The 72,089-nt window shown below is 39.5% G+C and overlaps 1 protein-coding gene across 1 annotated transcript; it reads right to left on the bottom strand.

The window, feature by feature from the left end:
- Positions 1-22,986: 22,986 nt before the first annotated feature.
- On the bottom strand, positions 22,987-60,093 carry USP12 (ubiquitin specific peptidase 12). Its single transcript, XM_051779061.1, has 10 exons — positions 60,045-60,093; positions 49,296-49,376; positions 47,875-47,959; positions 43,516-43,729; positions 39,494-39,720; positions 34,360-34,436; positions 34,096-34,179; positions 31,577-31,774; positions 29,769-29,847; positions 22,987-27,778 (listed from the first exon to the last, which is right to left on the bottom strand). Exons 3-10 carry the CDS (start codon positions 47,914-47,916, stop codon positions 27,677-27,679), a joined length of 1,023 nt encoding a protein of 340 aa, XP_051635021.1. The 5' UTR covers positions 47,917-47,959; positions 49,296-49,376; positions 60,045-60,093; the 3' UTR covers positions 22,987-27,676.
- Positions 60,094-72,089: the final 11,996 nt, after the last annotated feature.

The following is a 72,089-nucleotide window of genomic DNA, read 5'->3' as shown; positions in this document are numbered from 1 at the left end:
TTCTATAATAGGTCAGTTTGAAAATTTTCACCTTTGAAAACCAGGCGAGACAAGATTCTGTCAGCAGGCAGACAAGCCATTCTGTCCAGGCAGAAAAATTACACTAATTAACCTCCTTCAGTGTATTATATCTGATCTTTGATTGATAAAAAGCAGAAATCTTCACAGGTTTTTTTTTTTTTTCAGAAAGGGACATTTTATTTATCAACATATACAAAAAAATCCAACCCCCCTTCTTTCAACTTGACTTCGACTTCAGGAAATCATGATCATGCTGGGAACTTCTCTGATAATTCTATCAGTGCCTGGAAACCAAATACCCTGGGGCCTTAAAAATGCCATCATCAGACGGGCTAAACAGGTAGGCAGACATTTGTGAACCAGAGAGCCGGCAGGATGCATTGGGTAGAAAAGTCTTTGAAAGAGATTCTCTTTAATAAAAGACAATTATAACAATATGTGACCATAGCAACAGTGAAGCTGGATGCAGAATGGAAGAGGTAAATATTTCCTTTAGCAGATGGATGTCTCTCCTGTCTTCCATTGAAATTACGTGCTGAAAGGCTAAGATCAAAGACTTGTTCAGCAAATTGTTATCTCCAAATGCTCTGCATACACACAACTCCCCTGAGCCTTGGAAAAACCTTTTTTTTTTTTTTCATTTTACAATGCAAATGCTGTTTCATGGGATGCACTTGAATTAGTTTGTAGAGACCAAGCCCGGAAAATCTACAGAACAGCAAGGTTCCCTCCCACTGAATCCCCTTTGGCAGTGATGCGGATCTCCCCGTCATCCCCGAGGAGATCCCTGCCGTTCACTCCTTCAAGTAGTTTGGCCCCTCTAAGATGGTGTTAAAGAGTAAGGTTATAAAAAGAGGGACAGAGAATTCTTTGAGAAATAAATAACATAGCTGCCTGTTTTTCTTTGTGCTGCATTTGTTCCTCTTGGAGTGACAGAGGGCACAAGAGTTTCTCTTCCTTGTGAGATCCAGAGCCACTAACCAAGAGTCTGGGTCCACCATGGTCACACAAGCAGAGAAAAACTGTCCCACTGGCAAAATGAGGTCCTGACGGTCTTTTATTTCAGTATTTACTCTTCCCTTTCGATTCCCTGCATGGAGTATTTCCAGGTGGCCCTGTGTGAGTCAATAAATAATATATCATCCCTTGATGAAAAAAAACTGGCTATGTCAAAGGCGCCTTTCAGTCTGAGGCTGGCTGTAGTTTATCTCTTACCTTCAACTGGCAGTTTAGAAACATTACGACAATCAGATAACCAGAAATGAATAAGCACTTCGATGGTTCAATATCTCACTCCACAAGTGACAATAAAAAGCTCATAACTTTTCCAATGGCATATTTGTATGTGCAGCAGGCAGAGCAGGCACAGTTTCAGAGTCTGCTGACGCCAGGGAGGTGGTATGCACTGCTCACCTCCGGGTCACACGTCTGCTGCTTAAAGAAGAAACCACAAGCACAGTTCTCCACAACATGTTTAGGACTTACCTGTAGAGCTTCAGACCATGCTTCTATACAGCCCAAGATTATTTTTCCAGGGAGCTCATCAGGCTGCAGACAAAAAGCACTCCCTTTGTCTTAACATTTTGCAGGTAGAAAAAATGAACATGTTGTACAGCTGTGGCAGGACAAGGTTGGAATCCACAATTTGTGAGCCCTTCCTGATGTCCCGAGCTTGTCCCTCTATTTGACAAGCCTGAATTCCAATGGGACATACAGCAGAAGTTTTATAAAGCCTCAAGGAAAACGCATGTCTGTTTCTAATGGAAAAGGGAGGTGGTGAGGTACAGTGGGCTGCATCCCTGATATAAACAAGGGAACAGATCTGCAACAGCTCTGCAGTGGTGATTTTAATTTGCCTCTGAGTGCAAATGTGATGTATACAGACAGCAAGACTGGAAGCAGAGAAAGTGGTCATGTCACTGCTCTCCAAGACGCCTCCCCCAGAATTGCACAGGATGTGACTTCAGCCGATTTTTCTGGTGGCAGAACTTCGTTGATGCCGGAGGAGCCTTTTGGCTGCGTTATTCCTCATTCCATGCTAATCCTCCACTGAGCCACCTGTATGGAAGGAAACACTGTGCATGGTCTGAAAGCAGAGGCATTGTTTTCCAAGATTTTTTCGAGGTTTTCCTTTCAGCCCTTTTTAGTCTCGAGGGGTGGGAGAGGCTAGTAACTGCCTGAGAGGCAATAGACCGCAGATCCAGGGAGGAATGAGCAAGCAGCAATGCAGGGCTTAATTGCCCACTGGGGGTTAAACCAGGACACCCCATCAAGCGTGCCAGGATGGGGTTCATTCACCAGTGTTTGCCGGAGCGGCGAGGCCTCTCGGCTCCATCAGATGGCGCTGCGGCACCGCCGGGAGCCGCTCTCCCGGGACGGGGAGAGGCGGACACCGCGCACCCGCGGACTGCGGCTCCCGCATCGCCTGTATCCACGGCCAATGCGAACCCTCAGCTTTGCCGAAAGGGAGAAGGGTGAAGGAGACAGAAGGAAAAAAAAAAAAAAGGAATTGGGAAAATGTGACCAAAGGAGAGGTCAGAAAATGTTTCCCAAGGCTGTTGCCAAGGCTAGGTGGGCAGGGGGAAGCTGCAGGAAGGGCAAGAACTGGAATTTTTGAAGAGGGGTTTCCTAGGGATTGAGGAGGCAGGGGAGGAAGCGAGTGGCTACTGTTGGTAGATCTACCCTCTGCCAAAACTGTGATGCTTCTTTGGCAGAATGAAGTGCCAGGGTGTGGTGGTCTATAAGGATTGTGATACTCTTCTGTCACCCTGGGCAGAGGTCCCCATGCACCCATCTAGGCTGCACTGGCACAAAATTAGACCAACACAACTGCAAGTGGGAGTGCTTGAGAGCATCCATTTTTCATTCTCGGGAACTGGGAGTCTTTTCTTTGAAATTGTAAAATCTTGTTGGAGAGAAGGACCATAGATGTCTTCCTGCCAGTGCTGAATTATTCTTAGTGAACATTCTTATAGCTTTATTTAGTTATATGGTATATGGCAAATAAAACAAATTCACCGTCTTATCCATCTTCCAGAAAACTCTGTGGATATACAGCTTAAACCCTCACAAACATTTTTTTGTCCTCTTTGAGATGATTTGGGCTAAAGTTTAAGCAAAACAAGAACAAAAAACAGTAGGCTCATAGGTCGCAGTCAGTTTGGACTTTTAATATTGGCAGTAGACTGCTACTGTTTAAGTTCAGTCTTGTGCAATAACTCTAGCTGACATACAGTAATATCTCTAAAAACATTCAGCGTTACAAATACAACCAATAGAAGAACAAGCAATAAAAGAAATCAATCATACTCTGACTGGCAGGTTGGTGCTTCTCTGGGGACTCACCTATTAGCATAGAGATTACCCTTTACATAGCATGTGATGTACCCCAGACTTTGAAAAGCCTGAGAATAAGTGGACTTAAAATTGATAAATTGAGGCTAGCAATCAGAATTTGAAAAGTGATGTGAGAAGTGAGAGCATGGGACAGAGTCTTCCTGGACAAACAGTCTCAAGCTGATGACTTGAATGACTTACAGAAAGGATGAAGAGCTTGCCAGCTGTGACAGGAGGGGATGTTCTGTAAGACTTTGCTCCTGGAGCCTCTTGGGTTAGCCGATTAAAGCATAGGGTTACTCAAGTGAGGAATAAAATATGATTGTTCCTACTCTCTGAGAATGGAGAGGAGACTGCATGGGTGGTAGAATTTCCCAGGTGCTCTCAGTGTTCTCAGCAATATCTACTCTGTCATTGCCGAGAGTTTGTAGGACAGCAGTGTGTACACTCCACTCCCTCCTCTGTCCCTTCCTTCCCTCTCCAGAGCACAGACAAGCAGTAATTCCCTTCCACTGAAGCCCAGGTACCTCATACAAGCTTTCTTTGGGTATGTGGCAGCTGACTGCAAGGCTTTGTGGCCAAAAAGCTGCTGCAGAATCCACAGGGATGCCCATGTGCCAGTGCTCGTGCATCCAGACTGCTAACCCCACACCTTCTCCACCAGCTGATGGCAGAGATGTTGCTGGTTGCAGAGGAATGTGGAGACCTGCCAGTGCTGGGTCCTGTTCCAGTTTTTAAGAAAGGAGTGTGCTGTACTGGTTACAGGATGTTCCTCATCTGCTTATCCCCTCTGAGTTAATTTGACCTCTTCTGCCCCTGCTGTCTCCAGTCTGTCTTCTAAGGCCTGCCACCTCCTCCCCACATACCTTTTATCCTTGAATGAACTTAATTCTGTTTGGCATTCAAACAAAGACACTTCCTTTCCCTCCTTGCTTCTCTGTGCCAATGGGAGAAGTATCAAAAGCAGAGGGCTGAGAGGCTTTCTAGCCTCTGTTCTGTGGCAGACAGGAGCTGAAATAAACTGTTACTGAGAAAGTTCTGCTGTGACGTGTGTCTGTGGAGGAAGCATAGGTCATTGTTCCCTAGAGATGGCCAGTATGCAGAGTAGGCAGCACACCATGGATGTGCCAGGGCAAAGCAGGCTCAGTGCTGGCATAAAGCATCTGCAGAGATGCAGAATTTGGAGAAGTCTCTGGGGAACACATGAGATATGAGAAAGCAGAGGCTGATAAATTTCAAAAGCATTGATGACCTGTGGTGTTTTGAGACCAGAATATCTACTATTATGTCCTGTGATATATAAAACAGTGATCTGCAAAACATTTCCGCCTAATTTAGTTCTTGGAAATAGCTGAAACACCACAATCCTGTTACTAACAACGAGCTCAAGGCAGACTACTTGCGTGGGAAAACTCAGTTCAAATGGTGCCCGCTTGGCAAAATTGCGAAGCCAAAATCACAGGGATGCCATAAATGAAAGCCTAAGCTACAGGTGGCACCAAGTGGAGCATGTTTTGAAGTGAGAGCTACAAGTCTGCTGGATAAACTGGAATCAGTAACAGCAATTCTTTAAATTTAAAAATCCAAAAATTAAATCACGTTTTATTTATTAAGTCATCAAAAAACCACATTTTCCCAAGCTGAGTCACCCCAGCATGACTGTCCCTCTGACTAAAAAGGTTCTCACGCCACAGTCCCTGCTCCACTGATCTTTCTGCTGCCTTGCTCATTACTGCTTCATCCTTTGCTGGCTTTCATGTGCAAGGATGACTGAAGGAAGGCAATGATCTGCCTGCATTTAACACTAAATGTGGTGTGCTTTGAGGAGGTTCTTATCAGTCAGATGAGCTGCGCCCAGATTTTCTGGGTGTGACTGAGAAAGAAACAATAGAAAGAAAATAAACCTAGTGCCAGCCTATGTCTGGATGCTTCTCCAAGATGAAATGCATCATGGTTAATGACTTCAACCAAGGAGACGGCAGAGTGGCATTGCTCCATATGCATCAGTGTAGTTTACTTATCTTCCTCTTGTTCATTCGTGGAGAGGTGCTCCCCAGCTCAGGACAGCTCCCCAGCTCCACTAACCCCATCTCCTAGGAAAAGGTGATTCACTTAGCGGATGCGGGAAAGGCTGTGGAGCAGGACCTGCCTTTCAAAAACTCATGCTGGCTGAGCCTGATCCCCTCATTTTCCTGCATATGCTGCGTGATGGCACTCAAGATGATCTGCTCCATGACTTTCCCCAGCACCGATGTCAGGTTGACAGGTCCCTTCTAACCCAAACCATTCTGAGACTATGATTCTGTGAAAGTGACTCAGTGAGCACTTCCTGCTTTCTCAGAACCTGAGAAGGGCAGTGGCACTGGGTATATCTGTGGGATACTGAAAAGTATTGAGAGGCACAAGGAGGAATAGGAGCTGCCAGGAGCTATTAGTATAGACAGCCCTCAATGTGATGGCTGCTGACTTCTCAAGAATCTGAATGTCCTTTACCTTGAGTGGGTTTAGTACATGTTGTTTTTGCATAACAAATTTTCCCAAACGACCTCTCAGGGTATTTGCTGTCAGACCTGAGTGTGGTGGGCTGAGTGCTCTTTAATAGGACCAGCTTTTTAAGGGATAAGATGTACTTTCAACTAATTGCCTCTGTGTTCAGGTTCTCATTTACCAACTTCCTGAGCAGTGGCCTTAGCAGGAGGGCAGAAGTACTTACTGGAGCTTTCAGGAAAATGATACAGAGAACAGACTGAAAGTTCCCATCATAGAGAACAATCTGTTTAAAATAACATTACTAACTACACTTTATTAGTTGGTAGACATGAGTTTTCTGAATAAATAGCATATGTAAAGCTACTGCTTATACCAAATCCACAGCATGAAGTGTTTATACCAATGTTGTGTTTTGACACGAAATATATGACTGGAGGTTGTCAGTGGCTACTGGAAGTGTGTCCTTTTCTGAAGACAGATAAAGCTTCTTGTTCTTTTTCACCATCTTTTCCCCCATGTAGTGGAAGCATCAGTAGCAGTTAAGGATACAGACACTGAGGGCTGCCTGAAGTATTGGAAAATGCTGACTGGTGCAATGGCTGGTTACTGAGTGTGCTCTGTCCTTGTATGAATTAATAGCATTTTTCATACAAGAGAGAAGTGTGCATCTTGCCTCTTGTGCAATCCCAGGCACTCACATTTGTTTTCTTAGGGTTGTGGAGGTATGGAAAGGCTGCATCTCACATCCTTCATGGGACCTGTGTCTGTTTGTCTGTGGGAAGACTCCTGTGTGGGGGCTACATTCCCTGGCTGCTTGTGCATCCCTTATCTTCTCCCTGTGGGCTCATCTTGTGGGGTGATGGGAGGCAGCAGCATGGCCATAAAGGTGGCTCTTGTTCCCAGGACCTGGGAGAGCCTCATGGGAGGTTTTCCTTTCCCTGAGGGGATGAGGGAGAAGGTGGTGTGGGATGAAGAGAGATGTGCCCTACCAACAGCCCCTGGAAATCCCAGCCCTTGCCCACTGAAGGCTATTCCCCATCCTCAACTCCCTCAAATATGTTCCCCAGCATCTCCCTCACACTCCTACCTCCCTACTGCCTGCCTGTTGCCTGCAATAGAAATGGGTTTGCCTGTGCAGCTTTGAGCAGCTCTTGCATTTCCAGAGCTGCTGAGAAATGATTTCTTACTGAATAGATGTGCTTATGAAAGCAAAACTATTACCTGGACTCTCGAGAGCTGAGAGACACATGCACAGTTTAAAGTCCACTGGCTTGCGCATGATATACTTTGCACCCCCAAAGAATGTGACTTTAAGCTTATTTCTGAACCCAGGAAGCCCAAAGAAATATTTTCTCAAAGGAATATATTCTCAAAATATCTACATGACCCTCCATCCTGGTCTTTGCTAATTCCCTTTCATTCTGCTGGTGAAAATCATTATTTAAAATGCAGTTCAAAAAACCTCTAAACAGATGAATGGAGGAAAAAACTACCCATGATGTCAGCAAAATAGATACTAATAGACAGATATCAAAGGGATACTGCCTTCAGCTACACACTTGAAATATTGCTGACGTCAATCTGGGGCACATTTTAGCCTCCTATGCTTTGCCTTTAGGAGGCTGAAGTACATTACATATAATTGGTTCCACCTACATAGAATTTGTTGAGGAGAAAAGCAACAAGATTGCAGGTTCTCACCATGTCTGTAGGCACAAGACATATTCCTGACACCCCAGCAGCAATCCTGCGCCCACAGGGGAGTACTGGCAGGGCCTGCCACAACTTCCAGCTGCCACCACCTGAACTGCAGACAGGGACTGGTTATCATATGTGCACAAGAGAGACCACAGTCCCAATACTGACATACCACAAAGAGCAGATGATGAGGGGAACATGATGTTTTAGCAGTGCCTGTAGTGATAGAACAAGGAGGATTGGCTTTAAACTGAAAGAGATTCAGGTTAGATATTAGGCATAAATTCTTTACTGTTGAGGGTGGTGAAGCACTGGTTCAGGTTTCTCAGAGAAGTTGTGGATGCCCCGCCCCTGGAAGTGTTCAAGGCCAGATTGGATGTGGTTTTGAGCAACCTGGTCTAGTGGAAGGTATCCATGACCTGTCAGGGACTAGGTGAGCTTCTGACCAACCCATTCTATGGTCCTATGTACTTTCACTTGCATTTTCAGCCCAGGAGCTAGCAGGTGCTGTCCTGGACATTATAGGTTGCACCAGAAATAGTGATACTACTGAAAAAGTAGTATCACAGCTCTTCACCGCTGTCCCAGTGCTGATGGCACTGACATGCTCACTCAGCTGGGTGGCAGAAAGCATCTGCAGTGGACACAGAACCAAGAAAGCAGCAAGCCCAGAGCACTTGAGCATGGATCTCAGGTTCCTGTGACTCAGCTGGCAGCATTATCAATTGAAAAAATATGTTGAAGCCCATTTCTGTGAGATGTGTGACTGCTGGCTTGATTGCTTTAATCAGAAAACAGGTTAATTGAAATAAATGATTTATATTTATTGTATTTATACCTGCACTAAAGACATCCAAACTGGCCGATCAGGATCCCACATGAGCTGATGGGAGGAAAAGGAGGCAGACAGGAGCATGTTGCTCTTTAGGTGGAAAGGAGTAGGCACTGCTTCTTGGAAAGAGCCTTGCAGCAAGAGGCTTCATCTGGTCAGGGAGCTCTGGCTGGCTTACCAGAGCCACCACTCTCCTAGAAGATCAGGGCACAGATGTTTTTGCACCCCTCTGGCACCATGCAAAATCTCCAACCCTGATCCTCCAGCAAATTTATGTAGCAAGAATTATTGGCTTGCTGTGCTGTGCTGTCCTGTACTTCCCCATCTGGAGATGATAACATCAGAGGGTTTCACAAAAATCTTCATGATTATCTCCAGATTTTAAAGAAGCAAACACTCGGTTCTCTGAGGCAGTCCCACCAAAGTCATTCCCCTAGGCAGGCAGGGGATGCTGAAGGGCACTGTACAGAGGTAGCACGAAGACTTTCTGTCTCCCCGCTGCTGTGCTGCTCCTCTGAAGGAGATGTAGAGGATATTCCCCCCATGTTGTCTCATTTTAAGGCACCCCTTCTCTCTTTCCTCCTCCCAGTTGCTGTTTTTTCCCAAGAAGAAGAGCTCTCGGGGCCTCTCCAACCTCCCAACAGCAAGAGTCTTTCTTTGAGAGGACACAAGCAGGGAGACTAAGGGAACCCCCCAAAAGTAGCTGAACTGACCAGACAGGTCCTGGTGTCTGTATGCTGTTTCTCCAAGTTATTCTGCCATCTCCACCAGAAATAACCACAGAGGTCCATGATTGCCTCTCACGGCACCCACGGCAGCAGAGCCAGCTGCTCCTTCCCTTCTCACTCCCTTTCCAAGCAGCCACACACAGGTGAACACTCCTCCACCCTTCATATGCTTCAGTGTGGCACAGCAATAAGAGGAGGAGAACAAAGGACAGCACTGAACTGGATTAACGCTTTGCTCCATAAGGATTTCACATCACGAGTGATTTCAGGCTCCTGTAGACCTGTGTGTACGATGTGCCAGGGCTCTGATTTTTCATTCACACCAAGAGCTCCTGAACTTTGCTGGAGGCAGTAGGTGGTACAGAGAGGTTAGGCCTTTGGAAAACAGATCTTTCACCATTCGGCTGTATCTAAAAGGAATTTGGCCTATGTCTGAGGGCAGCAGGCAGAAGAGGGACAAATGAAATTACATTTGAGCTCAACGTGACCTACTAAATCAAATAGACCAATATAAGTGTTGCAGTGTAACATCTTTGCTTCCTACAGACTTGGATTCAAAAAAAGAAAAAAGCATTTTGAAAATCCTCCTGTAGGTCTTGCTGAATCTTTTACTTGTCTGTGCCTTAAAATAAACGTGCTGCTTTAGTTAACCCATGCTGGATCTTGCTGTGTCTTTGGGGAAATTCTGGCTGACCCTTTGGAAGGACATGTTACGGCTGCCCTGTGTGCTGGGGACATGAACATTCTCATCCAGATTAGAGCTTGGCTACTGAACTGTGGACAACTGGGGCTCTGCAGAGCCACAGGGGAGATGCCAAATAGATTCACTCATGGCTGGCCCCAGCTGCCCAGCATCGAGCTCTTCAGGGCTTCTGTAGCTGTAGGTAACACCTCCTGCCCTCCCCACAGACACTGATTGCTGTACTGTCAGGTCTCTCATTCTTTAATTACATCTCACATAATATACTTGACATGGGGGTGTTTCATGTGAGGAGAGAATAACTCACTGAAAGGTCTGGTAAGTGGCTGAGACAGTTGCAATGCAGACTTCTAGCATCTGTCCCTTCTAGCATCTCATCCCCCACTGGAATAAAATACACTACATGGCAGCTGGATAGAGCAGGGAAAAAACTCTCAAACGGAGTGTTGCCCTCTGAGAGGGACCTGCAGAGAGCAAGCAAGCAGTAAATGCTGCAAAGAGCAAGTGACTTAAACCTGCCATCTCTTTTCAAGGGTCGTGTCTCCAACCTGCATGGCACGTGTCTACATGTGGATTGGCACCCACAGTGAGGCATCAGTTAAGGGATGAGAGGCTGGTTGAGCATAGGGCCAGCACACTCCTCCTGCTGAACTGGGCGTGGTACAACAAATAACACAGCAAACAGGTAGATATTGAGAAAGGGGAAATCTTCTCACACCCAGCTAGTGGTGTCCTCTAAGATAGAGAGACTGTAATCCTGTGCCTGATCTCTTTATATAATTTATACATGATAGACTTGGGTAAAAGCAAAGCTGAAAGAGAGGAAATGGTTTTCTTTAACCCTGCTCCCTGCAAAAAAACTTGGCAAGGCTCTGGGCATGGGTTGGGAGCCCTTTGAGATAGAGGCCCTCTTCATGTCCACCCCCAGGGACTTTTCATTCCAGATCAGACATATCTCTGCTCAAGTTGAAGTATCTCTGTTAGGACTGCTTGCAAGTAGTTTTTAGCATTATCAGTACAAGCTAATTCTCACAGAGGCCCTAACTACCATGGAAAAACACAGGGGTTGGCTGCTATGTGTTCCATACCACCCACTGCTCATCACAGCCACACATACCCCCACTGATCACCACAGCTACCATACACCCACTGCTCACCACAGCCCAGAGGCCTTTTCCCACTTTCTTTCTAGTATTCCTACCTTGAATAACAGAATCATCTTTATATTCCACCAATTTGATAAACATCCATCAATTATCTAAGAGACTGGTTAACTACGTGGACCTGGGCCATCATGATGCCAGCGTGCCTGTCTACTAGGGAGACTGTTACACTGCTGCCTGGAGAACTTCTCCTCCTTTCCCTGGGTATTTCCCTGCAGTCACTGATTTTCTAGAAGTATTTTCCTGAAGAACAGATTATTTTTCAGAGTTAAAGAAGGAGGGGACAGTCTGTTTTGCTAACAGCAAGTAGCACACAACCTTCAGCTGCCTCGGGAAAGGGGAAGGGCCCCAGTCCCCACTCTCTGATGCACCAAGTCCTCCTCCTCTCCACCGATGACAGCAAGCTGACAGACCACTTCCCTTTCCCTTGCCTTGTCAGACATACTTGAGGGGCTGACACAAGCACATCACAAAGATGGCTGGTATAAACCATGCTGGGAGGGATCCTCAGACATGGAGAGTGAAGATTTATGCCTGGAACTCCGAGTCATTGTCTACTCCAGACAAGGAAACTGTGGCAGAGTGGGTGAATAACTCTTATTAAGTGGAAAGATATTCACAAGGCAAATACGAAACCTTTTCCATGGGTTTATCATCAGGACTAAAAATAAGTCACTGCCTACTCAAGTTCTTTCTGCCTCTGATGACAGCTGAAGTATTTGTGGGATTTCAACACACATATCTAGCCTCAGAGCTAGTGTGATTTAAGGGGTTAAAGGAACACCTGCAGAAATGTTACTAAGAACAGGAATGGCAACCATCATTTAGGGATTTTCAATCCAATGGGAATCAAGCATGAAACCCTTCCCTGTCATTCATGGTTAAGTCTCTCCCAGACTGGGAGACTCAATTAGCCAGGACAGGCTCAGGTCCTTGAGGAGCCACTGGCTGGCAGGGAGGGTCCAACACAGCAGGAGCCAAAGGCCAGAAGCCTCCTGAGCATCACCAGTGCCTCAAGGACAGATCTCATATGCTGAATGGCTTCAGTGCAACCCAGCACCTCTGTGCAGCCCTGCATTTGGCAGGTGTGCCTTCCTTCTGGAAATACAGAAGATGGGAGTGTGATCTAGAAAAGTGAGGATTTCTTAAAGCAAAGCAGTCACTTTCCATGATCTCAGCAATAAATAGTCTGCAACCTTTGCAACATGGCCTGCCAAAACTACAGGATTCCCCCTGAGATGGAAGACAGGGATAGGGAGCAAAATGAAGCCATTATATTCCAAAGGGAAATGTTTAGTGACTTAGACCTGCTACACCATTTAGGCACAAGTCTATCGGGCTGGCCAGGATTCATCCAAGGGTGCTGAGTGGCCTGGCTGAAGTGTTCACTGAGCCACTTTCCAACAGAGCAACCAATTAGATATTAGGAAGAAATTCTTTGCTGTGAGGCTGATGGAGTGCTGGAGCAGGTTGTCCGGAGAAGTTGTGGATGCCCCATCCCCAAAAAAGTTCAAGGCCAGGTTGGATAGAGCTTGGAGCAAACTGGTATAGTGGAAGGTGTCCCTGCCCATGGCAAGGGGTTGAAATGAGGTAGTCTTTAAGGTCCCTTCCTACCCAAACTATTCTACAATTCTGTGATTTACCAGCAGCCCTGGCTAACTGGGGAGGCCCCAGTTGACTGGAGGTCAGCAAGTGTGATGCTCATCTAAAAGAAGGGCCAGAGAAAGGATGCAGAGAACTACAGGCCTGTCAGCCCGAGCTTTGTGCTAAGGAAGGTCATGGAGCAGATCATTTTGAGTGCCATCACACAGCATGCACAGGACAACCAGGGAATCAGGCTCAATCAACATAGGTTTGTGAAAGGCAGGTCCTGCTCAACTAACCTGGTCTCTTTTTATGACAAGGTGACTTGCTTAGTGGATAAGGGAAAGGCTGCGGATGTTGTCTGCTCTAACTTCAGTAAGGCCTTTGTTTTCCACAGCATTCTCCTGGAAAAACTGGCTATTCATTGTTTAGATGGGTCCACTGGGTAAAAACCTGTCTGGGTGGCCAGACCCAGAGAGTGGTGGGGAATGGAGGTAAATCCAGCTGTGGCTGGTCACTAGAGGGGTTCCCCAAGGCTCAGTACAGGGGGTAGAGCCCTGTTTAATGTCCTCATCAAAAAGCAAACCAAAAGGCTGCTAAAGGTAGAACCAATGTCCACTATCTTCATTCTCCCTACAAATTACAAAGTACAGTTTGCTTGTCTCTGCTTGAATTAATAGCAGGTAATTAGCACATCCCTACAGTGATGCTGCTCAGGCACCAGCTGGGGGAATAAATTACAGCTTGGGAGCTAATTTCCCAAACAAGCCATGGCAGGCACACAGCATCGGCCGGGGCTGGATTCTAGCCAAGTGAGGAAGTGGCACTACTGCCATCAGCTGTGGGGAAATAACAAGTGCAATTTTCAGTAACTTAATAAAAAAGATAGCAATATATTTTCTTGCTTCAGTGTAACTGGAATGAGTCCTCTTGACTTTGCCAGAGACTTCTTTGATGTGTAACAGCTTGAAGAGAACGGGTTTTGCCATAATTTTATGTGATTACAACTGAATGTCACTTTATTTATTCATCAAGGGGGATTTGGAAGGGGAGAAATACGACATTTTAAATGATCACTGGGGACAGAGGTGCTGACAACTGTGCTCAGATTTTTAGAGCCTAATTAGCAGCATGCTGGAACTGCACCTCCTCTCATTACTCTTGATTATGTTTTGTAAAGAATTAGTGCGATGTTTATAAAACACTTCCCCCAGAGTTTGTTTCCTCAGGTTTTTGTGTTGCTGCCAAGCTGTTCATCTCCCCTGGGGTGACAAGAGCTCATATATTGACAAGGAAAAGGAAGGAGGGTGCCGGGGAGCCATGCCCCCCAAGGCGGCAGCTACCTGTCCTGGGGGAGCCACTGGAGAGGCAGCTGCCACCGAAGGAGGGGATCAGCATCATCCCATCAGCAACCCCTGCTCAGCAAGTGGCTGGGAAATTCCATCTTTCTTAATCAAAAACCAATGTGTAAAACTGGCATGTTGTTTGGATGGATGGCTAACAACTTACTCTCCATCAGAATCACAAAAGCACAACTTCTCAGGGGTCCGTCCTGCAGCTGCTCATTACTTGTTAACAGAAAACCAGAAATTCTCAGGGCTCGTTGTACACTCTTTGAGGGGCAGAAAGCAGTCCTCCTGCAAGCTCGGTTTGTTATTGCAGTACTGATGAGACAGACCTGCTGCTAAATCCAATAGCAGTAAGACAGCTGTAAACAGAAAGCTGTTGCAACACAGAGGTTGTTTTATTGCAGCTTTTCCTCCTTTCCTTACCCAGAAACTGCTGGGTTTCAAGGTGATGCAGTTTAGGCAAGCTGCCCTGCTGAGAGGGTGGGGGTCATGGCAGGGCAGCTGGAGCACTGTACCACACAGCTGCCTCCCTGGGACACCCCCAATGCCCTCCACCTCCACTACCACGGTTTAATCACAGCATCAGGAACCCCTGATGTGCCCACTATGCAGGACAGAAAATTAAAACGGTAATGCAGTACATGCAGCTGAGAATAAGAAATCTCTTGGCAGATAGAAATCTCCACAATCAACAAAGAAGGAAAAAAAAAGGAATTAGAAATAGTACTGAACTAAATTTATCACAAAAAAAGTTGCTTCCATCACTATCGCAGGGAATACAAGTATAAATCTGAGTTCAAGAGTAAAGAGTGCCTCTTACTTGAGTGTCTAATACCCTCCATAAATAACAATTGCTATGATTGACCTTCCCCAGCATATAGGGCCCCAGCCCCACTGGACTCATGCTGCATAAACAGGTAGCAATGGCCTGGGCCCCCAACAATTTCAGGATAACACAGTAACTCACTGAGACCTATAAATGGGTATGAACGGTGCAAAATTAAAATTAGAAAATGAGAGAAGATAGGATATTATTAGCAGCAGGCACAGTACATCAGATAGTTTTGCAGGTGTTTCAAGGATAATTTTTCTTAAGAAGGAGATCATGAACTGAAATCACTGCTTTTAGTTTACAAATTACTAACCTTTAAGCAGAGCACTCATATTATGTGTAAATGGAAATGAAGGATAAGGTATTGTGACTCTGTCAGGAAAATTAAGCTGACATGGTTGTCCAAGCCAGAGTGCAGATAGAGATGAGAAGCAGACCACTGACAGGTAGGAGATCTTGGAAATAAAGCATGTAGCTTTGTATAGTACAACAAAAGCACTGCACAGGACAGAGTTTCCAAGCTGAAAACAGAGTAAGTGGTAGTATGCCCTCTGGCAGGCAGTGTTGCTCAGGCTCTGGAGAAGGGTAACCCTATGTTACATGGACTACCTTGAGCCAGTGAATCTGCAGGTCTCAAAGGTGGAACTCATGAGTCACAAGCTAAATGCTGAGGTTGGGGTTGGGAGTTAGACTTGAATATGCAGCAGAAGCACCCTGCTGCTGAGCTTGAGCAGGGAGAGGCCAAGACCTTCTAGTCTGAATGCAGAGGAAGCAAGTCTCAGATCCACCCCAGAGGAGGAGGGAGAGAGGGCAAGAGGAGAGCAGGACTGGAGCTGGTGGGATGAATTAGGCTGGGAGCTGAGGCTGAGGAAGGAAGAGGCAGAAACAGAGGAATCATGTGAGTGCAGACATCTGTCCTGAGATGCAGATAGAGTTCAGAAGTGGGAAGGTGGTCATATGGAAAAATGAGACTTAACAAAAAGAAAGAAATTTGAATGGAGGTAGAGTGAGGTGAAGGCAAACATGGGTAAGGAGAGATTAGTCATATGGGAGGGAAGGAGATTGCTGGTTCAGACTGACCATACATGAGGTCATGAGAAAATCCTGAAGGTAGATGAATAGAAGGGTACTGAGTTTCAGTAAGCAGCCTCATAAGAAAGCCAGTAAGAGGCACTTTAAATGAGGAGGCATGCGCCACTTACAGGTGTCCCACAGGAGCAGCAGGATGAAATTTATAACTTTGTGATACATAAAGGGTAACATTAAGTAATAACAGGTCTTTGGTTTTAAAACATGGAAAATGGAAGCCAGACTACTGTCTGTGGTATACAGTGGAAGGATGATTGATCATTGTCATAAACTGAAGAGAGAAAAGTTCAGACTCGCAAGGAGAAATTCCCATGGCAAGTACAGTTAAGCAGTGGCACAGATTGCCCAGAGAGGCTGTAGCATCTCTGCCTTGGGCACTTTCAAGACCCAAATGGAGAAAGCCCTGAGTAACCCAGCCTGACCACAGATACTGTCGGAACACAGCTTTGGGAAGGGAATAGTCTTTGCTCTTTCACTAAAAAACTTTAATTCCCCAAAGTTAAAAGCAAACAAGAGGATGGCATGGGAAAGCAATTCAAAAAACTTGCCATGGGCAGGCATGAGAAAAGAGGGTTAAGTGGAAAGCAGTCTTGTCCAGCCTGGGGAGTCAGAAGATCACTCCAAGGTCACATATTTTCTTCAATAAGTCTCTGTGAAGCTCACATGCTATCTCATATGACTGATTTCTTTTTATACCAAACTCTTTAGAAGTTAACCATCCAATCTCTTGCTCTGTTAGCTCAAATGCCAGGGTTTTTTGACAGAGCCAAAGTCCTTCTAGATACCGATAAATTATCAGCACAGTAACCCACCTCTGCTTCTCCCTGTTGCCTCTCATTGAAATCCAGAAAGCTACAGACAAAGTCAAGCATGCAAAGGGTTGAACTGGGAGGAAGGCAGTCTTAGTCCAGCCTCCTAGTGAATACACATATCACCCAAATGCTTAGGCTGAAGCCACTCTATCCTGGGGAGAACTTAAACAATCACAGCAGTCTCAAGATATTTATGTTGTCTGAAACCCTCATGACTACCCTGTAGTGCTTCTAAAACCTGGGCTTCCCATAAACTCACCCGATGAGCTGGCAGGCAAGCAAAACCGTATTGCTGTCTTCACTCTGCAGCTGTTTCACCACAAATTGGTGAACTACATTCCCACAAATTGTTTCAGTTTTCACAAATCATTGATCTGTAACAAAATTATCTTTGCTGGAAAATTCCTACCCCGTGTGTCTCTGACACAAGGCAAGTGCAAAATAGGAGCAGAACCTCTTCGGAAAGTGCTGTACCCCATTAGTGGATTTCACCCTGGTCCTTGGTGGATTGGTGATCTCAATTCCATCAACTCTCAGAGAGAGAAGGGTGGACTCTGAGGAAGTTGAGACACGTTCTGTTGTTGCTCTGAAGACCAGGAACAGCATGACAGATTTGAGCCAGTATCCTCCTGGAAGCTAGCACAGGGCTCAGAGTGCCAGGATGTTATGTTTACTGTGACAAGTGCTGCTTGATAGGTGGCCCACTGCATGCTCAACTGCATGCAAGCTGGAACTCCTTCAAAGCTCCCTTCTGCAGTCCCATTGTTTCCCAAGCAAATTGCTGGGTTTCATTTTTGACATGGAAAGAGAAACATGTTTCAACAGAACTAGATTCTCTTTTCCACAAAGCTGCTCCTGCAGCCCTGCTTTTAAAAGCGTGTATCACTGACATGAATGCAATTTCTTTTCCTCACGACAGCACTCTAAACCAAAAAATCCCTAATATACCATTAGTCATCAACAAAATTCCTGACGACACATCATACATGGCACTGCCTTGGGAGGACTAGTTTAACAGGAGTATTTGAATTCTGTAGCACAGTCCAATGTTTGTCCTTCTACAATACAGCCAGAGCCAGTCTTGGAGTCCAGGTCACAGGAAATCCTAATGGGACCACCTGCTTTTTTCAGTCATAACTAAAACTGACCTCGTGTATTATGCACAGTGGCCAGTATTCCTCTTTGCCTATCAGTTCTAAACCAGCAACAGAACACCAGATTTAGATCTTATTCTCAGGGTACAACAGAGGCATAGGGAAAGGTGCATATTTTTATCCACTAACCAAAGCACAACTTACAAAATAAAAGATCCAAACCCTTCAATTAGTTTGCCATCCTGTAGCTCAGAATTGCACTCTATTAGTCAACATCATCATCAATATTTATTCCAGTAGTTTATGAAAAACATACACAGTTTTACAGAATTGCATGTATATGTCTATATAACTTTGTGATTTAGTTTATCACTGGGGGGGCTATTCTTCTCAAATACTTGGATGCTTATCAAAACCAATGAACTTCAGGTCAACAGTATAAGCAAACAGACGAAGCACAACTCTCCACAACTCATTAGTTCAATTTTAAAGACTTAAAATTCTATATGAAATAAATAGGCTATTACTGACCTGTGAATGAACTAATCATAATTATGTTTTGCTGTGTACTTCACTCAGTTTTAGTTTGAAACTCATATAAAGGCCTCCAAATTTGTTGTGAATGTTTTCTCCAAGCCCCAAATGGTGTCTGAAGGAGACTAGATTAAATTCTGGAGAAAGAATTGTCCAATTAGCTGAGCACAGTAAAGTTATGAGCAAAGACTGCTTTCCAAAGACCCTTTAAAGTTGAACTTCTCTCCCACACTTAGTATGTCAAAGCTCCTGATGTTGATATTAGTCTTTTTGCATGAATAGCATTAGTCATCCATAAACACAAACCTGTGCCCACATAGGTTTGAATATGCTATGCTGTTATGCCACACTTAGAACACTCCTAATACTTTGACCATTGTTATTACTAGCTCCAGTGATTTAAAGAAAATAAGGATTTTATAACGCAAAAATTTATTTTCAGTCCTGTGGCCCTGTAGATTTTCATCACCTTCCACAAGATGGATTCTTTACCTTATGTGAATCTACTGAAAATTTATATTAATAAGTTAGGCCAAAATTGTCCACTCTGTATAAAAAGTTAGGCTTCCAAATGTCTACTAGGCACCCACATTGTAATGATCTTTCCAGAGACACTTCTTTTCATTTCAGGAGACTTTTACTGTTAACACTGAAAAAATATTCATAAGACAAGTAGGATTTTAAATCGTATTGAGATGATTAGTTTCAGGCACTTTCATTTCAGCAGTTTTTGGTTTTTAATATGTAGTCTGATTTCCAGTATAAAAGGAGCAGTTTTAAAACATCCACATTTAGATACCACACTTTAAGCATTTGCGTGTCTACATTCAGCTTACGTTTGCATGAATATGTCAAAATGTTTTTTAATTCCTCCTCACACTTTGGGAGGAACATTCAAGAACTGACAGATTTGTGGGAAAACCCCCTCAAGCTGGCCAATAGCAAGAGTCAGTGTTTTACATTATCATTACCTTGACATCCACAACAGAGCAATCTGCCAAATAAATGGAATCTAATGTGACAGTTGACTTCTAATCTCCACATCTTCCTTACTATAATTAAAAAAATAACAGCAACAATGGGAAACCAGCCATGATACAAGGAGACTTAGAACTTTAATTCACCAAATTCAATCACCTGTAAGAAGGATTCCAGGAAATCAATCACAAAATATAAAAATAATTTTCAGTGAAAAACATCTTGAGTCTCAAAATTTCTGTAGACCTTGCCAGCAGAAAGGGAAAAATGTTTTATTGCTTTTCATTTCATGAGAAAAGATAAGTTATCTGCATTGAATCAGCATCTTCAAGACAATGCTGAGACAGAGATGTTGTTTTCCGTGGGTCTGTATGCTCTTAAGGAGCACTTGGAAGGTTTCTTCTCTCAGATATTCAAGACCAAAAACTTTCACGCACTCCTTGCTTCCACATGAATTACTACTCCTTTACACTACATGATCTGTTATCCTTATCAACAAAAAAATAACTCCTATTAAATTTAATAATTGGATTTTTGTAACTTTTCTGCATGCTCACCCCTACAGTCTTACACAAACCTTGAGGGAACTAAACAAAAAATGCAGTGTTGCTCTTAGTACTTATGTAAACAGCCATGCAACATCAGGAAATGTTTTCTATCCATGCTCTGCCAGCAATGGAAATTGGAGTCAGATCATGGTTTAATGAGATAATCTCCATGAGCAGATGCTAAATGCCCCTCGGTTAAAACCCACCAAACAGAGCAAGTTAGAACAAGGATATCTTGACTATGAAAACCACCGAGGATATGCTCAGTCCTTGAAGCTGCTGTGCCTGTTGCACACTAGAGGAAGAGCAGGCAACTAGCTTATGCAGCTTTCTACACAAGCATACCACTAATTTTGCAAGGAACGTTTTATAAGATGGAATTTTTATCTACACTTTGCGTAGGCGGCTGCAACACTAGAATACAGCAGAACAAGTGGCAGGCAAGCCATGGTCCTCCTGAGATTTGTGGCAGCTCTTTGAAACACATTTTCTTGATGGGAAACACTGAAGTGGGATTAGATTACTCAGGAGTCAGCATCTCCACATAAACCCGAGATTTACCTTTTTTGGGGTGACACATGGCAGTTGTGTTTTCACATTATTCCTTCTCAGTTTCCAAAATGGAAGTTGGTATTTGTGCAGTTAAAGAAAAATATTGACATGCTGTTATTATTATCCCAGGTATGTTCCTTATGGAAGTCTTCAGTTGAACAAGCAGCTGTGTAGATGTAGATATATCTGACGTACAATGTAAACACCAGGAGATGCCGTTTTTTGGACACACAAGTTCACAGTGCAAGCCAATGATCAGTATAATACACACTGCTTCACCAGCCAGTCTGGTGGGATGGTCATTGTTCTAAGAGATTTCAAGGCTCTGACGCTTTTTTCATCTCACTCTAATCCTTATTAAACTTTCAGTACGCTGTTGTTTTTTAAAGTTATCAAACTTGCCCAGAAGCAACATTCCACTGTTTCACATTCTTTAACAATTTCTATTACTCACTGAAGCACAAAATTATCATGCATTCTACTTTTTTTTAAATGCCCAAGTTATTTTCTAACCTGTTTTTTCCCCCACAAATATATATTACCTTGCACACAATCCCATAATTAATAAAGGCAAAAGACATCTTAGGAACTATGGTAAGTTTTGTCTCTTTTCTCCTCTGGTGAGTTGTGAATTTTTCTATATGCAAAATATGAAAAAAAGAGGGTAATTGGTGTTGTGGTATACGTATGGAACATACTTCTTGATCTAGCCTGCAGTGCCTCCCCTTAATATTCTGCAGTTCAGTGAAAGTTACTGGAATTATTTTGCAAGATAAAAGAAAAAAAAAAGAATGAATACACAGCCTATACACATTGAAATTGTATCTTCAAAGTGGTCTATCTCCTTTTTACCCAAAAAAAAGGGACTGAAAAAGAGCAGTGGCCAGTCTCAGAGACCTGCATATGCACAGCAAGTATGGTCCTGCTGAACGTGATTTTTCTCCTGATGTTCACTGAAGGTTCTTGATGGTTGCTCTGCAAAATTTGGGTCCTGCTAGAATACACTGGGATTGGCAATCACGGTGAGATCTCCTTAGTATCTAGCTCCTAATGGCTCTTCTCATAACGTGCTTCTCATTCTGAGAGACCTCTGTGTGACATCACCATATCTTCACACTGAACCATAAACAAATTCAAAAATAGTCTAAGGTCATCTTCTGTAAAACAAACATTTCATTTTTAAAATATGTTTCTGATTATGTAACAATCTTAGGGAGAAACACTGCATGCCTTTTACAGTCTGCTTAAAAAGAAGAGGAAAAGGGTACACCAAGGTCATATTTGTTCAATCCCATGATTCCAATTTTTTTTTTAATTTTTAATATAGAAGAGTATTTTCACCACACAGGCATGAGGATTAGAAAACAAAAAGCTTCAGGTATTTCTGATGCAAAAATCTTAAACTAAACTACTGAAATACAACTCAGTAGTTTAGCAAACATTGTCTGAGGGTGTGTATCAGTAATCTTCCTTGACACTGAAGATGCAGAGAGAAGACTGATGTGACATAACATTAGGATAATCAGCCTCTAGAAACACAAAGGAATGTGCATGCATGAAAGTAGGTAACTTGAGCTGAATGTCGTTAGCACATCTCGTCAGAGCTGATTAAAGCAGCCATTACAATGAAGAGACAGTCAGTGAAATAGAGTTGAAGTAATATAACAATCACACCTCAAAGCAGTTGATGTCTATCAACCTGCCTTACGATGTGATGACATACAAATTCAGCTGATACTTGACAGCAGAGATTTTGAGTCATCCCTGGATATTGAATCACTTAATAACAGAGTATGCTAATAAAATATTTGGAGATCTTCAGTATTTGTTTTCTAAAATCGGTAATGGAAAATACAAAAATGAGTTCAAGTGAATAGTCAAAAATTCTATGTAGATCAGACCATTAAAAGATTACATTCCCTGTGATTCACATATACACATAAATTGTTTCTGGAGGAGCACTCATCAATATAATCATATCCACTTAACAAATCTGTGTTCAGATGTAAATTTCAAATATAAACTATAGACTAAATAGCAAATTAAACACACTCACACAGAGGCATGAAAAAGCCTAAAATGGCAGGATGTTTTGAGTGCTTCCTAAATTCTCCAGATACCACAAATCTGCATTAAATGTAGTATTTTGTCTTTTGGGAGGATGCTGCTTTCATATCTAGTGTGTTAATAAATTATTGTAAAGCTACTTCTTTCTATTTCCAGACAGATTCCTGCTGTGCACTCTCCTGGATAATGTAAGCTGCAGAATGCAGATCAAGGACACGACTGATGATCCTTCTGTAATTAAAGCTCCCTAATGATGCCAACACAGGTTCTATAACAAAGAGCCAGGTACAAAGTACCTTGCTCTTTTCTGAGCCCTTACAATCTCTTATGCAAGTAGCAATCACAAGCCACTAGAGCAAAAGAATGTAATTTATTTGTACTTTCATGAAGAAACTAGAAGCTATCACTCAGTTCATTTCAAAACTAGTGATGTCTGCAAATAATCTTCCTTATATATCCAACGCATTCTTACTAAAGTTACCCCCCAAAAAATTTTTAATATAGACCAAGGAAAAGTTCATTTCTGCCTCACCACACTCTATCATTAAAATTGAAAACAATGGATTCCAGAGACCTCTGTATTTAAAAGATGAAGCTTGTATTTGTTTGCATGGTAGTTGACTTGCATAGTTCATTTATAGCAATCAATCAGTAGCAAAGCTGCTGCAAAGTGAACAACCCTTGAATAGAGATTATGTAGAATATCAATTTCGGTAATAATTGAGTAGTTGGGAGTCTGACATGTAAAGAGACTAATGTATTATACATCTCACATTGTGAGAGGTTAGAGGACGTTGAAGCCTTACAAGGCCAGAAACATAAAATGTGCATATTGCATTATCAAGAGAGAAAAAAACCCTTGAATTTCTAGGACTTAAGATCAACACAGACAAATATGGGGGGGAAAGTGGACATTTTACACAGTAAAGCCACCCTTTGAAAGCAAACAAGCCATACCTGGATTGTTTAAACTTTCAGAAAAGTCACAAAAGTATCTTCAATGTAATACTGCAGCACACAGATAATTAACATGCATGACAACTGCATTGAAGTTTTCTTCTCTTACAGGTAAAGGTAACTGAAGAAATACATGGACTGCTGGGTTCATCTATGGATACAATTTCAAATAAAGGCAACTTTAAAAAACCCAAACAAACCCAAATATGAAAACAAAACACCAAAATCACAAACCCAAACACCACCCAATCCTTTTTGGCATCCTCAGTTGTTAATGCATTTTCAACACTTTTTCGAAGCCCCCACTCTCCATCTTTTCAGCCCAAACTGAATTCTGTCACTGAACAAAGTCAGCAGTTAAACAGAAAAAAAGATGTCACCTCTTCATGTGTATAAGTAGACAAAGCTTTGTGCATAAGAGAATTCATCCCTCTTCTTTTATAATCCACATTGTGGAGGTACAGTATGCTAAGGGACAACTATTAGTTTTGAATGAACAGTTAGAGAGCTAGAAAGAAGTAGTTACGGGGAGTTTATGACATAACTGTGCACAGTTAAGATCTTTCTGGTAAGGACAAGTGGAAATTCCTGTAGGAAAAGGTAAGAAGAAACAAAGCTACATAAGTTCTGGTAAACAAAGACTGAAGATTTCATGTATTAAAATTTCTTTTACTTACAAGGATGACCCTGATAATAAGACTATACATTATCACCTTAACCTACAGCTGAGAGACCAGACCAAACAGTGCACGATAATGTTCCTTTAATTTTAATAAGGGAATTAGGAAAGTAACTAGAGGCCTCAGATATTTCAGGTTTTAAACTTCACAAACATCACCCCCCAAAAAAGTAGCTAAGCAATACAGACTTTCATCTGTATATGATCCAAAAACTGCACATGTAAGAGTGTTTGTCAAACACTGAGACAGAGAGATGGGGAACAAGGCAGGATGTCAAGCTTCAAGCTGCTGCTCTAGAAGGATGCAGATCTTCTGTGGATCTTGTGTTATACCTGGCAGTCCTGTGCAGATGTCAAAGACTGGCAGAGTATCTGAGGTGGTACCAAATCCCTACGGGTCACCTAAGCAGATGCAATCTGATTTATGACTAACTTCTGAAAACACAATTAATTTTAACCCTTCATACAAGTAGCTGAACACCTACAAGTCACCATTTCTATGCAAAGAAAGGCCATGGATGTGGTCGTCAAAACACAAATATGTCAGACTCTGAACTGTGTACTCCAAGTGAGGAATGATACCAAATTATACATGGATACCGTAACCAGCTGCACCTTTTTCTTCTGATGCTGGACTCCTGTTCTTTGTCAGTCTCTCTCTATGTTAGTGTGGGAAACATCTATTTTTCTTCTGTTTTTCCTCCCATACGGTGGTGATCCAGGAAATCCCTTAGGTAATTTGGAGGCATATTTTGTAGCAAGATACGCTTTTTTTTAAGGAAACAGAAGTCCAGAAAAAACAGTATTTCGAAACACTCCATTCTCCTCTATCTCAGAAACCAATGACTTACTAAAAAACTAACCCCAGAGACTCACATCACCCAAAATATGGCTGCCATTGAACGGTTTTCGTAACAACATATTCAATAAGATACATAATGCAGAGTATATAAACACACTTCACTTTCCATAGCTCAGGGCAGTCAGCTTAATACAGGAAGTTCCAGATACTTTTTCAGTTTGAAAACACTGCAAAGCACAAAAGGCAGCTGACTGACTGACCATTAGGGCTCCACAAAGGATACAGTACGTATCTTTAGAGAACATACTTTATTTAATAGAAGTTTTTTGCTCCAATATACAAAATAAAGGACTGTAGTCCCAATTAACATTTACATAGTTACACAGCAAATAATTTCCACCATTTACAACAACTGACAACCTTCCCACACTCCTCACTGTATTACAGTCAAGAAAAATTCCTATAATGTTTTACATACCAATCAGTTATATTTCATATTTCTCCATCTCTTTTAACTTTTTTTTAACTTGCAGTTTCTGATATCAGTTAAATTAAGAACTTACAATTATTTCAGCTGCACTAAAAGAAAAATGAAATACATAATTTGGAATACTATCTCAAAATCCTATATAAAATAAAAGTCATTATCTTATAAAAATACATAGCAGGATTAAAACCAGTGAAACAACAAAGATGTTTTAAATTTTGTTAGAGTATAAAATATTTAACAACTAGCCTCAGTTTCTAACTACATTAAAACAAACAAAAAAAAGAAGGAAAAAGAAGATAAACCATTTTAAATTAGCAAAAAGTAATATGACAGTTCTTTTGCAATACTGTACCTTAAGTATGCAAAGGAATTCATCCTTCTAACGTGCACCGTTATCCAACTGATTTACCCCCTTAACCCTTTTTCTACTGAAAGCCGAAAAAAGGTTTTAACGTTATTTGAATCCTTCAAGAAAATTCAATCATATTTTTCTGCATCTCCCACGATATTTAGGCTTTACTTGACAATGCTGGTAGATTAATCATGGTACATTATCTTCTATAAAAGAATTCTAGCCAAACCAAGGCATTAGAAACTCTGCATCTTACAAAAGCAATTTGTTACAGTATGACAGTTGCTAAATAGCCCAATTTATTTAGTGACCCTGTTAAAGATTTGTTCAACTGAGTGAATAGGTGAAGTCATTTCCTGAGCTAAAAGATACAGGTAAGTAAATAGTCAGTTATAGCAGCAGACAGGAGACATTCTTTTTAAAAGTTGTAACAGTATCAATAAAATAATGTTAGAAAATTACAGTAATGTAAAAATCACTAGCTGAAGAGGGAGTGACAAGGACATCCAAGACCTGATTGCCATAATCTGGAATGCACATCCTATGACCTTCCAGAAATTACATTCAGCTACTGTCAGACAATGTACTCCTAAGTGAAGAATGTCAAATCACAACAGTTCACATTTCTTACAGATCAGGTGTTTTGTCAAGATTTAATTGTTAATGCTGTTTCACAAACCTAAAGCAAGGTAAACTGCCTAGTTTCAGAAATTTTCACTCTACAAGTCTTAAGTACAATTACTTTTAAAGGAATGTGGTATCTTCAGGCTCATGAAATTCCAAGCCTATTTCTTCTTATTACTCAAACGTAATTTAATGTTTAACAGAAGCTGATCCATTTTTTGGAGAGGAAATAATATTCTTAAAATTGTTTACTTTGATCCAAATCACTCTAATTTACTTAGCATATGAACCATTTACAAATTATCAAAGAACTATAAAGACCAGTATACCACCACTGCACCACCATTTTCTTACAATATGCATTCTTAAAAGTCTTCTATGTCATAACTTGATCACTTTTTTTCATTCATTGATGAAAAGAGGATATTCTAATTTTATTAAATAAAGTACCTCAGTTAGATACCAGTTCCTCCAGAAGGAAATCTCTCTCCTGTGTTATTAATTTTTTTCAGATATTGTAGCCATTGTCTTTACAATTTATATTGGCTCTTCTTAAACATAGTTAAACATAATTAGTTTTAATTCAAATTAATATATAAATTTCCAATACTCATTAGAAAAAAGGACAATACACAAGATCCTAAGTTACAATAATTTATAAATAAAAATAAACTATTACAAACTAAATCCTTCCCCATACGGAGATTAAAAGCCATAATCTTGACTGATTGTTCCCGATCATACATTATAAATAATGTAAGCTTCTTCAGAGAAGCAAAACATACTTGCCTCCCTGACACCAGTTTACACCTTCAGTTAAACTACTACCATCAAGAAGGCAATTGTGTTGGGCCCAGATATATCTTCTTGCTTACATGTTAACCCTCTGATCCTAACCTTTTCAAACTTAAGCACAGGAAACTAACTTCATAAAGAATCCTTTACCTTTTATACATAAACTGTGCATAAAATACAGATTTCTTGTGCTCCTACTGCACCAATCTGGCAGTGCAGTTAGAACCTGATTCAAACTCCAGTGAAGTCCGTGAAGGTTCTCCGTGGCTTCAATGGGCTTTGAACTAGGATCACAGAGACAGTATTATCCAAATGAAAGCTCCTGCAAGAGTGGCTGGTATCTCTCTTTTTGCTTATGGGATGCAGTGGAGATGTGTAGTCAGCATGATACCTGAGCAAATAAAATGAAAATGATACGAAAGTTTTAAGAACCCCAAACTCTTTGCTTAGTTGTGTGCAAACTGTGCTATTGCCCCTAGAGATCTCTGCTTTCTGTCTCTTCAGTGCTTGCTCCATTCCAGGATAGAGAGGATGTGAGACACAAAAATCTCTTTTCACTACAGTTCCCCCTCAGTCCCGAGACTGATAGAAGAGGATGTAACCAGACTCAGAGTTCTTTGAGATGTCTGATGTCAACCCGTAGAATTCTTCAATAGCTTGTGCATCAATTTTCTGTATGCAAAAAAAAAAAACCAACCAAAAATTTTAAAGTAGGGATATCTTGCATAATATACACATAAAATTAAGTTCCACCCTAAAATAATAAAATTCAAATAATTCTTAAACTTTTTATGTTTTGGCTTCCCCTCTGCCACCAACTGCACAGAGAGCAACAGCTATATATATTTTATATATAAATTTTTAAGTATTAAGTGACCTTACTGTAAGTGCAATCTTTACGTGCATTGCTTGCACAAATTTCACACAGAGAAATTTTAGAGACAACAATACCCCAGTGAGACTTTTTATCAATATGAAGAATGCAAATACAAACTACCATTTCTAACTCTAAGCAGCATAATCCAAACAAGTGCAGAGGAGAATAAAAAGGCGGCAGAGAATGAAGGCTAACTTTTTCTATGCTTTTTGCACAGACTGCTTGTGATACTGTTAGCTTAGAAAGCCTCCTATAACCAAGATTTAGAGTGAAAAATGGAAAACTTCTGTTGAGAAGGTGAAGAGTGTTGTCTGGTTCTGTTATTTTCAGCTATAAAAGAAACTGAAAGTAAGCTCTCTCTTGCCACATTTTAAATAAAAGGTAATTGGGGTACAAACTATAAAAAGGTGAAGAGATAAGTTTTCTTTCACTTAGCTAGATTTTACTTAATCTCATTCCCATCACTTGAAATAAAACCTCTCTCAAGAAGGAGTGAACTATTTCAACTTGATGAACTATGGGCCTAAAAGTTAATGAGATGGTTTAGACTTATGAACAAAAGGATTCTTTCCTTTCTCTTCAGATCAGTTATGAGAAAAAAATATACATTACTGCCAGGTGTTACTGATTTGGAACTAGAGAGATTGTCCCTGATGTTTCTGTGCAGGGCTAAGGGTTGGACTTGATAATCTCGTGGGTCAGCAGTGACTGTGAATGATGTGATATGCTACAGCCCTCTCTCTTTTCACTGGAGGAAAGTGAACTTTTGACCTTATCAAGACATTTCAATTTACTGTGTATCTTGCTAGGACACAGAGGCAATCCTTTTGCTTTCCCAACAGCTTTGTGTATTTCAGTGTTTGTCTTTTCCCATGTGAAAAACTGTCCATAATGTAGCATGAGAGAACTCTTCCGTACCTTTGACTCATGCTGACAATTAACAATGTAAGTCCAATACCTGTTTCTTTTTTTTTAATTATGTGGTTCTTGTGTATTGTAAGGAAAATGGAAATGATTAATTTTATAGATTTAATTAATACAAATAAAGTCATGAAAAGCACTTGGACAGCACAATCATACTTCTGTTCATGCACAAGCACAGAAAAGGGAAAAAAAAGGAAGATGACAGAACAATACTCTCAGTAAAGAATAAAAGATAACTGATGAAACAGAAAGTCAAAATGGGTGAAGGGAATTCTGCTATTCCAAATTAGTTTTTTTTCTTTTTTTTCCTATTAAGAATAATTCCTGAAAGCATGGCTAATATTAGCAAGTATACCACCAAAAGCAAAGGGCTCCTGCTTCAGGGGTTAACTTTTGAATTTTAGGGTAAAATCTCAAAAATCTGCCTATTTTATATTTGTTGTACCTTTATTCTAAACAATCTGGGATACTTGATAAAACAGACTAACAGACTAATCTATTCCGTTAAATCATAAGCTCCTAGTAAGTATGAACAAAGCACTTACTACAACAAATTGTCCTCAGAAAAAACTGCAGTAAAACTAATTTATCTGTATCTTCATTTGACATGCCTTCTGGCCACAGAATAGCTTATTGAACAAAGGTGGAAGATCGTGGTCATAAACAAAGGCGCTTCTTTTAAGTATAAAACCCTAAATGCAATTCAAAGAATTGTACAGTCAAATTGTAAGGCACAGCTCTGCACTCACAGTTATTGCTCATTTAGATTGGGTTGAAACCTCTTCTCAGTAGCATTCCCAGTCATTTTACTTTAAGTAAGCATATACACGAGGGGGTTACACGCAACGTGGTTGGGCTTACCTCAACAATATCATCATCAAAAAGCAACCAAAAATCATGACTCTTCACTATTGCAATATAATGTCCTCTGTTAGGGCCACTGTAAAACAAAATTAGAAAAGAACACAGACAATAACACATATGTATGTAGAAATGTATTTCATTTAATTGTTTTTTTTTTTCTTGTAGAAAAGCAATACTTAACAGTAATTAAAATGGCTACCACTACAATTTCTGTTTGGATTTTCTCCCCCCCTCCTTTTTTTTTTACTGTCCACTTACATTATCTTCATAAGGTCTTACTTACCTTTATATTTAATACTGTGCTAAAAAAAGGATTATAATTTCAAATGAAGAATAAGCAGCACAGGCATTGAAAATACAAATGAAATTTTAAAAAAGAGACAGAGAAGTGAAATCAAGAAAACATTCAAGTATTTCATAGAGAACAGATCCCAAACTATTTCTGATCTTCAGAAAGAAAAAGCCATAGAACTGCTCCTCATCTACATGAATCTCTTTATCTGGTCCACTGTAAGCAAAAACTGAATTAAAGTGGCAGTTTAGAAGTCTCAAGAAGCATAGCAATGAGAAGGGCTCCCAATTAAAACTATTATAATGCTCAGCTCTTCCGTTATGGCAGACAAGGAATTTCTCCACAGCTGTGATAGAAAAAAAATCCACCAAAACTTTAGCGTCTTATTTCTCATCAGGTTTCAAGTAAGGAAATAATACACTTTCTGAAACAGCTGAACCTTACAACTGATAGTGGAGAACTAGTTAAAGCAGTTCTGGAACTGCCCCAACCGGTTAACAGCACTCATACAATTTTTATGTCCAGATCAGGGAGGGAAGGTTGCCATCTCTGAGGGACATGCCTGTGTACCAAATCACTAACACAACAAAACCATGGTTCATCTCCTGCCATGGCTCTGAGAATGGAGAAGTTCCCAAGACTGCAGCTCGAGTGAGGGAGACAGATAATGGTCAGAACAGACAGAAAGAATTTTCCTTAAAATCCAGAACAAGAGTGTCCCAGGAAACTAGGGCACAAAGGCTTGTTTTCCAAAACTGTCCACAATTAGCCAATTTGAGGTCTAATTATCTTTACTCTGCTCACTGTGAGAAAACTGATGAACTGGAGCAAATCACCCAAAGATGTAGTGAAATCAGCATTCCTAGTCATGAAACTGAGCCCAGTGCAACCTAACCTAATGTCAGTTAGCCCTGCTTTGAGCTTTAAGTGGTTGACCTCACCATATAAATTATTCTGTGATTCTACATGTCCAATCGTAATTTTCAACTTTGGGGCTTTCATCTACTCAAATAAGCAGCTTGTAGAGCAGCCTGATTTTAAGCCTTGAAGCCACAAGAACATTTGTTGAATATAACAAAATCAAACACAAACCTAGCAGTCATATTTTGAAAGCAATGAAACAAATTAATCAACAAAACTCATAATATATGGATATATTTCAGAAAATGTTGCTTTAGCTTTAAGAAAAATACCCACTCTAAAGGAAATGCTTGATAAACTAACAATGCTTTCCTTCCTAAGGAACTTCTTCTTTTAGAAACTGTTTTTTTAAACATAATTAAGTTCATACAAAGATCTGTGATGTGAAACACAGTTATTACTTTTCACAATGAACTGTCACAGCAACAAAGACATATGTTCTGTAAGGACTGGTAGCTTTTTTTCCTAAGAAACTTTTCTTTTACGAGTTCTTTAAATGCTATTGATTTATAGGATACTGGGTGCTTGGTGGTGTTTCTTTAAACATAGTTAGGCTTATACAAAAATCCCTTGCTTAAAACAGAGTTATTACCTTCCACAATGAACTACCACAGCAACAAGGTCATACATTCTGTCAGGATTGGTGGCATCTCCTGAGGTGTTAAATAAACGAAGCTCTAAAGGAAAAACTACTCTATAAGAGAGTTTTGTATATCGATGGAGCTGATCCATGTATTTAAATCTCTTCAAATGGAGAGCTAGAATCATAGGCAGCTTTTTTACTTTCATCCTGAAAAAAAAGAACCAAACAAAAAAAAACAACTGTATTTTTAATATTCATCCAAAACATTCAGTCAGTATCAACAAATAGGAAACCTATTGTACTGAAGTCTTTTAATAAATGAGAGAACTGAAAATATATTTAAAACAATGAACTACAATATATAAGAACAGCCGTGATGAACTCACATAATAATTTAGATCACATAGCACAGAATTCAATTTTTAAATGCATCTACCCATAGCTTTCCTGAGTTCCCAAAAGCAAAACCTAGATCCCACTTGCTATACAGTGGAGGTATTGCAACAGAGTTGTTTCAGCTGTTCCAGCTGAATTTCTCAGTAAACCAGCCAAGTCAAACAAGCTTTTTAAAATAAGCTTTGTTACACCACTTTGTCACATAAGTATTACCCCAAATCTTCCTATCAAGCCATTCATTTTAAATTGCCAAGGGATACAAATAGCCCAGTGTTATACAACTACCTCCTACTACCCAAACAAGATAAGGCTGTGCTCTAGCACAATAATTTTGTACAAATGTTGCAGCAATGTTTTACAGCAGTCAAAGCCAGAAAGTGATAATCTAGTTTTACTGAGGGCTCACTGGCCCCTTTCCCTAGTTTGAGGTATTGAGATCTCACATCAGTGCCTACAAATGCTCCTCAGCCAACCATAGCTGGCCTGGCAGCAAACACAGACTTCAACCTTTTGGGCAATAAATTTGCCCATACTAACAGAATCTCCAAGTTGAGTGCTCTGCTTCTTGGCACAGCCAACTGCCTTAGATCAGCACAGTGATGAATTTTTCCAAGTGCTTTTCGCCCCGACACATAGCTCAAAAGTCTCAACAATACAGTCCCAGTTTGAGACATGTCTACTAAGACCACATTTTCAGAGTGTCAGGAAGTATGTCTGTACAAGACAATTCTTTTTCAAAAGACAGTGGACTGTGAACAAATCCTTGAAAACTCACCTTTCTTCCCTTTTTCTCATTAAACTTAGACTGACAACAACCTGTAGGAAACCCTGCTAGACTCAAATTTTCTCCATGCCCACAAGAGAACTACGAAATAAAAATGACTGGAGAGGGGCAGAAAGATGACAGAAGCAACTATTTTTAGGGAGAGTTACTTTTTATTATATTATGACTATAATTTCTGCTCTAGTCCTTTTTTTCAAAATTAAATCCTCTCCTTATAATGCAACTGTTTTTGATAATAGGAGTTCTTTCAATGGTGAAGAAATTTGGTACACCATCTTTGCTAGTTGAGTAGACACCAACACAGATAAACTGTGTTATAGAGATACAAGAAAAATATGACTGTAGTGAAACTGAACTTAAGCTTCACATGAAAACCAAAATATAAACAATCAAAGCTGTGTTTTGCCAAGGAAGTGCCTACAGTACAGGTTTATGTCAACCCAACTTATACTGGTCAGGGATCACACTATCCACCACACAGAAAAGAGCTAAAGCAACAGAAAACAACTGGCCAGACCTGGATTCCCAACCTAATAGACACCAATTTGTAAGCTTAGGCAGCATGTTAAGGCAGACTTGGGAGATGAGATATGCAAAAGCTGTGTGTTGAATCTATGGTAAACCAAATAACCAGCATCAGTGGTATAACCAGCTGAGCATGTCAGTGTTCCCACTCCTTCAATCAAATACTTTCTCAGATAATAAATACCACATGGTGCACAAAATGAGAGATTTTTCAAATGTGTGAACAAGACTAGAAGAATTATTAGGCAAACAAGAATTGTTTCTAAACATAATGAATTTCAGGCTTCCATGGAGCTTCTGATGATTTTCAGGAGCACTGTCAAGCAGAAGTTTAGCACAACTAACTAAACACTTTTAAGAAATCAGAAACTCAGCTAACAAAAACAGTTACAAAAAGCGCTATCAAAATGATTCAGCAACTGGAAAAAAATATTTTATTTTCAAGACAAAATCAGGTTTAAAAAGTCACATACAATCCATGACTTTTCATCATTGCCAGTAGTCTTTGTTTAGTCACTGGCAGTTGAACTTGGCTTTTTAATTCATTTTTGGTCTTAAGACCATTCTTTCTCTCATTTGTAAAATAAATAATGATCAAAGGAGTGCCCAAATACTTTACATGGATTCTCATTACTCATGGAAATAGACACATTGAATTCTAGCAAGACGAATGCAACCAAGTTATTCTTAAGTGGAAGAAGAGTGAGGAAAATTAAGGGAAAAAGGATGTTCTCTCCCTGAGACATACACATACAAAAGGAAATACAAGAGTATTTTCATGAAATGCATGGGTTATTTTTTCCCTTCCCTAAGTGTGATGTACCTTTTATGCGCTTCTTGCTTACTGCGACATTCTTCACAGTAGTACTTGTATTCACTGCACAGAGTTTCTGTATTGCTGAAACCCCTGAAAAAAAAAAGATATAAATACTAGTTTCTTATATGAGTTATTCAAATAAATGTACCATATAAACATAATTTTATACACTTAAATTTATGTAAGATAGAACTGTGAGCTTCTAGTTTTATGTCCTGCTTTCTAGGTAACGGGTAAATACAAATTACAAAAATTCAGATTTTTGTCTACCTTAAACAGTGAGTGATTGAAGTATTCTGCTCCACATCAACTGAAAGGTCTAAGAAGTCTTCATCTTTGCTGCTTACCTGAATGAAAAGAAGAACCAGCAGAACACAGTTAAAACAAGTTATACTGATTTACCTGTTTTTCAGTGTACCATTTTCTATTGATGGAATTAATCTTCTACCTTATAACATCCTTTTAAAATTTTTGCAAGTGGCTTTTCTATTTCAGAGATTTGCTCGATCTCTGCTTCTGATTTCGTTCAGGAAGAGGGAAGTGTATATGTGTCTGTGGGTGTATATCATACTGTGATTTCAGCTCAACAATATTAATACCAAGTTTCTTCTACACCTCACTCTTTTCGAAAGAACAGAATCCCTGGGATTCTTCTATTTAGAGCACTTCCCTCCAATTGAAAGTTATGTATTTGCATATCATAGTGTACCTAATAAAGAGCACAAATATTTTGAAGCCTGCTTCTGGCTAGATTCATACTCTGAAATGAACAGCAGACAGTAAATTTGGTGAATGAGAGCTTGGGGCTTGGTCTGATAGAGGCAGAATAATGCATAGTCAGTTCTCTAAAAAATGCAAGAATAACAATTAAGCAAACCTGAAAATTCTAGAAGAAGAAAATAAATTCCACCACAAATCCTGACAAACGATGAACAAAATCCACAGCTGCTCTGAAAACCAACTATGTTATTAAAGTTTCAGGAAGTAGTGATCTGCAACCTTAACTTTTGTCTGCTAGCGTGTCCTCTCTGTGTCTAGAGATACTCAATGTCACTGATGAAATGTCTTCTGCCTAGGTACAAAAATAAATGCTTTTAGAAAAGATGCCTGGCTGCAATTTCTTGACTGAAAGCAGGAAAAGTGAAACAGCTACAGGAGAACTAATGTAAGTTGATCTTTAAAACATACAGGGCTTATGTTCCCTTTTCAATTCAGAATAAAAAAAAATTGGGAAGTTGTTCTCTGATTAGCAAGAGATGAGACACACAGCTCCTAAGGTGACATACATGGAAAAAAAAAAGGATAAAAGTAGATGGTCAAGATAACCATTTTTGAGAATTGATACCATAGGGCAAATCCAAAAACTTAAGAAATTAGGTTGAAAGCTTCTGTTAATATCTGTGAGAGGACTGGCCAAGGATTCCTCCCACTGTTCTGTACCTTGTCTTTCCAAGAGTAAGTGTGCATGTAAAAAAATGCCAGTATGCCAGTACACATCATATCTACTGCATCAATCAGTGCTATGTTTATACTTCTGGATAGATCACAAAACATATATGGAAAACTTCCAATATATTTAGAGTGGAAAAAAAAAAGCCACCTCCATCTTCAGTGTGCTGCATGTTTCCTGTCTTCAGGGATGTACTATGGTTCAGTTGTGTGGACAATTCTTCAAAATATGCCATGGCAAACTACTTTTGGAATTATCAAACCTGAATTTGTAACACTAAGAACTCTGGTGGGAATCATCTTAGCCTAGGGATTAAGAACGGCTCAGAAAAAAAAAAAATCAGTTATAGAAAATACTCTTGCTGCTGCAGTCTTCAGCTAGGACAGATGGAATTAAGGAGTCATGTGATCAGTGTTATTCAGACATGCAATTAGATAATTCTTCCTCTCTTGGTCTAATCAAAGAAAATTCCATGAAACAATACAGATTTCACAGGCAGTTTTATCCCATGCAGAAGCTGTAGGGGCAGAGAGAATATGGACAAGAAGAAAGAGATGTGTTGGACCTGGTTAAAAAGAGATTGGCACTGAAAACAGAAGTTTGCAAAAGGAGTATTTCCATTCTTTGTGATAACGGTGCCTTAAAAAACCTCTCTTAGGTTAGCCAGTCCACTGTGCACTTGGGTCATGAAGAACCATTAAAGGCTTTATTCTAAGAATAGCCAAGTGGACTTTTTTTCCATTTATGTTGATAAATTATGATTTGTTTTTCTTAATTTTTAAGTTTCTTTGAACATTACTATTTGAATAGATTTTTTTAACATTAAATCAAAAAGTTTTAATTTTAAAAAAAGAAGAGAAAAAAACATAAAAAGGCCACTCTCCACTCTTACGGGCCCCCCATTCACTCCTTCTGTGAAGGTGCTCTTTCAAATCCACATCACTAAGACTCAATCAACATCTAGACTACAATCACCAATGCTCAGTAATCTATAGAATTAAAAAAGATGGTCATGATCAGAAAACCTCATCACTTGCAGAATCAAGGCCTGATGTGTTCAAAAAGCCATCTGAGTACTCCTAACAGGAGCATTTGAGTAACGGTGAAGAATTCAGATGTTCCGGTGTTCTGGCTAAAGGGGGTGGTAGCTGTTCTCACATCAAGGACATGATCTGCACTCACAGAGCTCAGCTGTACTCTGATGGCCAAAGCTGCACAGAACAGCAAGCTCAGAAGGCTGACACTCAGAATCTGCTATTTCTTACAGTTTGGAATTTTACTAGCAATGTGAATCAGCTCACTTGCAATAGAGCTTTTGCAGCTGTAGACTCCCATGTGTGCTAAGACACAAAGTAGTTTTAAAAGAAGCTGAAACAAAGGACATTATTTATCTTAGCTTTAAAAAAAAAGAGAGCAAAAGAAAACAGGAGCATAGTTAAGGTTTCTATAGTAAGAAAGAGCACTGAGATTTTCCTTATTGCCTCCTCTCAGTCCCAAATGGAATTGAGCCAAAGATTTTTATGCATTGAAGAATTGTTTGGACACAAGAGCAAGACCATCACCTGGAGAAAAACATTACTGATACATATGGTGCTTTTGACCCAAGACAATTTCCTGGTTTTGTCAGTAGAAGTACTGACCACATTTAGCTGTTTCAAATTTAATCTTAATGAAGTCGATTACATTATTTTCTGGCTTACTGTTATTACTCCTTAATAACTGTGAGAAAAATCTGTAAAACCAATTAACTTCTAAATAATTTTTTGCAATTAGCCACAAAATTTCCATTCACTTCAACATACTGCCTCTATCAAGGAAGGGTGAAAGCATTATAACAAGAAATCACATTAAAAGCATGTAAAGACAACTTACAATCTCTTTTGTAACATATTCATTTAATAGCATGCCTTGTTCCACAAGACAAAACTTTGTTAAAGCATTGCATATATGTTCCTTATATTCCACTGTCCATACTTAAATAGAAGATAAATCTTTAGCCAGTTATTTTTTATCTTTAAGATGGGCTAATGAACAATGCTTCCTGGAAAGATGCTCTTTTCTATAATTAGGACAATTAAAATTAGAATAAAATTTTGCCATGCTCATTTAAGGAACATTGAGTAGGTTTGGTCAGTTGGAATATAATCACTGTCACTTTGAGCAAAGATATATTATGCTTTACATATTTAAGTATCCACTAAATTCCAAATTTAAATTTAAAATATGATAAGGTTATTGTCTTATCATTAATAAGCACTAATTCATCCACTTTTGCTATGTAATCTTCTACAAGAGCTATATCCAAGTACTCCTGACATTTTAAGTTATATTTCTAAACACAGAAAGAATCTAAGTGCCAACAGCTCTTAATAAACATTAAGAAACCCCATATATTCACTGTATTTGACAATAAGACACCAGTCACAATAATATTACTTATTTAGTGCGTCCAAAAGTGCTCATGTTCAGGTAGCTGTGTTTTAACTAGACACAAGCTGATATACTAAATAGACAGAAGCTGATAAAATAGCTTCCAGATTATTAGGGTTTGGAAAGGCCCTAATAATCTAAGACCCAATGTATATTAAAACACTGAATTTTAAGTTCAACTGCCCAAGGAGGCACAGTGGCAAACCTATATGGTGCATCTTGTTCAGCAATACCTAACAGAAAAACAGAACTAAGCAATGTTAGTAAAATTCTCAAAATTGTGACAGGCCTGATAACAAATAAAATATACTGGTAAAGATCATTTTAAAATTGCATTAAAGACTGTGCCTGGATCAAAATTCTGACAGCAGTAATTCATTATGCCACAGTGAAGAAAGGTAGTGATGTCAGTCATGTGAAAAGACTAAACTAAACTCACATTTCAAGAAGAAGAAAAAAAACAGTTCAAGAACTAAAAGAGAAGCAATTGACAGTTGCCAAGAAATACGCATTAAGGAGGGAAAATCTACCATAAAGAAAATATGGTAGCTGGAAATCAGTACCTAAATTACTCAAAGTCTGCAGTTACATTACATATAATATTATGAAGCTATTTTCTTTGAAATAAAAGAGGGGGTATTTCTAGAAGACAGAAAAGATTACATGTGAAATATACAGATTCGATGAATTCCTCCTTTCCAATGTCATGCCAAAATATGTGCATTACTAATTTAGTTAAAGAAAATAGGTATGAAGAGTCATACAGAAACCACAGTTGTTTAGCTTTTTACAATCTCTAAGGCACAGACCATGACAGAATTACTGTAATTTTCAAATTGTGCTGCTTCTACTTTTTCCCAATGGTAAAATTCAATTATAAGTTTTTATGAAATATGTTCTTTCTCTTATTGTAGAACTTCTCAAAGAAAATTTTAGTATAGCATACTCAAAGAATTTATTTCTCAGGGTGTAGTATTAGAAGAATTCCTGTGGACAGACATTTAGGAAAGAATTACTTTTCTTGTACATTAAATTGTGTTTTTTGAGAATCCCAATCTACTGTCTCAGTGCCAAAAGCCAACCATAGTACCTTGATTTCAATGGCTTTAAATTTAAAAATTAGAAATCGATGGAAACTGATTCAGAATACTTATTTATGGAATATATCACTAAGTATGATGTTAAGACATTAAATTTGAGACGAATTTCACACCTTCAAATAGCAGGCTTTATTTCTCTAAATAGTGCATCAATTTAGAATATTCTTATCTGAATTTTGAAGTTATGATCACACTGACAAAAATCCAATTGGGCATTTCCCTAATATTGCCCAAATGTCTTTTCCTACAATTCATGCTGAAATGTGCTTGCTGACAAAGAAAAAAATTAAAATATTTATACAAATGTAAGATTACTAAGGAAAAAAACTAATTTACTCTGTTAGTCTGTTGGGATAAATGAATCATGAAACATGAAGTAGTGAAATGTGGTAGAATTAATTTTATAAAGTATATACAGACTTACAGTTTCACATGTAAGACATCTGGTTTCATTAGTTAATGTTCCCTGAAAGATTTCATGAACCCAGGTTGGGTCTGGTGGGCTGTTATTTTCATTGTCGATGTTGCCATTGGGCAGGCGACCATTTTGTTTCTCTTGTTTTCTTTCCTCTTGCAGGATATCCGCAATTGTATTTAACAGATAGTTTAAGAACTCATGTGCATCCTGCTGCATGTAGTTATCAAAAAGCTCTACAAGATAAAACAGAAGATTTTTTTAATTAATCAGTCAGTGCTATGCTACAAAAAAGGATTTGATCAAATTTCAAAACCATTCCTTTATTTCATATCTTGAATCATTCATGACAATACAACACCAACTCAAAATGCATACTTGACAAACTATGTCAAAAATATAGGGGGTGCAAAGAGGGAACAGAATTAACTCAGCTGATGAGAATTAACAGAAGACTGAATCATTCTGCAAAAAAACTAGGGCACAATTCAACTACCTAAACACAGGTGTACATGTAGTGCCACCTGAAATGTCACAGTTCATCCTATCCAGCTTCCAGATGCCACTGGATCTCCTACAGGCACTATGCTATCTCTGCCAAGCTTAGGTCAATGTCTTGGATATCACCAGGCATCTCAAATAGCATCAGATGTTGATATTTCCCAGAAATTACCTGAGAACTTACAATAAGAAGTGTTTCATTATCTGTATGATGCTTCATTGTCTATATAAGAGGGACAAGGCCCTCTACAAACAGATAGGAGTGGCCACATGTTCACAAGTCCTGGTTCTCATGGGGAACTTCAGCCACCCCAACATCTGTTGGAGGAACAACACAGCAGGGCACAGGCAATCCAGTAGGTTCCTGGAATGCATTGATGACAAATTCCTTCTCCAAGAGATAGAGGTGCCAATGAGGAACGGTGCTATGCTGGACCTTGTTCCCAGCAACAAAGGGCTGGTGGGAAATGTGAAGCTCAAGCACAGTCTTGGCTGCATGACCATGAAATGGTGAAGTTCAAGGTCCTCAGGGCAGCAAGGAGGGCACACAACAAGTTCTGGGCTTCAGGAGAGCAGACTTTGGCCTTTTCAGGGATTTGGGGGTAACCGTGGGATAACCTCCTGGAGTGAAGAGGGGCCAAAAAGCTGGTTAATATTCAAGGATCACCTCCTCCATGCTCCAGAATGATGCACCCCAACAAAGATGAATTCCAGCAAAAACGCCAGGAGGCCTGCATGGATGAACAAGGAGCTCCTGGACAAAGTACAACACCAAAAAACCAAAATCTACAGGTGGTCAGAGCAAGGACAGGTAGTCTGGGAGGAATACAGAGAAATTGTCTGAGCAGCCCGGGATCATCTTAGGAAAGCTAAAGCGTGATAGAATTAAACCTGGCCAGGGACATCAAGGGCAACAAGAAAAGCTGGAAGACCGGGAAAATGTAGGCCCTCTCTGGAAGGAAACGGGAGAGCTGGTTGGTTACTGAGGATATGGAAAAGAAGGCTGAAGTACTCAATGACTTTTTTTGCCTTCTATGATGGAGTGACTGCAACAGTCAACAAGGTAAGACCGACTGTTGTCATCTACATAGACTTCTGCAAGGTCTTTGACATGGTCCCACGCAACATCCTTATCTCCAAACTGGAGATGTGGATTTGAAGGGTGGACTATTTGGTGGATAAGGAATTGGCTGGCTGGATGCAGCCAGAGGTATGGTCAATGGCTCTATGTCCAAACTGAGGCCAGTGATGAGTGGTGTCCCTCAAGGCTCTGTCTTGGGACCGGTGCTCTTCAGTATCTTCACCAGTGACACAGGCAGTGGGATCAAGTGCACCCTCAGCAAGTTTGCAGAGGACACGAAGCTGAGCAGTACAGCTGACACAACAGCAGGAAGGGATGCCATCCAGAGGGACCTGGGCAAGACTGAGAAGTGGGTCCATGAGAACCTCATGAAGTTCACCAAGTCCAAGTGCAAGGTGCTGCAGCTTGGTCAAGGCAATCCCAGACTGGAGTACAGACTGGGAGAAGGACTTGAAGGTTCTTGTGGATGAAAAGCTGGGCATGAGCCAACACTGTGTGCATGCAGCCCAGAAGGCAAACCACATCCTGAGCAGCATCAAAAGCAGCATGGCCAGAATGTTGAGGGCAGTGATTCTCTCCCTCTACTCTGCACTCACGAGACCTCACCTGGAGTGCTGTGTCCAGTTTTGGGGTCCTCAGCACAAGGAAGATATGTACCTGTTAGAACAGGTCTAGAGGAGGACCACAAAGATGATCAGAGGGCTGGAGCACCTCTCCTGGGAAAACAGGCTGAGAGAGTTGGTTCTTCACAATGGAGAGAAAAAAAAGCTCCAGGGAGACCTCACTGTGGCTCTTAAGCAAGGTAGTATTTGCAGAAGTGATGTTATATTGGCCTAAATTTCCAGCCACAGCAAGAGGAAATAGGTTTAAAATTAGGACTTACAGCAGTAAGTAGATCTGTCATTTCAAGATCTGAAATACTGCTTCTGGAGACTGGTATATGTGGCAACTTTAGTACTGGTGAACTTGTTGGATAGATAATAATGGATTCACTACACTTTCCACTTCATGTCCTCAGTTTGTCAGCATTTCTAAGCACAATATTTTTCAAATTAATTCAGTGGAAAGGGATAGTTTCACTGCGACGTACTTGCAATGCATAGCAATGACACGGATTAAAGCATAAATCTGATCTTTCTTACAAATCTACTCTCTTGATCATGTTCAAACTGAAAACATAGTTAATTGCAGTCCCCTGGGATACCAACCTGAGAAATCCTATGGTGGTAGAAGTTCTCACATGAGGAATGAGACTAAGAAAACCATAAAGGTATTGTATCAGCTTGAGTAATAACTACTTATTTTCTCTCTGACCAGGAATTGTTACAAGGAAATTTACCTGCCAATTTAAAAAGCATTCTATATCACTGGCTAATATAATACAAGTCTGTTAATGTGCAATTACTTCAACTTGCTTGCAGTCTAAGAATGTACTAAGAGACAAGCCTTCAGGACTGGAAAAATGAATGAAAAAGATACTCAGTGAAGGTTAAGTTTTGAAATGCATACAGGCACTCCATTGAAGTTCTACTGTCATTCACTTGATGACATCAAGGAGTAAACTTTAAATAGAAAAAAAAATCCTGAATTATTTTTGGAGTAGGGAAAACTTGATGCTAATCTAGATCATTTGGAGAGGTTAAGTAGCACAATAGGTCAGCCAAGAGTATGAACCATGTTGCTTACTTAATGAACTTAGTTTCACTAAGTTCAATCTAGCCAACTGTAAGGTCTTTATTTAATTGAGTAAATCAAGGCAGAACAAGAGCTACAAGTCTCTTGAGGTAAAACACTTCAGAGTTTCTTCACAGTGTTATATCACAGGCCTCTCAGGGATATGAGCCCAGTCAGTAACCAATTAGCCTTGCAGACAGGAAACAAGAAATGTTAAAAATCTCTAGAAATCTCTTGAAATTTAGGATATCAATTACATTTCAAAAAAATTTTGCAAAAATTACTTAGTGATTTTAAAATTCATTAATCCCTTAAAAAGCAGTTCAAGCTATGTATTGCAAAAATTCTAAATTAATTTTAAAATGGGGGGGGGGTTTAAGCCAGATTCTTGCAGGGAAATCTTAACATCCTTGCCACACACTTGGTTTGGGAGACTGATTCCTGCATTCAAAAAAATTTTTTTTTAAACAAAGAGCAAGGGTTTTACAGTGAATTTTGATTATAAATCTAAAAATCACAGAGCAGCAAAACTAGCAAGCAATTTCATAAGTGGCCAGCGACAATACACTTTAGTTCTACATGAACAGAGAAAGACAAGGTTTCTCTCTCAAAATGGCTCCAGGGTTACACTTTTATTCTAGGGTCACCTCTTGTTTATACTGCAGCACCAAGAACACTTTCTCTGTGGAACAAATATGTAGGTATTTCACTATGTCAGCTTTAGAATTAAATCATAATTGCTGTGATTATTACACAAGAAAAAGATAAAAGTTACCATTTTCTTTTCGCAATCTTGTTATAAATTTCTTGGGAGGTATTACTCCAACTTTTTTCTTCTGGGTGGCTATACTGTGGAAAAGATCAGCTAAGCATGTAAGGAGATTCTCTTTTTTTCTTGGTTGACTCTTGTATGCTAAGACTTTGTCTCGAAATGGTCGACAAAAATAAAGTGCCTGAAGAACTGAATTGCAGTAGCATGTATTCCCGAACTATAAAATAAGAGAGAGATCTGTTAGTTTGCATTGTGTTACTGTAGAGAGATAAAATTAAATCCAAAGTATAATAGAGTGCATAAGCAGGGGCCAACTTTCTGCAAGTCATTTCTTCCTGACTAAGGTAGTAAAGCATAATACTGTTTCACAAAGGACTACCTAGTACACTGTATGTAAAAACAAGAAAAACCTAGGCAAACTTGAACGATACTGTTTGTCTCACTTGTAAATTTAATTTATTGGTAATATTTTGCATCTACTTGGATCAAAATGTTCAACAAATACCCCCAGTTTCACAATTCCCAAAATATGCTCAGGTAAAAATATCTGTCTATGACACATCTGCCACAACAGTAAAGAACAGGCACAGCATGACCTTGTACTGTGAAGAAATTCAGCTGTAAATGGAGAGCTTCTCATACACTTCAGAAAACGGATTCTTCAATCTTAATAGCTGTCATCAAAGTAAGAAATAACTACTTTAACCTGTTCCTACATTTTCAGTTCTCATTTTAGGGTGACAGGATTGGTATTCGAGAGTTTTCTTAAACCAATGTGACATGGCTTGTTTAGGATTTAAACCTATGATAGCTGGTAGTTTCAAATCAAGGCTGCAAAGAAAAGAATGCCCAATTTGGATGTGTGCATTTTGAAGGAGGCAAGCTACTGAATTGAAAAGGAGCAAGAGGAGTCAGCAAGAAAAGCACCCGGAACCCCCTCTGTACCAGGACACTCCAGATGGGACACTCTAGGTGTTCCTCTTCCCCAGACTCCTTGGAGTTCTTAAGCATTTGAGTCCTGTGCTCACTGACATTGTCTCCAGCTCACCCCAACACTGTAACCTCCCCATCATGTCTGTGAAGGCATCGTGAGCTGTTGATGGATAAAGTCGTTCTCATTTTATGCTGCCCTTCTCTAGTGAAACCTATTATTTAACACTGAAAGTGTGGGAAAAAATCCTTATAAAGGCCCTCAGCAAGTAATCCAACCTTTCAGCTGCAGTCATGCAACCTGCAAATTGAAGCACAAACCTACTACACACATTCTGTAAAATGTGAAAATAATGTTCATATTTACATTATATATAAAGATAGTAGCACACAGGAGTAGCAAATTCTGAGACTATATTGTGATGGGGAGACTTTTATAGCAAAAAGTGCATTTAGAGATATTTTAAGAGCAGATTCTTTCAATAGGGAAAAAGAACTAAAAGCTTTTATATCTTAGGAATAACGGGGAAGTAACTATTTTTTGCTCTCTCTCAACTAAGACAATGATAAACAAGAACACCATGTGATTTAATCACAAAACTTACAAGTTAATTGCTTTCCTTTATTTTAAATTAATGAAATATGAAGAACTACTTTCTAAATAACCAAGACACACTCAAAGAATAAGTAAGAAGTGTATTTTAAAAAATATATTAAGATGTCATACGATATCCATATTAAAAAGTGAAGAAATTAACACTTATTATTTTTATTTATTAAAGCTAGGGGAATGCTTATATTAGCTTCCTTGTGGTCCAAATCTGCAATCAAGTAAGTCAATGAACTTAAGAGGAAAACCAGGGCTTTTTCCTTTAAAGGCAGCAGATGAAATCACACTATGTCAAAATATTTAATATTGTAAGCTATTTATAAGTTTATAATTAGAAATAGCCATCAAAAGAGAACTACATTAAAGTGTTCAGAAAGTTCTTAAAATTTAATCAAATTGGAAAAGTGCTAAAATTTCTACAGCAAGTGTCAAAAGATGAAAAGGAAGCAAATTAGAAATTTCATAAGATTCCAATTTTAAAAAGGAAGAGTCTGATGATAAATTAATTAGAATGGTAACCATGCAGTGAGAGATGACCAAAATATGAAGAACTCAGAATATGAACAAAATTCAGATTAATTTAATATGAATGTATGCTAACCTACATGCCTGTGAGTATGAAATAAAAGCAATCAGATTAAGTTCAGAAAAGGTTTTCTTCAACCAAATTCAGAAAGATAGTAGGCAATAGAAGACTGAAAACACTCCTGAAGAAAATGTAATTAGTTCACATTTATCTCTAAAGCACCAGTCTTTATTGCATCAACCTTCCAAATCTTTTTAAAATAAATGCTTCCAATGATTAAAAAGTTATAATGACACCTGTACTGAACAACAAGGGGGAAAAGGTAGGGAGGTTTCTAGACTAAGCAAATAGGGAATTTAATAAATTAATTAATGCTGGTCTTACCACCACTATTACTTTAGTTCGCATCTTTGACTCCATTACAGAAAAACACCCAGCACCTTGATCCAGCCTCCCCACCACCCGCTAAACACCTATACTCTGTTTTCTCATTCTGGGTCTTCAATACTTGGCTCTGCTGCAAACCTGGCAAGGGACACTTTCCTTCTCCCCACTCCACAGCCAGCACTGCCTCAGGGGCACAACACTGGTGAGTGCAAGTGCTGAACTGTGTAACTTCGTGCCTCAAGTTTGCCTCGCAATAGCAGCAGAAAACTGTAAGGAAGACCATCATCATAATTTTGTATCTTAAACTGTCAGCCTGTATGGGATACAGAAACTCCTCTATCTCATTTGGGGGAGAGGAGAGGAGAGACCATGTACAGCAGGGTTATTTTAACCAGTGTTTTCAACTAGTTTATTGCTTGCCTTCTTGTTTCTGTGAAGACCATCTTACGCTGTGCATGTCTAAGGAAAATAAAAAAAAAAAAAAAAAAGACCTTTTCTCCTTTCATTAGTTTGTGTTGTTCTTCTGTTCTGAATTCTGAGAAATGAGATTATTTCCTTTAACAAAAATACTGCATTCTCCCTGTTTTCCACAGAACTTTTTTTTCCTTTTAAATTCTGAAATCAAAATTACAACACCCAAACCTTTGTGGAAATAATAGAAATGACACAATGGGGAAATTTGCAACAAACACACTGCACATCCACAAATGCTTACAGTCTTATAGTTTACTCTTCTGATGCACATACAACTGGGAAGAAACTTGGTTGTTGAACCCCACAAATCTACAAAAACAAACAAGAAGTTTACAAGAACTCAGATCTGGTTGGAACACTGTCTTTGTGCAGCTCTAGGGTTCCTCACAGCTCTGATGCACTGGCAGGTCTGGCAACTTCTAGCTGTTGCAATGGGCCACTCCAATAAACAGGATTTCTCCAAAACACACAGATCCATTGCAAGAGACAGAATAACCAACCTTTCTGCTCTAGAAGTCTGGTAAACTGGTAAAGAGCTACCAGAGTAGCTCTTCAAGATTAAAAATCTTATTTCATGCTCACTGGATAAAATGCTTTAATTTGTGAAGCACATAGATTTGAATAGTTTACATTACTGCACTGTAGAGGAAAACAACAACGATAGGCAGACTTGATGTTCCTCACTGTCCCTTATGCATGGGACATAACACTATTAACGCTTGCATCTCACCATATATCTTAAATAATTCCTGCCGATTTAGTAGATGGTATTGTCCTTTCAAGTCTAAACTGAATTTTCCTTTCCTATCAACCATCTGGTCTTCCATATGTTTCCCATAATTGCCCTTTCTTAAGTCTTCTTTTACCTCCTTAAGTTGTTCTTTCGGCACATCCTCAGAATAATCCCTAGATTCTACACAAGCTGGAAAAGAGAGAAGATAGTGCTCCTACTTCCTCTTCTTTTACGCTACCTCTGGACAAATTGGCAGCCCTCTATTTCAGAATTGTCATCTTTACCTAAAATCCTTTTTTGTCTTCCAGACATCTCAAATGTCTAGCTATCACACAGTTAGAAGAGAGCTACTGACTTTCACATTATCTCCCTTTTTTCCATTACTGTGGAAAACTTACGACAAACAAAATCGATAAACAAATAAGAAAAATTTAGCAGTAAATGTTAATGAGCCTCTAAGAGGTTCACTTCTTGCAGTTCCTACAAAACAATCAGAGAAATCAATGAAGGCAAAAGTTGTGATTTCTATCACTTCTCAATCTAACAGTACTCAATTTATTATGTAATTATCTAGTATTCATTCTCATTCTGTCATTCTTTCTAAATGGCCATTGGCCATAGTTTGTTATTTTTCCTTTTCCTGATAGATTTACATTCTGCAGGCTTATTACACATTATATTGTGTATATTGTGTATACATACCGTGCTAGTAAACACAACCCATAGAACAGATCTGAAAACCATTCAAGGAACAATATGACTGAATTTATTTAGCCAACTACTGCATCTGAAAAACAGCATCAGTGTACCATAAATGTAATGGGATCCCATTTTACTATTTGTTCCAATTCAAAGAATTTTGGTCCATAAACCTTTATTGTTTGAAGCTAAAATAAGCAACATTCCTGTAGTACACAGAAAGTTGAAAGCACTCTGAGATATCTTAGCTGCCTGTCTCTTACATGTATGGTTGAGGACAATGACTTAAAGGCAGATATCCTTTTGAATTTCCTACTCCCTCTTAGGTACAGAAAGCCAGAATTTGCTGATAGTCATTATATATTCAGAAGATTATCCTCTATTGAAACTTTTCTTAAGGGTACAAACTATGTAAAACTTCAAGATTTGGTATACACCACCATTTTTCTGTTTTAAGTCTTAAATCCTCTCAGGACTTGGACAAGAAATTAGGAAAACAGTTTATCTGTCAATAGAGTAACAGATTTGAGAAATCTGTTTGTGGAAAAATGGAAAGCCTAAGCTCTGCTGCAGAACTATCAAGTATTAACAGTTAAACTGATGTATTTCCTTTTTTGAGAGAAACAACATATCATTCTGAGGGCATTTCAATTGTCATGAGAAAGGAAAAGAAATCATTAATTTAAGTCACGGTGTCTGAGAGGCATCTAAGTCAGCTTATCAGGATGTATTTACTAACTTCACAGTTAGGACTGCAGACTCTTGAACAATGTTAGTGCTACAAGCCTGGAGGCAGAGACATATGTTACAGTAGCAGGACAACATCTAAATAATTATTTTCATTAAGAAAAGCAGGACAATGGCTCTTGTTAAATCAATTTTGTTTAAATATGTACTTTCTGAAGCCCCAATAAATAATTTAATAATTAAATAATAAAACTAACTGTTGAATCAAAGAATTTGTTATGTTTTTTCTACCATTGCTTTTTTGGGCTCAGTATTTTCTTTTTAACCTTAATACAAATAGCAGATATAAACATTTCAGATTATCAATAGTCTTTCACAATTTTTTTTTTCTCATAATGTATTTATTTCACTTAGATTGGCATATTATGAACTACAAGCTACGTATTTTAAATAGCTTTTTTTAAGACTTATACATTTTAACAGCCTACAATAGACTTGGTTTTAATATCCTACAATTCGTAAAATGGAATAAAATATTCAATACTGAGTTCATTTCAACAATTACTTCAGCAGCATATTTCAACAAATACACTGAATACTGAAAACGTATTTCAATAGTATGCATATTCAATAACTGTATCTTTCAGTGTTTCACTTATTCACTCAGTCGCAATCCTGCAATTTAACAAACCCACTCCTGGCATTTTGAAGCAATGAAGTTATGGTCTGAAACTTACATTAACCAAACCAAAATAGTGCTCATTGACTGGAAATTGTTCCGGACCAATCTCTTTCTCCAAAGCTGAGGCATTGGCGCCCTAGAAAAAAATCAAAAGCAGTAAAATATTAGTATTTTAACTATATACACAGTGAATTTAACCAGCTGAGGAAAAAAAACAAAACCAGAAGTTTTCTGGCAAGGATAAACGACCAAAACAAACTAAACAATCAAAAAAAAACCCAAAAACCAAACGTGCAAAACACCTGGCAACAACTAAAAAATACCTCAGAGATGTTTCCAAAAATGTTTTGTTCAAAAACATCTGAAAATAAGTTACGGGTATTTCCAAATATGATGTTTTCAAAAACATCTCAAAGTTATATAATTTCCAAGTATTTTCATGCAATCACACTGCTTTGATATTCCATATTTATTATTTGCAGAGTTGAGCTTCTTTAATAACAATTGCATTAATGCAGTATTGCAAAGCAGGTAATACAAGGCCAAATGGTGAAGTCCTCTTAGTAAGTGTAATTTTCATACTGTATAGCACATTTCAGAAAAAGTTAAGAGATGCAGATTGTTTATAAGAAACCAAAAGACTGGTCTGTTCCACTTATAGTGAAAATACGAAATGTTCAAAGTGATTTGCTAAACACCTTGAACGTTGTAAAATTAAAAGACAATGTAGTACAGCTAGTGATGGTATGCATTACAAATGCTGCAGTCTTTGCCCAACAGATCTGTCAGGTTTGATCTTCAAAACGAAGTCAGAGAAGGAAACTGTGGTTCCTACCAATGGCTGTTGACTGAACTTGTACAGTAAACACTGGGTTTCAAAGGTAAGGTTTAGGGTTTTTTATTTAGAAACAGAAAAACCTCTACTCTGGAAAATTCAGAGAACAAAAAACCTGGCTTTCTATGAGCTCTTACGGTGACTGCTTTTAGAGAAAAGCAAACGTATCCAACTCTAAATCCCTTTTGTTGCAAAAAACAAACCTGATATATATCTCCTCTATCAAACTAATACATGATCATGAGTATTCCAGCAGGCCTAAGTGCAGCTAATGTAGCACATAATATAAGGAAAAGAACCTTAAAAACAGGTGTGACTCCTTCCCAACAAGTTCTTTCTTTACACCAAGGCTATAGCAAATAGCCATTACACAGGACATTACAACAAGAGAATTAAATCAAAATCACAGACTGCATTAAAAGCACCACACAGGATTTTACGGATTAATTACAGAGAGGGAGAAGGGGAACATAATTAAAATTAGAACTGTATCAAAATGTATAAAATTAAAATGAAACTATGATGTGGCATCTGCCATGATGTGATCATAGTACTGCAGAATTTATGCAATCCACCTCAGTGGTTCTGAAACTGGAAACGCATGGTCAAAGGCCCATTAGGAGATAATAGAGCAAAAGATAGTGTAACTTCACACTTGAGACAGCACAGCTCTGCTCCATTCACAGCACAGCCCTAGCTGTTTTCATCAGTCACATCTCCTCCAATTATCCAGTAAGATAAAGCCTCTCCTTTACTGGGGATGTAGCTGCAGAGGTTATTACTTCAGAAGCAGTTCTCAAATAGAGATGTTGGTGGTAAGGAAAAGGGTTACTCTCATTTAACATTAAATCACTCAATGACTTCTGAATATTTAGTTTTGCAGCTTTATTGAAATGCATCTACGAGCTCTGGCAAGGGGGGTGTTATTTACAAATAAACTAGGAAAAAGAAGAAACTGTGAAGGCCTTTTATCCTATTGTTAAATTCTCTACTTCTTTAAAAATAAATAATTTCAATAGCAGGCTCTTAGGAGACACTTCCTCTTTTCGAAGTTAGGGTGGAGTAGCTGCTTTATCTTTGGAAGGAAAATATTATGATATAAACTTTGATGTTTCTGTTTTGTACAGACCTGAACACTGTATTTAGTTTTCTAGCACAATAAAGATCCTGACTTGGCAATAAGAAAGACATGCTAAGATACCCCAAAATTGTTATGGTTTGGCAATAATTCAAAGATGCTTCATTCAAGGTTTAGACTTTCACATGATTTCAAAGCATGGCATTACCTATGTTTGAATGCAGTTGTTTATGAATGTTAGTACAAACCAGCATGGATGTTTTACATCGATATAAAAAATCCTCAGGCTACTCAGACTTCCCTTCACAGCTCTCTTTTTGTCTGTCATTAAGGGTGTTATTCCTCCCTCTAAAGTAATCATTTACACTGTGCACAGTGTGTTGGTTGCAGAGAGCAAAAGCACTGAAAAAGTACAGTAAAATGCATGTTCACATCTGACCCATAAAAGCTATTTTAAAACCTAACTACACCTTGTTGCAAAATGCTTCCCAATCATGATTACAGTATACATTATCAGTCCCAGTCTCTTATTGACTCTTATGCAAATACAGATGCAGGGGGGAGCACTGAGACATCACCATTATGGTACTATATCACCTTTTGGACAAGAGGACAGAAGAGGTTTAAGGCAGAAGTGCAATGTATCTCTTTCCATCAGCCAAGATGGGTTTATTGGACTTGGGAATTGGACTTAGGATATTTCAGGCTGTGCTGTATGCTGCAGAGTATAGAATTTATTCCTCTGCCACTTAGCTGGTATGTGGGAAGACCACAAAATAAACATCTCTTTTTTGAGTGTTCAGTCCCCACACTGCAACCTGGCTTTGATATTATACATGGGACAGAAAGGAACATCATCAAATTTGGTTAGTACATCCACTTCCGATTTCCCACGTTGTCCTGAGTGGAAGCACACAAGGTCATTATCCAGAAATGGGAAGGAACAGAGGCACAAGATAAGTCCAAAAAGCTAATATTGGAATAGTACTGGGATTTACCAGTTTTTGCATCATATTAGTATAAAAGCTATACATCACCAAGCACTGCCTTACATTACCCCCCTTGTAGCACAGACATAATTGTACAGGCAGAGAGAACACTCATTTGTCATAGTTAACGCAATATGGCTTTACAAGGTAGAAAGTTCAGCAACTAAGGTGTGTTTACAACGACACAATATGTAATCAAGATTTGCCTAACTTTTATTTTTTACTGAAAATTGTCTTGGAAACAATGTTAAACTATCAGTGATTATAAAAGAATCTCAACAAACCCAGTGAAAGTTAGGTGTAAAGGTGAACTACTGTACATTTCATCCTGTGTTTAACTTCAAACTGATATGAGATAAATCATGAGTAACCTTAACTTAATCATGTTCAAATCAGTTGAACACTTACTGTTTATCCCCCCCATCAAGTTAAAAAAAAAGCTATGCTATTGGTTTTATCAAATATCCTCTTAAATGCAAATTTCTTAATGAAGGGATAAGAATCTGTGTTTGCCACAGAAGTCCCTTAATTAAGTTTCTCAATTTTTATTTTCAAAAGAGCTTGAGGTTTCTACAAATCAACACATTTAACATTAACCAAATGAGTGTTTGATTTTAGTTTAGTAGAATCAAAGCCCAAAAAACACACTGGGATAGGAAAGTGTACTATCTTTGTATTGAGTATAGTTGGATTTTCCTGATTTTCAAGTTTCACAGATTAAAAAAACCCCACTTATACTGTACATTTCACTGGAAAACAGGGAAAAAAAGACAGCTCAGACATATGATGCTGGTTTTTCATTGTTTAGTTTTTCACTTGCTAAAACAATAATATCATTTAAATGCCGTTTCCACTTTTATTATTGCCTTTTCTCACTGCCTCAGAGGTCACACTGTTGTATTGTTACATGTCAAACGAGTACTCCTGAGACACACTAACAGCTAACATATGGATGAGCTAACTGGAGCCAATCTGTAAAGCAAATCATTTGGTGCTTAGATCTGTCATACACCCTTTGGGTTTCAGAGGGGTTTTGCAGATTAGTTCTAGGCTGGCTTTGTGACTGAGCGCCAGTTGCAGCTGAAGTATGTTGTCTGATTTAGTTCCCTCCAAAAGCTATCTAATTTGTGCTCTCTAAAACCACTCCTGAGACACAAACCAAAGTATAGTAACTTGGGATGCCTCCCTATATTAAAAATACTGTCTAAAACCATTAACAAGCAGGGAAACAATTGCAGTTTTAAAGTGTCCTACCTTGTCATTATCATTCAACCTAGCAAGCAGAATTTCTCTTACAAAGGCTTGATTCATAACCAGCCTAATGTGCTTGGAAGCTTACACTGATGTTAATCTTATTGGTGTGTGATAGGGGGATTTGATCTATCCCTTTCTAGAATAAATATCAATTGATAATTTGGTGGGTCATCTTTTCAGCAGTTTACTTAACAGCTTTATCCTCTAGTTTGATTGAGTTGTAAATTTCCCAAGTAACCCCAAAATTTCACATTTAAAACAAATTAACATAATTATTTATAATTTGCAAAAATAAATCTTGGTAAAGAAGCACTCACTTACTAGTGATTTCACTTTTTTTTTTTTACTATGGATTAGAACTTAACTAGTTGCCCATGCAACTAGTGAAGGTATACAGAATTTCATAGACTAATGCATTAATGAAGGCACTGTGCTTGATGGAATCTTCTGTTAAAGAAGAAATGCATAACTCTACTCTTCCAGTTATGTTTTATCAGAATATGTGAATTCATACGTTTCTGTGTATTTATATGAATCAGGATTAAGAGCAAAGAGAACAGCTATATTAAATCAGTTTATATCTGTTGTTTCAACTACAACTAAAATGGAAACATAATTCATTTGATAGTGTTTCTAGCCAGGAAGCAGAAGTGAAATATGAGTGGGATTCAATAATCCTTGTTGTTCATTTCTTTGCAGAAGAACATGTGTTAGTAACATACAACTTGATAATTTAACTATGAAATACCTGGATAGTTTCAGTTAATATTTTTAAAATACTTAAAAAATAGTGTTATATTATTAACTAATTTGTTAAAGGCATAGTCCTGTATATTATTATAATGTGAAGCTAAGACAAAAGGTTTTTCATTGAGTACAAAGTGAAAACAACTGTGCCTGAGTAAGGAAAATTATAGCATAGCACAAAATTAATTTCTCTTTACATTTGGTATGTTTACTACACCAATTTTTTGAGCCTCACTGAGGCATGCTCACTGTGCATGCTCACTGAGCATGCACAACCTATTTGCCTTCACATCAGCTAGATGTAGTCATACTTCTTTGTGTTTTCAATACTGAAGTTAAAGATAAGCTAATATTTCAGAAAAATTAAACTTACCTAACTACCCAAAATGCGGGGTGGGTGGGCAGAACATCTTACTCAACTGCTGTTGTTGATAAACTGCATGCTGTGGTGTGTTTCAGATGCTCTTTTAACCCACATAATTCCAGTTTCAGAAAATAAATATATTTCTAACTTCCCATTTTCATGGAATCATAAAAAGAATTTGAGTTTATGAAAAATGGTAAAAATGTTTTCCAGTTCTGGTCTACGCTACAAAAAAGACCTAGATTTTTTTTGCTAAACCAGAAGATCAGATAGACCTTACTGAAATAGATCATTTGTCAAAAGCATTTAACTTTGGCAATCTTCCTAAGCTAGGAAAACAAAAGTTACCCCTTACACACGGCTTTTATACACCTCTTCCCCTCAACAAATTTGAAAGAGAAAAGCAGACAATATCATTAATGAACAGACATCCTTTTACTGCATTTTTACAGACTCATTCCTAGAAATTTTAATGCAAATTAATTGCTTTGGAAATGTAACAAATAAATAAAAAGGACTACATAAATGACCAACCTAAATATTCAAGCCCCGTCTAGTAATCGGATTAGTTGTTCCCACTGACACAGCTAAAAATTCTGCTGGCAAGACTAGAGTCCAAGCTCACATTTCATTGTTTCTTTGTGCTTAGGACTTGCAAGATGCATATAAGCATACACACAGGTAAAAAGAAAAAGGAACATTTATATAAATAAAATTATCCAACTAAGTAATATCTCCACTAAATAATTCCCTGTGCTGGTATAAAGACTGTTTTACAGCTACACAACCTCAGGAATTTTTTCCTTTGTGTCTCATATTTATATGACATTTATTTTATATTAGAGTCAAATTCCTATTTTGGTGAAAATTTAAAACAAATTTGTCTAAATTAATTAGTATACTAGCTCATGTCACAAATCCTGTATTTTAAACAGCAAATACACAGACTCATCCTTTTATTACCATATTGCAGCATGTTGCATCTACAGAAATGATGATGACAAATGTCTCGATCCTACTTGAATCTTAGTGTCATGTTTATCATGAAATATTCTCCTGATAAGAACTCCCACCAGGTGAGTGAACCTCCCTAATGTGGTTTAAGCTCTTACCCCAACTGCCTAACAAATACTTCTCCAAAATTTCATATGCTTACAATAGAACCACCACAAGGAAACATGTGCCTGAACACTCCAGTCCACTGGCCACGGCAGATTCAGGTCATCATGCCAAAGTGAAATGCAGTGGCTGAGACACAGCACATGTTCCTTCTTGCCACTCGTGCTACGTGAGCAAGTCAGACAGCTGGATAAAGGAATACCACAGTACTGCTATTTATTCTGTGTTACTTTAGCCCTCTCCTCCTCTGCTTTCTTTTCTGTCACCTCCTCATTTTGAAGCTATGTTTTCCCACAACTTTTCTTTCCTTCGTGTAACTCTCAATCCTCATTTCTTCCAGCATGAGTCCTCTGTATACTTTCCAGTGGAATCTGTTAACTTGATCATCAATTAATGTTTAAGTATTATAATTTGTGCTTCAGAGGAGACGGTGCAATTAGAAGGAACAGGATTGAGTACATCATAGCCATTTCTGGCTGGCTGCAGACTCTGGCAAACATCAATTTACGTTAAGTGCAGATTTCACAATCAGGATTGAAAACCCCATTGTAAACTAACGATTCCTTAAGCAGTAATAAAGTCCATATATGCATACTTATGTCACAGTTAGCTATAAAATTTTCATGTAATTTAGAGTTTTAATAAAGCCTCTCTGCTATGACACCATAGGTAAGTGCACTGTAACCTTCCCTCAGCTGGGTTCTTCCAGCGTCTCTTTCTGCTAAGCTGCCTTTTTCCACACAAGCGTGTTTGAACTTTAGTACCTCTGAAACCTTTTCACCCTTAAGTGTGACTGAAATGGGCAAAAAGGTACTACTTGTGACAGTACCCTAAGAGGAGACAGACAGGGAAAGGACAATAGCCAGCCATTCAGCATAACTCCATATGTCTTAATCCTTTCAAAAACAGAACAGAAATTTGGATTCTAAGACACAGACAGACTTCTCAGTCAGAACACACAGTTACATCCTGCCATCAACATCTAGGCACAAACTGTGTACTTGATGTCAGTGTTGGGGGGCTGAGTTGGTCACTGAAGACAACCAGTGACACTGATCCGGTATACAAGATGCTGCTCTGGCAGATAGAGAAGGGAATACACTGACAAATACCTGAAACACAAAGAAGATTTTCACATCTAATGCTACAGCTTCTAGATTAGCCTTGCTTTTAAATATCATCACACTTTTTCAGGTTGTGCTAACACAATCAACCACCTTCTAGTAGAAACACTGAAAAAACAAGTACTACTACCATTACAACTTCCTTCAGTATGTCTGAGACTGACATCTTTGAGTCTTTTTGTAGCTTTTAAGCTACAAAGATAATTTATGTCTTCTCCTTGTTTCAGCTACTCTAAGACTTGATACCTTTCAACTGCTAACAAGTGTTTCCTGTTTTCCTGAAGCAAAAGTTAGAAGTACTAGAAACAATCTGTATTTATGGTAAACATAAACTGGGACACATCTCTGTTGCAGTTAGCACAGGTTACTTTATGACTCCTCAGCCATGCATAAAAGCCCCACATAATTCAGTCAGGTAAGACTTTGACTGCAGTTTCATGCATCGGTAAGGGTAAAAGACCAAGTTCTACTTTTATTGTAAAGAGATCAAAAATAATTTAAAAAAAAAAATCACACAATTTTAACCCCATCCACTTTGCAAAAAGAACAGTGGCTAAACTACTCAAGGGCAAAGGTACTTCCAGTGCTTTTCCACAATCTCCAGCCTTGTAATTACTACAGCACAAAAGACCATGGGAGTGGTGATGTAGAGTAAAGAATTTTAAGGAAACTTAAAGGGATACAACACTTGGACACAATCCTACAGAAAGAGTTCTGCCATCACTGGTATGAACACTAGAGTATAGATCAATAAACTAATGAAGTATACCAAGTAACCAATCCTGTAGACAGAATGTCCTTTTGGAAGATCATCCCTAAAAGACACCATAAAAATACTGGTTATTGACCTACACTGTACCCACACAACCTGCCAGTACTGTAAAACATAGTATATTGCTTTCTAATATTCAGAGCTTGAATGACAAGGGTAAGATGCACAAAATATAACTGAGGTGGTAGAAGAAAAACTTGAATTTGGATTAAAAAAAGAAAAACAAGTTATGAAACACAGAACCACAATGGAAGAACTTCTTCGATACAGTTCTGGACTGCTCTGTTACACATTATAAGTCTACATGCATACTAGGTTTGTGTAGGCACAAACTGTCTCGACAAAAATTGCCTCTTACTGGTTTTGTAGTAAGCAATCACAAGAAGAGAAGCAACAGCCCGAGAGTTTGTGTAAGGGGTATGTGAAAAGGCAAGAAAAACCTGAAAGAATTTTTAGGTAGTTGTCTGGCACTTTATCAAAGAGGGTGTTGACACAAAGAAGCGTCGACAGAAAAAAAAAATAGTATTACTCAGCACTTAGATTCCTTTACAGTTTTGCAAAATGTATGCCTAAACATGAGTATTTGACTCTTCTTAAAATTAAAAAGATTTGTCTTACCACAACCGTACTGTTCAAACTACTCCACAGTAAACACCAAGTGCTCCTTCACACTATCTTTACTGATATATTTTTAAGCACAATCTTACATTAACTGTTGAAAAGCTTTTACAGCAGGTATCCTATACTAGGTGTCCCATATCACAGTACCATTAAAACTCATGGATCAGAAATGCCCAGTGACAATCTTATGCCTGGAGTTTATCCATCTCAGTGCACATAATAATGATTGGACAGATAATATCTAATTGCCATCAGAATCTTCAACTTTATGGATATAGACACTTTAGTCAGTCATAAGAATATTTTTAATTGAAAAATTTGTTTCAGGATTGACCTAAATCCCAGAGACACAATGTCATTTCTAATAAACATAATCTTAAACTGTCTGCTTGGCCAGTCCAGACCTACAGTTTTTAATGCAGACCAGAAGCAGAGCAGCGAGGTCTCATACTCGATCTAAATCAAGAGGTCAGCACTGAATTTATATTGACGCAAAGGCTAGTGGTCAACTCTGGGTGAAAAGATGTCAGTTAGACCTGCAATAAAACAAGATTCACCCTAGCTAAGGGATCAACCACACTGATTCCTCAACAATCTAAAGTAAAACCTGACTACTTCAGATAATGAAAACTCCTGAAGTACATGGTACATTTCCTACAACATTTGGCCATATAAAGATGTTGGTATACAGCTGATGAATTCAAGAAGTCATATTTTTCAAGTCCAAACTAAAAGATGTGATCTCCCACATCACAAAAATACACTACTCCAGTGACCAGCTACCACCTGAGCAATCCCATCCTATGGGTTTACAGACATTCATTTAAAATTCTCATGGGCCACCACTGAAATGTCTGTTTGAGATGCTAAGGCCTCTTCACAACGAGATTTATGAAAACCACAAAGCAGTTCCCAGTAGTATAAAATGTAAGCACTTCCCAGTGCTTGATGTTATGAGGCATTATAACAGCAATTCAGCTTCTTCCCCCCTAACCATCTCTTCTCTTCCCCTGTGGCAACAGATTTGGGAACAAGAACTTTCATATGGTCATGGAACAGGTAGAAGAGAGCACAAATGCAAGACCTTCTGCTATTAGTCATCAACACATCTCTTCCATGACAACTAGTAACTTCTACTAAGGGATATTTTCTTCCTTAAGTTCATCATTCCTCCATGAGTGAATCTGAGCTCCCCATCCCTCTTTAAAATAACCCAAGAGAGCCTTATCACATCTGTACATCTGCTTATGGCTCTAATTTATCACGAGAGGGAGTAATGAAAAAGCAATCACTGGGAGAAGCCTCCTAGCAGGACTTGAATGGATGCAAACAAGCCGGATTACATGCCAACGCGAGGAGCCGACCCGGCGGGACGGGATGCTCGCACTTGACCGGATAACTAGGGGAGCACTCGCCCGCCGACGGGCGATTCCTGCCCCAGCACAGGAGCACAGCGCTCGGAGAGCCGGGAACGCTGCGGAGTGTGCCGGGAGGAGGAGGGCGCTTCCAGAACCCCGACTGTGACCACCACACACCTACAAAACGCAGACCCGCACTGGAGACGATGCCCTGGAGCTCTCGTCCCCTGCTCTGGGCGCACTCCGGGGAAGGCTGTGCTTGTTATCCCGCACTCCTACCCCGTCCAAAGCCGGGACCCCTTCTTCCCCCCCCTCCCCCAGCCCAGCCCCCTCAGCGCCCGCATCCAGGCTGAGTCTCCCAAAGCCGATTAACCCCGCTCCGCTCCCGATCACCACCCACGGCAGCGCTCCCGCTCCGCGGACACCGCCCCTCGCCCCCGCAGCCCGCCCCCCGCACGCCTCCCGCCGCCACCGCCCGCGTCCCCACCCCCGGGACCCGGCGGGGCAGCGCAGCCCCGGTCCCGCACTCACTCACTCCCTCACCATGGTACAGATGGAGGCGATTTTGGAGACTGTCATTAGGATTTCCATCCGCCCAGCGCCATCTTCCGCCCAATCGCAGTGCCGAGCCGAGCGGAGCCGGGCCGGGCCGTGCGGGATCAGGAGGGGAAGGGAAGGGAAAGGAAAGAAGGAAGGTAGGCAGGCGGCGGGGGCAGCCCCCTCCGCCCCCGCCGGCGCGGGGCCCCCACGGCCGGGCGCGCAGCTCCCACCGCGCCGCACAGCCCAGCTCCCTCCGCCCGCGACCCACCGGCTCCCGGGATCCCGCCCGGCCCCGCCTCCCGCCGGGTCAGCGCCCGGCTCCCCGCCCGCCCCTCCGCCCCCGCCTCCGCCCCGCCCCGACCGTGCCGGGCATGCTCGATCGGCGGCGCCGGGGGAGGAGAGCCGATGGGTGTTCCTGGGTGGCGTGGGAGTTACAAAGTTACAGGCTCATAGAATTGTCATTAGGTTGTAAGATTATCCAGTCCAAGCGTCAGCTCAGCATTGCCACTGTAACCCGCAGTAACCCCTAAACCACTAAACACTATTACCCAGCGCCAGATTCAAACGCTTCTTAAACATCCCCAGGGGTGACTCCACCACCTCCCGGGTGGTATTCCAACGTCTGACCACAGAATCCCAGAATGGGTAAGGCTGGAAGGAACCACAGCAGGGTCCACATCTGGTATGGACCTCCCTGCTCAAGCAGAGTTGTCCTAGAGCACATTGCACAGGCTTGCATCCAGATGGTTCTTCAATAACTCTAGAGAGAAAGGCTCCACAGCCTCTCTGGGAAATCCATTCCAGCGTTTGCTCACTCACACAGTAAAGAAGTTATTCCTGGTATTCAGGTGGAACTTCCTCTGCATCAGTTTCTGCCTGTTGCCTCTTGTCCTATTGCTTGGCACCACCGAGGAGAGCCTGGCTCCATCTTCTTGGCAACCCCTGTTTAGATACTTACAGACATTGATGAAGTCCCCTCTCAGTTTTCTCTTCTTGAGGCTGAACAGGCCCAACTCCCTCAGCCTTTCCTCATAAAAGAGATGCTCCAGTCCCTTGAAAAATTTTGTAGCCCTTCTGCTGGACCTGCTCCAGGAGCATCATGTCTCTCTTGCACTGAGGAGCCCGAAACTGGACACAGTACTCCAGATATGGCCTAGCAGGCCAGAGCAGAGGGGCAGGATCACCTCCTTCAACCTGCTGGCAATACCTGCTGGCAAATACTGACCCCCCTAACAGTGAAAATTTTTTTCTAATATATAATCTGAACCTTGTCTCAGCTTTAGACCATTTTCTCTCATTCTCTTGCTGTAGGCATGGCAGAAGAGATCTTCACCTTTCAGGTAGTTGTAGGGAATGGTGAGGTCCCCCCTGAGCCTCCTCTTCTCTAGACTAAAAAGAGACTTGAAATCTAAGGGGTGAGTGCTGGGCAAGCACTGGCAGTGAGAGAGTTGGGGGGCGAGAGGGAAGTTGGCTTAATGCAAGTGGTGATCTGTGTCCAGGGAAAGAGTTCCTGTGTGGCCTGGAGAGGTGAGGAGCGTGAACAGGCATAACTCACAGCTAAACAATAAAAGCAAGTTAGGGGATGGCATTAAGGAAACTTTTGCTTCCTATCAACTCAGTCACTCATGCCAAGCTAACTTCCAAGTGACTTCTTGCATCCCAACAGCAGCTGGAAAAGCTGCCCCTCCAGGGTCACTCCCAGGAATATGGGGATGTGGAGGGGCATGTGCCTGTTAATTTCTCTCTTCTTTTTCTTGCTTTATTTCTAGATGACTGACCCACTGGTTTCTGAGAGTCTGTGATTTGCATGCCCCAGTCTTGGAAAATAAAGCTGATGTGTAGACTAGTCATATCAACTACTTGAGGGATCTGCTTGAGGAAGAGCTGAATCACGTGTTTGCTTGCAGACTGTAACAGAAATCTGGATAACTTGTTCAAGATGTTGATACCTGCATTAAAGAAGCATAAAGCTAGCCAAGATATGCACCAATCTGTCTTTTTTCATATAGAGGAAATGTCTAGCAGATTAAGATGCATTATTATTAAAAATATGTCAGTGCATATTCTGTGATCTTCAGAAGTAAAAGTTCTTTAGCAACTAAGTTAATGGAATAGGAACTTTTCCTTCAGCTGAAACATAAAGAATATGACTTTAGAAAGTATTACAAATAAACTCTATTGTAACTTGAAATATTCTGAGATATCATATAAAATTCTTTTATATGATGTCTGAGGCCTAGAGTTGTATGTTTCAGAAATATAGTATCTGAGAAAATGAACACCTCTTGGATGACTACATTCTGAATTTGTTGCCACAGAAACCATGGGGGAGGACAGCATCAGGGGAATGGGAAAGAATAGAAAAAAGTATTTGATTGGCCATTTATGAGCAAAAAAAAGCAAGCATGGGTATTTAGCTGGCTAGAAGAGTCAAACATTCATATATCCAGCAGTTCATTTACCGAAATACAGTGCTGACCATACATCTCCAAAACAATAATTCCTTACATTATTAATCAGACACACCACAGCAGATACTCCTCTATCATCCAGAGTAGACAAAATCTTTAAAACATGACACCAGAAAAATGAGACAGCGTGCTGTCTCCCTGAAGCAAAAAAACAGGAAAAGCAATTGCACTACTGCAGAAGCTGATATGGTTATCTGGGAGATAATTCAGTTTGGAACCAATTATGTGGCATCAAGTGGAACCATACAGGCCATAGAATACTGCAGGAAATCTTGAAAGGCACTTGAACGGAAAGTCAGAGATTGCCTAGAAGTTTCTTCCTGCCTGTAAATTAAAGAAAGAAGACAAAATATGCTTGTCGTGATGTGCTCTTTCTGTTTGTAGTTCCAAGGGAAAATTTAGATATTGTGGAGTATTGGACCGCATTTCAAAAAGAATGGGGAATAAGTGGCTATGCTGGCTTGTATCTGTCAGATGTGGGCTAATTGTGGCTGGAGACTAAGCAAAGCAGCTGGGAACATGCTAAATTAGTAACCTACAGAGAGACTAATTTTGTTCTAAAATGCCATGCAAACTGAGGTGCTTTGTTATAAGCAAACTAAACTCATGCCATAGAACAAGAGGAAATGTAGAAACACTTTCTATACTCTGAACCACTGAACTAAAGTAAAATATGAGGAAATGCGGAAGAGAATCAGAAATTATCACTTAATTGTCATCATTAAGCCCCTTGGGGCATTGGAATTAATTAAGTATGCCAGATGTTTGATGAGCTAAAGGGAAAAAAAAGGGTGGGTAGACCAGGATTGTGCATGTGTTTGGGTATGCTTGAAGAAACAGAGCTTTGAAAACAGAGTGAGTGTAATGCATATAGATCAGTACGGTAACCAACCTTGCCTGAGAAAAGATATCAGTCATATCTTGTATTACTGAGGAGAGACAAGATCCACTTGACAAAAGGAATAGGACCACCTTTGCCAACTGGCCAGCCAACCTTCCAAGGAGAACTTTAATTAGGAACAAGGAGATCTCTTGATCACAGACCCTGGGTTTTGGGGGAATTTCGATCTCCCTGACATCCGCTGCAAGTACAACATTACATTAGAATGCAAGCAAACAAGGAGATTTCTGGAAGGCATCAAGGATAACTTATTGAGCCTGACTGAACCAACCAGGAGCGATTCCCAGCTGGATCTGCTCTTCAGGAACTAGGAGTGTAGTAATCAATGGCTTGGTTATCAAAGCCTGGGCTGTAGTGACTGAAGAGTGGAGTACACGATCCTATGTGGGCTGAGGAAGGAGAGCAGTTGACCACAGACCCTGGCTTTAGGGAAACAGACAAGTTTATTCAGGAAACTGGTAGATGGGATGCCCTGAACAGCAAAATGGAAGGGTGAAGTTGCTCAGGAGAGCTGGCAGGAGAGGGCAGGGATCCCAAGAGAAAAACAAATTGCTGAAAATGCTAATGCATCTATGAGAAAGCAAAACTGATGTGCTGTGAAGAGGCAGTGAGTAGCTAAATGGGCTAAATAAATTCAGGCTGGGGTTATCATAAGATTTGTATTGCTTGGTAAATTCATCCCATTCGGATACAGTGTATTTTAATATAGACATAAGCAGAGTTACTTAAAAATACAGTAAGCGGGTCACATCTGCTGAGGTGAGAGGATGTGTTGTGGAGAGCGGCAACTGAAAATTTCCAGTCTAATGCTATGGTATAAGCAAATAATGGAATCTTTGCCTAAAAAAACCAGAGATGTAGGAAGTAGAAAGAGAAATTATTTTCCTTTTACGTATGGCATTGAACAGATTTTTGTGGTAATACTGTGCTAGTCTGTGGTGTACTTGTCAAAAGAAAGCAGAGAAATTATTTGAGGCTGGAGAAAATTCTTTTCATGGAGAGACTTAAAGAGCGCAATCTGCTTGGCTTATCAAAAAGAAGACTGGAAGGCAGCTACAGGGATCTTTAATCTTGAACAGTGAGAGGCATACCAAGAAAAATATATATAAACTGAAATAAAACAGATTTTAATTATAAATTACAGACTTTTTTTAACAGTGGAAGACATTAATGGTTGGAATAGGCTGTCAAGAGAAACGGCACATCTAGTATCTCCTAAGGGCTTCAGTTAAAGAATTCTTCTTACAGAGGTACATTACTTGAGCAGATAGGAATGATTTCCTACCCTCGAAATCTCTCAGAGCACGTAGTTGTTATTACACAGTATTTGTACTACCATAACACCTAGAAACACGAGTCACAGGCCAGAGTGCTTCGCCTCCTGAGTCACTGTGTAAGACACTGAGAGAAAACCTCATTCTATCTTCTAAAGAACTTACATTCCAAATGTACAGAGGCACCAATAGATACAGAGGAGCAAAGAGAAAATATAACAAGTGTAAACTGCTGTTGCTCGTCCTGTGCCTCTCCTTGTTTCATAATCTTGTGGTTTGGCAAGCACCCAGCTTACACTAGGGTGCATGGGTAGGCTGGCTTTAGAAGTTGAAGAGTAGGCATGGTACAGGTATATTTGTGCCTCTGTCATATATCTGCGACTGTAGATGGTTTTGCTGACTCTGGGGCATGTCAGGTTTTCATTAATGTTTCTAGACAACAGAATAAGTCCCATGAGTCTATATACTCCTCTGCTAACCAATCAAACCACCAGCTGGCTGGACTATTGCTGCATTGTCTAAACGCAGACACACCACACCTGATGTTGGACTAATATACAGTATGACTGCAAGATCATAGTACAATAAGATCATAGGATAATTCAGTTGGGATGGAACCTCTGGAGGTCTCCAGTCCAACCTTCTCCTCCTAGCACAGTCAGATCTGAGGTCAGAGCAGGTTGCTTTGTGTATATAGCAGTTATGGACTTGTTTTAGTGGTGGACTTGGCAATGCTGGGTAAATGATTGGACTTGACTTTAAGAGTCTTTTCCAATCTACATGGTTCTATGATACTATATACCTCTTCTTGTTCTGGAACCTCTTCAATTTGGATCCAGACATAATAGTGGAGGCGGAGGGAAGGCGGCTTGGTCCTCACAAGAAAGCCATCTGAATTCACCACTGGTATTTTTATTGACACATATCCCAGTGAAGGTTATTCACCATTCTCATGACAGATTAATCAGCCTTGCTATGGAAATACACTTTACTTTGTGGGCAACAGGTGTTCCAGGATTTATGCTATGAGGTAATAGAGAGTAAGACATAAAAGACATTTTCTCCAACTTGTACTTCATAATTCCAAGAAAACCTGATTCTTCATCAAATTATACAGAATGAGAGCCTTAACACATTATGTGAGTAAAATTGGATACTTCAGAGGAACAGAAGAGACAAACAGGAAATATATTTGGAAAATCATGTTATCAACTCATCTTGTGCTGACCGACAGATAGTGAAACATCTGCATTAATAAATTATATTTGTAATTACTTTGAGGGTACATTTTCAGAAAATACAACTATTTTCATAACAGTTGTACATGCTCTCTGGGAGCCATAACAGGGATGATGGTAGACTAACTGGATATACGAGGATCTGAGCAAGTAGTTATGCATTTTATTCATAGGTTCAAAAGCAGAAATTCAGTCTTAGTTGTAATCATAAGCAAGACATTAATAAATTATTATCACAGGAAACTACACAAATTATAATATATAATGGTACAATAGATATTGTTCTATTCCTTAGCACTTTTCATCAGTAAATTTCATAATATTTTACAAAGAGGTGTGAGAAATAGTCACTATTAGACTAAATCTGTAAACAAAATAAATTAGGTGAGAGTTCTCTGACAGGGTAAAATTTGCTCATGGTGATTTTCCCCTTACATTCATATTGGAAAACCAAAGCTTTCCTCAGTAGGGGTGTTGGGTTATTGTTGGTTGGTGGTTTTGGTGGTTTTAGTTTGGTTGGGTTTTGTTTTTTTTAAGCAGAGGGTAGTATTTGTTTCTTGCAGAGTTCATACATGGAGATATTTTGATGCTTTCATTTTCACAGCTCAGCTGATACTGGGCATCTGGCCATATATGTATAGCTGGCACACAATTAACCTGTTATTCTACAGGTTGTATAATATTATATAATATTATAATATGTGTAATATTATACAGATTGTATAACAATCTCGGCATCTGAGAAGTTAAAAGACAAAATATGTGACTAAACTAAATAAAAATTTCTATAAATGTAAAATGTACATCAGTTAAGAGACATGTCCAATAGACTGTAAAATATAAAAATTTAGTTATGTTGAAAATAACAGTAAATTTCTAAACTGTGATCGCTGTTTGAGTCTTTAGACTCCTAGTAGAATGTGGAATTCTAACCGAAAATAAAGTTACAATTTGTAGAAAAATAGTCCATTTATAAAAAGGTAACTCTTTTGAAAGATGCCATTGTATTCTGCTACGTCTCAGTGATCTTGTTATAAAAGGACATGGGCTAGGCTTGAAAACAGTAACTGTGTGCTTTTTCACATTGTTCTGAACAGAATCTTTTGGATAAATAGGGCCACAAGTATATGTACAAAGAGGGCTTTTTAATACTGTAATGAAATGCTTTCAATAATAGAAACTGTTCTTTAAAAATTAATGGCTTTGATTCTTGACACAGGCGCTAGAGAATCCACTGTTTCAGTAACTCTAGTTTCTCCTCATTGTGAAAACTTCAGAAGTCAGTGACAGTGCTCTAACGTTAACTCAGAAAATCCATTAGAAGTGAGAAGTGCAAGACACTTCTTCAGTCTCTGTGTTCTCTGCTAGAATACCAAGCAACGCTTCCCACTGCAGTCAGCAAGATCATATTTTTGTGATCTGCACAGCAGTTTTCCAAAAGCCAGATTAGCTGGCATGTAATAACAACACTGACGCACACTCTGATAACAGGCAGCCTCCAGGTGAAGAGTTTGTATCGTTACAGTCTCCCCCACTAATCAGTTCTCTACAGTACCAAGATATAAAGGAAGCTGAGGAGGAATATGTAAACCAGCATGCAGATAGTTATGCAGTAGAAAAAAATATCAATAAGAGGTAGAAAAAATACCAGAAACAGCTTTGTGGAGATAATAAAATTGCTAGAGAGCATCTACTGTTAACAGCCTGTGTTTTTCACGACACTAATGGGTGGATAATTACTTTTGTTTTAATTGAAACAGCAATATTCTGTGCTTCCGCTGATCTAAAACTATTGTTCAAGTCCACATTGCAATCAGTTCTCAAACAATGTTCTCTTTGTCAGCAATACAGAAGTAGAATGATTTTGATTTCTTCTCTTGCAAGATTTAGACCCTGGAGAACCCACAGTTGTCCTACATACTTGCAGATGGTCAGTTAAATACTCCCATCTGGTTATACTTGTTTTTCTCTGGTTACACTTATTTTTTTTCTAAAAACAAAACAGAACAAAACAAAACAAAAAAAACACACCGAAAACCCAACCCCCCCAAAAAAAACCCCAAACCAACCAACCAAAACCAAAAAAAACCAACCCACAAAACCAAAGGGAAAAAAACCCACCAATTAAAAACCCAAATCCAACAACAAACCACAGGTTATAGGATGAGCAGCAGAACTAATAAAGCTCAATTTCATATGGGTTTGTGCCCTGTGTCTTTACACTGCAGTAATCCAGGCATCACCTCCTTATCCTGTATGGCCTCATTTCCTCCTTCCACTTCCCCTGCAATTTCCTTTCCTTCTCTCTCCCTGCAGCACTTCTTGCCATTTGCCTGTGGGATTTTTTTCCCTGTTTTATCCCTTCACCTGCCTCTCTCCCTCGGATAAGCTGTGGTTGCCTTGGAGCAGCACATACTCTGATTAGCAGACATTGCTATTTTGCATATTCCAGGTAGTACTCCACAGCATTTCACAAATATTAATTTATTGATCCTTAACAACAACCCTGCTCTGTATATATATGCTATTATTCCTATTACATAGGCAGGAAAGTTGGTCTAGTTTATCCTTGATTGGTCACAGCTTGGTCGAGTTTTTCCTTTGCCAATTCTCTGTTTCACTTCTCCTTGACCGACTGTTAATTTGTTCTTTTCTGGATGTAGTGTTTGTTCAGAGCAGCTATTGTTGTCTCACTGACAGGGGTTGTCAGAGCATAGCCAACTCGCATTATTTTATCGCAAGCCTTGTGATATTTGATAGTTCCCTTGCAACCACAGTTCCTGGGTTCAGGTGATGAGGATTACGTGAGAAATTCACCTTTTGCTTATTATAACAAGTTTGTGGCTCAATAAGGTAGAAAGCTGGAAAATGTGATGGCAGGACTGAAAATGTTCAAAACTGGGTGAAAATAAAGGCACATGTACTTTTAAAAAAATACAACTATTTTAAAGCATCTGTGATGTCAAGGGGTCTGTCTCAGGTTCATCATTTAAGGTAGTGGTATGTGTAAGACTGCAGGAGCTACAGACCATTTCCCACTTTGGAAAGGTGGCTGGCCTGCAAAAAGCAAATCACTCAGTGAAGGCTGACATTTTCTGATCACAGATTCAAACACTGCTAAAGCAACAAGGAAAAAAATATATAATTGGAGTTATAACCACATGTGAAGTGCTTTAATGCAGATAAAAGTGTGTTTTTAACTCCTATAGTTTCTGTATGTGATTCTTCCTTTCCTTTCAAGAAGATGCTATGAAGGCAGGCTGGGATTTTCTTTTAGCATCCAGAAGATATGTAGAACTAGAGTCAAGACAATAATGTTTACTGAAAGATTGTTACAATGAGTTTGCAATAACTCTGGTTACTTCATGCATTATTAAAAAGAGCATTTTGTAGCACTCCTAAAATTGTAAACATTCTACTTCGTCTTTGTGTATTCATACAGAAAAACAAATTTAATCTGGCATAGTTGAGAGATAAATTTAAATTTGTGCTTACTGGAATTCAGCTAACGCTATTTAGAAAACATTCCTTTACCTGAAATAAAACTAGCAATATTTTATATAGCCCTTCCAGCAAGGCTCTTTACCCCTTTATAAGCAATTAAAAACAATTATGTTAATGGCTGTGATCAGAACAATCAATGAGAAACACAAATGGCTATCTCAGATGCCAATATGCTAATACAATGCCAAAGAGTATTTATAGAATAGAGAATAATTCCACCCACATTTTTGCTTTATGCTATTGCATCCATCAGACATGCTGCCTTTTTAAATTACAGCACCTGATGTTGAGAAGTTGGAAGCATCATAGACTCGAAAAAATCTCTGCCATCTATGGAGGTCTTTAGTCCAACAAAGCAGATCCAGCTAAATCACGTTGTTCTGGACCATGTTGAGTTTTAAACAGCTCCAAGGATGAAAATTCCATCTTCTGTCTCAGCAACCTGTTTCAGTTTTTTGACTATCTTTATATTATGTTTTTATTATCTTGAGTCAGAAATTTCCCATGTTATAACTTCCGTGCATTGGCTCTTGTCTTTCTACTGTGCACCCTGAGAGGTGTCTGTCTCCATCTTCTCTGTATGAGAGAGCAGCAGAAAGATACAAGATTTCCTTCTCCTCTGCCACACGAGCAAACCCAGCTCTTTCAGCTTCTTTTCATATGTCCCTGTCCTTTCATCCCAACACAAATCTTATCTTGGTGGCTCCTCCACCAGGCTTGCTCCAGAACGTCCATGTCTTTTGTGCCCTGAGGAGCCCAGAACAGGATGCATGTTCCATATGTGGTCTCACAAGTGCTAAATAAAGAGGAAGAATCCCTTTTCCCTGCTGATTGACCTCTTGCTAACAGTCCTGGCTGTAGCTGCCTTTGCAGAAGGGCATACTACTTTCAGTCCACCATGATCCTCAGGCCCTTTTCAGCAAAGCCCCTTTCCATACAGCCAGCCCTCAGCCTGTCCTGTTGCATGGAGTTATTCCAACCTAAGTGCAGGACTTTGTGTTTGCCCGTCCTGAACTTCAAAACTCCTGTCACTCCATTTCTCTAGACTGTCTCAGTCCCTCTCAATAGCAGCCCTGCTCTCCATTGACTTGACTGCTCCCAACAGTTGCAGTTATCACCTGCAAAATCACCAAAGAGATAGCACCAAAAATTTGTTTTGTAATATAGTTTCAATGAGATTTCACCAGTTCAAACCCAGTGTGCCATTTTGATAACCTGTTCTTATCTATGATGCTTTACATCAGGCATTACATTTCAGCAGTAAAGCTCATATTCAGATCTACTTAAAGCTGAACCGCTTTGCCCTCCAAAGTTAAGCTTGTCTTGAAAAATGCATTGGCATAGGTTAAGCTTCTGTCAAAATCATACTTTATAGAGAAAAAAAATATACTCACACTAGAAATCAGATAAGGAAAAGGTCAACTAAGTCTGGCACTCGCCAGTTTGCAGTTTTTCCTGGAGTGTATTTGTTTTGCTTTAGCCTATCTATTTTAAAATGATTAAAGGCCAATTCTGTCCTGTTTATTACTTATAGACAAAAACTCTTTGAAGACACTGAAAGTTTTGCCTGACAAAAATCATCAGTATCTAATAACTGACTTTGTGCCACTGAAATCACTGAGGGGCCTGACTTTGCACAAGTGTTGGTCTAAAAAATTGTCTCCTAGTTCCAGGCCAGCAGGTTAAGGAAAGCACTGAAACATTTACAGCCAGAAAAAAAAAAAAATCAACCCCAGGAGCTTCATGTTTCATGGATTGTGATCATCTTCAGTAACAACAGAAAGCATCTCAGAAGTAATCAGTGCACAATAAGAAAGTTAACTGGGACTGTTGTGTACAAATTGGATCACTGAAAATCAAGAGAGGTGTGTGGGAATGGGAGCAAATGCACAAAGCCTGCTATGTGTGTGGAGGCTTCAAGAGTGTGGGTTACTTAGTAAAATGAGGGTGTAAAGGAGGTATTATTCTGTGTAAATCATTACAGAAAAAGGGCAAGCATTGCTGTTCTTCCAGCTAGAAGTACACATAAGATCAGACATAAACAAATGAAGAGAAAATAGCATCCTAATCATTAAGCCAGTTATTTCTTAAACTGTAGTTAATAGCTCCCCAGAGGTCTAGCAAAGGGCTCAAGGCTGGATTGCGGAAGATCAGATTTTTAAAAATATATTTTAATATTAATTCTATACTTATATTCAATACATTATCAAAAGAAAATCCCCGCAAAAATCCCCACATTATGCAGATTTACTGCTGGCAGCAGCTCAGTTCCTCCATGACAAAGGAGCAGAATTACCTGTAATTACCAGTTGCGTCAGCCTAACAGTGGCTGATCACCTTTAGTCAAAACAAGTAAATGTACAGTGAAGCTGACAGTGACAATATGAGGAGCTGATTGTTCCTGGCTAGATGGTTTGGACTCAGGAGAGGTTACTCAGAGACAAAAAGGCAGCAATGCAAGAAGTTTTAGAAAACACTGCATTAATGAAACCAGTTGACTGAAAAGGCACTCTGTTAGCAAGGGAGGAAAGGGACATTAATTGCTTTTGAAATGAAGTCTGATATATCTGAAGTTTGATAAATGGCTTATACTATTTGGTACCCATGAGAAGCTGGTCACAGTTACACAACAGCTTCCTTGGAAGTTCCTGATGATTTCT

The sequence above is a fragment of the Manacus candei genome, unplaced genomic scaffold (assembly GCF_025592945.1).
Source record: "Manacus candei isolate 608988 ecotype Guabito, Panama unplaced genomic scaffold, ASM2559294v1 h1tg000014l, whole genome shotgun sequence".
Taxonomy (NCBI): domain Eukaryota; kingdom Metazoa; phylum Chordata; class Aves; order Passeriformes; family Pipridae; genus Manacus; species Manacus candei.
The sequence above is the reverse complement of the archived record's forward strand: the minus strand, read 5'-3'. Positions and strand labels throughout refer to the sequence as shown.

Bases quoted from the DNA above. Each gene is read 5' to 3' on its own strand.
- USP12 (XM_051779061.1), bottom strand. From the start codon at position 47,916: ATGGTTTTCAGATCTGTTCTATGGGTTGTGTTTACTAGCACG. The intron at 31,775-34,095 runs GTACATCACACT...CTTTTTTTTCAG, and splicing joins AAGCAAGAAGCGCATAAAAG to GATGAAAGTAAAAAAGCTGC. The intron at 27,779-29,768 runs GTAAGCCCAACC...TTTTGCATACAG, and splicing joins TTGATGATGATATTGTTGAG to AAAATTGATGCACAAGCTAT.